Consider the following 72,089-nt stretch of genomic DNA (forward strand, 5'->3'; position numbering starts at 1 on the left):
GCATCTGGAGTCTGATGCATCTCAAGGCAATCAGTTAATTGGCTGTATTTTTCATGAATTTTAATTATTAGAATAATTACACTGATGTTGTGTCTTTTGATGTATTGCATGACCAGAGAACAACTCCAAAGGGACCTAGCTTGTTTGTATAATGTTCTTGAAGTCAGTAAGGCTAAAACAGTAACGTGCTTTCTTTACTTAACATCCACTGTACTTAATATGTGATCCATCCTACTGATGGCAGCTTTTCCAACTTGACTTTCTCTTGAAGACAGGTTAAAATATGTAGAAAAATGAAGTTGTTATGAATATGCCCATCCAGAAACGGAGGCAACAAAACTTCACGTATTCCTCCTGCTTCTTTCCTTGGCTAATGTGGTAGTACTGTCTGTTCCCAGAGGATGAGCTGGTTCTGACTGGGATAGTGAGGAACTACTAATACAGTGTATGAAGCGCAACAAGTATGTTAAGGTGTGAAGGAAAAGGTTATCATGTTAAATCAGGTATCATGTATATTAAATCATATTAAAAAGGCATCTCATGTTAAATCAGCTGATATAATTGCAGAAAATCTCAAAACAAGAAAGCTTGTCAGCCTTCTGTATTACTTTTGCAACAGTATAATTTGGTCTAATCAGAGATTACATCTTCACACAAATCTTGCTTTATGTTTTTCTTCAGACTCTTGTGGCTACACCACCACTGTGGCTACATAGTGGCATGACAAAAGCATAAACTTAGTTTGATTCATTACTTGCAAAGTTATTTGTAGCGTTCTCATTGCTCACTGCCTTTCTTATTTCTTACACGAGCACTCCATGTGCTTGTTGAAATCTGATAGTAAAAATGAGTTAATCAGGAACTCAACTGAGATCAGAACCTGAATGAAGTATATTAATATACTTGTCTTGTACAAGGAAAAGACTAATGGGCTACTCAAATCTTGTTTGGGTGATTTTTTTTTTTCCTACATTGTTGACTTGAATACATTAAAAAAACCACGAGACAAGTACAAGCTTACCCTTTGCACAAAGTATCAGGTGAGAGATTTTACTGTGCAATAATAATACTTGTGGTTGAATTTAGATCTTATTTCTTTTGCCAGAATAACCGGGCAACTGGCTTTTGTACCTCTACTGTGATAACATAGATTAATGGCCTAAATTATGCATATCTAAACAGAAGGAAATGCACTTAAATATAGGTACCTGTCATCTACAACCTTGTAGCTATTTGACAGAGCTGGTGCTTTTGCACCCCAAGTTACAAGTATTTTCATGTAACCTGTATGAGGCACATAAGACCTCCAATATCCCTGGAACGTTGATTGGGCAGGGGGGAAATGCAATGAGTGAAAGAAATGAAAGAGGTGACTATCATTTTACAACCTTCTCTGTACAGGGTAAATTCATAAAGCCTTTAATTGAATGATTCTGCATTCTCATGAAGTTTTGTTTAATAATTGAACTTTTTTTTTTTTTGTTCTTTTCTCAGGTAGGACTATGTAAAAGTGATCTTAAGATCTGTGCCTTAGGGTACTAGCCTAATTTCCTGAACTGCTACACTTGCATTCTCCATTCATCATCTTGTTCTGTTCCATTTCCGTTAGAGTTATCTAGTTTGGGTCAGAGCCGACCCTCACCACAAAAAATGTGATAAAGTGAAGCTACTGAATATATGTGTGGAGTAGTTCTAGAAAAATCCTACATGATTTTGATTACAAAAGAAACGTGAACACGCTTTGATGTACAAATTTGAAGTGGTTATCCCTTCCCTGACAAGTGGTGTTAGAATTCTTATTTTTTAAAATTTTGCTGAGAAAAGACTAGTGCTAAGAAAGTGATTAGGTAAGTGGTCTATTCTAAATATATACTGCCCAATGCAGCAGTTGAGAGAAAGATGTAGTTGTTAGTGTGGGAATACAGGAATTCTTTGGTAAAATATATTGGGGAGAGAAGAGTGCTTGCGTGACACAGGCTCGAAACAGGCGTAGCGTAGTTATTTTGAGAATTGCTTCTGTCTCTGTTGGTTTGGACAAGACTTTCTTTCCATTAAGGAGAGTATTAGCTGCTTGGCTGGTAGTTCCTAAACTTCTTACTCAAAAAAAATATTCTTACTAATGTAGAACAACTACTGGAGAGTGTTTGATTAACCAAAAGAACAAGAATCAGGTTTACAACATCTTTTGGAACCTCATTCACAACAAGCATATGAAGACTGCTTTAATGTAAGTTCTCATGTGCTTTTCTTTAAGTAGGTAGCAAGTTATGTGGTTTTATGAAATCTCTAAACTGTGAGCGAAATGCTTTCTTCTAAGGTATGCTTCCAAGGTAGCCCTACAAAAATAATTTGTTATGATAGCAAATTCAGAATGAAGTCATAAAGTGCTTTAACGTTCTGCAATTGCCAATGAAAACAAGAACCGTAAAATTGCTTTCTCTGACCTACTGTCTCGCAGGCAATCTTACGCTCATTTACAAAAGTTACTCCAGAATAAAGCAATTATGCTTGGTGAAACACATATGGAGATTGAGGCCCCACTTAAGCATCCTGACTCGATCCAACTTTGCCCATCTTGTTCTTAGCTCTCCTCCTCTTTCCTCCCTCCAGCCCTGACACACATACCCAAAGAGCCCTTCAGTGCTTTGCAGCCGGCTGTTTAGAAATAGCTTTGAAAAATAAAATTCTAACAATTAAAATAACCATATAGCATGTTGTTTGATAAAGCCTGGCACTGTATCTCTTACACAATGAGGCCTAAAAATCAGTATGGCAGTGCCAAGTTTTCTGCTGACAGGGTATTTTGGCTGTCCCTTGGACCTGTGTCTAACAGCAACAATACCACAATTACAAAGTGCAAGACCCATATAGCTAAACTTCCACCTCACTGACAACAAAGAATGTGCCAGTTGCAATGTATTAGGCTTTCCCTTGACAAGCTTAAGCCACAATAATGAGACGGTTGCATAGGAAAGACTGCTGAAGTAATCAATCAAATCTGTGTTTTAGTCTGTTCATGCTTGTAGCTAAGAAACTGAGACTAAAGGGACAGGGAAAAAAGATGACGGGTTGTAGCTTTTGTATCTCCTCCTCTTAATCGTGGTGCTTTACTAGGTTAGGAGATTGACCTCCAGGCAGTGGAGAGGGAAGAGGCTCCAGTGCAGAGCCTCAAGACTCAATCTCCCAGGTTGTTTTCCTTTTCCCCCAGTCATAGAATGTACTTTTGAAGCATTTTACTACGAGGCTTGCAGCAGTACAAGCTGCATCTTGTTTCCCAACCTGACTCCTATTTAATTCTTCTAATATTCAACAATTGTTCTTTTTCTTGGTCCCCATTTCATCTTTCTCCTGAGTGTCATGTAGCTATTCACCTTTGTTTCCACTAAGGTACACCTGTGATTCTGTGAAATGAGAATAATATTTTATCTCCAATACAAATTAGCGGGGACTTGAACTCTGCTTATCATATTCCAAATTATTTCTGTTTGTGAGACAACTTTGCCTTTCTTTACAGAAGCAGATTATGCACTGTATTCAAATGTCTTTTAGTGGAATAATCACTGTTGCAATCTTTATTTACCCTTCTATCCTTTAAAAAATATCTTGGATACATTTGGATAATTAAATATTTAATCAATATCATATTTTTATCTACTTTTGATACCCCATTCTATAATAAAGGGAACTGGACTGTACAGCAGAAATCAAACTATTACAAGTAGTAATAATTAGTACTATTAAGAGTAGTGAGGAATCTTGAGATACAAAGAATGTAAAACAAAAAAGGTTGTACAGATATTGAAGAAATCTTACATGGCGTGAGGGGCTGAGAAACTCATGATTTCATGTGATCTACACTGGTATTGGCAAGAATCCTTGTAAAAGTTGCATGTCCATTTAAAAATTATTTTGTCCTTACTGGAAATCAGTTCTTGGTGATTTTCCTAGATGGATCATGATTGGTGTGTGAAACTTTCAATGGTGCAGTCTAATCAATACCATCAGTGTGAAGATACTTTCCTTATGCCTCTTGTGTTTCAAGTGAGGGCTAAGATTATTAATGGGTACAATTTCTTGGAAACAACTTGATATTTATTTTCTAAAACTTCCATGTGATATGGCCACTTCTGAGCTGCATTACCATTTCCATTTCATTAATCATTGTGACCGAAGATGGGCAGGTCCTTACGTGGTTTTCTAGTTTAGTTTTTTTTCCCCTTTTCCTCCCCCCCCCACTCCCCCCCCCAAGTACTTGATTTTGGGAAGTAGACACATATAAGTATCTTGCATGTTAATAAAAATCAGCTTACTTTCTCCAGGGAGTGTAACAAATTAAAACTAAAGCTTTATTTTTAATCTTTTCCACTAATGAGGGCTTCTATTTGTATAACTTCAAACAATGTGTTAGTTCCGCACTGATACTTTGAGTACGTAGTTGCTGCCTAGGAACAATTCTTTAATGCATGATCTATTGGAAAAAAAAAATGCTGTTGTACACTCCTAATTCTAAACATGAAAGAAACTTTCAGATGGCAGAGTGGTTTTATTAAGGAAAATAACTGACTAGTTGGAAAGCAAATTTCTCAGTGCGCGGGTGGGGGAGAGTAACTGAAAATGTGAAAAATGGTAAACTATCTTGTAATGTTTTTCAGAAGCAAAATTTTCTAAACAATGTTTGTATATCTTAGGGATTGGAGCCTTCTATTATGCGTAGGGGAGCCCTCTCTTGCCAAACTCTTCTTGGAGTTCACGTCCAATGTAGAAGAGTTGGTAGTTTTTAGTTTTAGTGAAGTGATGAAGAATAATTTATAAGATAAAACTGAAACTGCAGTTCCAGTGCAAGTGATATATCGAGACAGAGAGCAAAATAATGCTTTTGAAGCGGAAATGTTTGTGGGGCCAATGAGGAAAAACTTCATCTTTGTTGTAGATGTTTCTTTATAGTTCTTATTCTGTAGGCTTTCTGGTAATACAGATGAATTCTTACTATTTATCATAAAAATAGTCCCCAAAACTCAGTGAAACTGCTTTAAGGTCTGATTGCAAAATGAAGTTAACTGAGAACTTCGAATGGTGAACCTGGCCCTCTCCTGTTTTATGATACAGTTTTTAACTATATGATAGCATATTATTTTTACTATCAGCTGCTGCTTCAGTTAATTCACTTATGAAGTACTGTTTGCATGGTATTCTTGCTAATCTTTCTCCAGACTGTTTTTACATATTCCCAAATTTGTTTGTTTATATGCGCTCCCCTCAGTCGCCCCCCCAACTTTTGATTGTTAAGTAATCAAAGCTAAAAGCAGCAATACATGGCCTTATGTTAGCTTACATGTTAATTGTCTATTTTAATTTCTCTGACAGCTGCTTTGCTTTGAGCAGATGTTTTCTCTGAAGAATTCAGTAATGCCTAAACCCCTTTAATACATAGTCATGTGAGCCCTCATTTAGTTTTGTTCTTTGTAATATACATTCACTTCTCTCTCGAGACTGAATGTTATCTACAGTCACATTGTTCACATCTTCATTGTTAGCTCTTTTAGACACTTTTGAGGTTTTCAGGCTTATCTTTCTCCAAATCACATGCCAGTTTGAAGCACTTTATTTTGATAGCTTATATGTTATTGTCAAGTAACCTACTTGTCAAATAGGTGGTTGGAGCATCCAAGTATTAAACCCTATCTGTACTGCAGTTACCTTTTATTGTGTATCATTTATCCATAATTTATTTATGCTAACATCAATTAATGTGGGCTCTCGCAGTTTACTAAAAGGGTCTAGTAAATACCAAGTTGTGTCTTGCGAGTAAATAATTCTAAAGAGTATAACTTTGAAGTAAGAGCTGTTATCCCAAAGGACAAGTTACCTCCAACCTAATTTCTTGACTCAGATTCTTCTTCGTATAATTCCTCTGCCCCAACCTTAGAAGAGGACTTGCCCTTACCCTTCTGTTTGACCCCTACCAGAATAGACTACTTAAGAAATGCTTTAACGTGACTTTCCAAATACGTGTACCAGGACCAGAAAGGGTTGCTGGTAAATGCACGATTTCTGCTTCTCCGCCTGTAGAAACACAGAAAAGAAGTGCATTAATGATGTTTGCAAGTTAAACTAAGGAAGAAAGCATTCAAGAAAACTAGATAGTAAAAATAAATCTCAGCTGAAAAAAATTAGAGAAGAAAACCTTTACTGGCTGTCCATAATTTTCAGATATTTAAGGTGTTATTTAAATTCAGATTTTTATGATTCATAGAAAGTTTATGGTAGACAGAAAAGATACGGCGAGGGGAAATGCAGAACAGGAGTTATGACTTACATTGAGGTAAACCACCAGTATTACACATGAGTATTTATCTTCATTGATGGTAAGGCTCAAATGACTCTTCATGGTGGCTTTTCCTTATGTGGAAAATTTCCTAATACACTTAATGAGGCTGACTTCAAAAGAAGTAGTGTTGGCCTCACCATGTAAGTATTTGCTCTTTGGGTAGTTTACTCTTAAAAGAGCAAGCTTCATGTCATAACTTCATGTTTTAATATTTCTTCCCAACTTTTATACCCTGTTGCATTTTCTTTAAATGCACAAATACCATTTACAACAGTCGTGATTGCTTATGCAGTTTTATTTTTGACCGGGACAAGGTTGTTCTTATTCAGCTCCTACCCCTCTTATTCAGCCCTGCAACTGAAAAAAGCTGGTGAGGCAAGTTGCCGCAGAGACTTAGTTGTTATGTTTACTAGCTTCATGCTTGTGCTCCAGCTCATGCTTGTCTAGCATCCAAACAGCTGGCATTTAAGCCTGCCTCAGATGTGGGCTTCAGATAAGCTTTAGATAAGCTCTGAAGCATGAAGGAAAAGAATGCCTGAGAGCCTTGGGTGGACCTGGTAGAGCACCACGTGGTGCGGTATGCTCAGGGACAGCAATGGGTCATGTTTGTCTCAGCCCTCACATCTGGAGAGGTCACATGCAATGAAGTAGTAGAGGATGAGTAGAAAGTCTCCTTTTTTGACACTGTGAACACATGAAGAGCACCTTAGAGGGCATGTCATGCCATAGTCTGCTTCCTGGGCCATACTCCTACACAGCATGTAAAAGAGGCGAGAGTTCTTGAGTATTTTTCTGGGGCTAATGAAATATGTATGTGTGTATATGTAGATATGAATACACATACGGAGTTAAAAGCCTTGATATTAGCATACAGCTTTGCCTGCCTCATTCACCGTGTTCCCATGTAACTTCATGTGCAGAATGAGTAGAAGGAGATTATAGTATTACAGCCCTGGGAAGAGTTCTGAGAGCTTGCCAAGCAAAAGAACAGTTGTTTAATATTACCTCTGTTTAGAAGCAATTATATCCAGGAATATGCAATTCAGATCAGACCTTCTAAAGCTCATCATGGCTAGTTCACCCTTAACTATTTCAAAGCCAGGTGATGCATCTAAAATCACCAGTTTGTTTCACTGTTTGCCAAGGTGCTCATGCCATTGCTGTGCGTGTGCTGGGCAAAATACCAAGATGACGGGAGAGGTGTAAAGGAAATGCCTGTAAAATGTGATATTATCTGAGGTACTCAAAGTTTCTGTCATTTTGGTTTTGGGCCTTAGTGATAAGATTGCCCTGTTTTGTGGAAAAGCAGGCCATATTGAGGAGGAGGGGTTGGATGATCAGAAGGAGGGAGGGCTCAGTGGCTCAGCTGTAATAGTGGCTTCTGAATGGAGGGCTGGCAACACAGGTGGGACCCCTTAATCCATGCTGGTTGGGCAGGAGGACCAAGCTGGTGACAGAAGAGAAATAGGGCTTTGTCTCTGTGGGGAAGGGAGAATTTTGCCCTAAGGGCTGCTGCACTCTGGGGTTGATTGTCCTAACAGAGACAGTTGCCTGTCTCTCCACCATTTCCATTCCCCAAGGTTTTTATGATAGTAAGCTCCTTAGCTTTTAGGTTTGAGGGATATTGAACAGATGATTTCATTTTCTTTTTCTGCATAAAGGGAACACAATGTAGGGATGCAAGCTTTTGCTCTTTAGGATATCGACTCTTAGCTAAGGTGGCTTCTCTTCTACATTTTGAATTGTACTTCTCTGGCTGCCTGACACTCAGCTGATGTTGACATCCATGCAGAGTAGCAGGTAGTGAAGTTGCTGGTGAGCACCAAGAACCTCCTGAGCAAAGGTCTAGTGATTGGTTCCTTTAATTTTCCTAGATGTGATTTTGCTGCTAGAATAAGGGAAATGCTGACTTTATTCTGAGCAGCTCTACTGTAAAGGGTGCAAAATACTTAGCTTTGCAGCCAGGCAGGAATGGCCAGATGAGCCCATCTGCCTGTCATCCAGAACAGTTCCCCATAGTAGAAAATGATACAGCCAACTTCTTTACCGACAGTGCAGCTCTGGGAAAAGATTTCAAAACAAGTCCAAAGAAGAGTTATTTCCTTTCTTACTGAGGTCTTGATCTAATCCTGGCCTGAAACCGGTCTTTTTCTTATTAAATGTTTCTTAAATGGCTTATTTAAGATTGGCAAAACCTACCTGCCTCTCTTGCTTGCAGCATTTTTCTTCATATTATCAATTGCTTTGGTGGTGTTCTAATGTATGGGAATTAGACTTTTGCCCAAAGAAAAACTGCTTTTCTGAGTACATACTTACACATGAAGGTTATTCTTGTGATATTTATTCTCTGCTATTTATATCTGTGGAAGAGCAATTCTTGCATCTGTCTCTGACAAATCTGAATAATCTCTTTTTAAAATATTGGAACAATTAAGACAGTGTACTGAAAGATTTACAGTTTTAAATTACAATGTTTTAAAACCAGAAATCATGGAATATGTGATAAGCTTATATAGGAATATTTTTCCAGTTAATTATATAAGTGAATATAGAACAAATTTTTTTCCAGTTTCTGCTAATTTCTGAGGGGCTATATTAGTTATTTGTTTTGTCTAACTCAGGAAAATGTGCGATAATCAACCCCAGAAGCTGCTGGTATCAAAGAATCAAACCCTTGTCCCTAACGCTGCAAGTCTTGTTACGGTGCACTCTTTTTTTTTTTTTTTTTTTTTTTTTTTTCTTTTCTTCTCTCCCTGCTCCAAAATGAGTCATTCACTGAACGGCCTTGAAAACTAGCAAGTTAAAACAGAAGTCCTTGCAGAAGAGCTCTGGTCTTGGATGCCTTCTGTGTGTAATAGGCAATAGCAACTGTACACAGGTACACATTCAGAATTTCTGCATTTGACTCAAGATGTGCAGAAAAAAAATGCGTTGTTAATTAACCAAATGAACATATGTATTTTTAGCCTGGTGGAGGCATGCTACTGATTAGTTACAGTTGTGACTGCTGAGAGAAAAATGTTAAAAAATATATTAAGAATACAAAGGAAAAAGGCACTGAAGTGAAGTTAACCAACTTCTTACTCCCTTTTCAGGGACTTCCAGGTACCATTTCAGAGCAGATGAAATAATACTAAAGAGAGTAATGACAGTTAAGCTGTACCTAGAGTATTTTTTAAAGATGAAACTGAAAGGGAAAGGATGTACCATTTGACTTTTTGGAGCTCTTATAATGTGATATAACACATCCGTTTTGCATTCTTTTGGAGGAAAGAAAAAGGCAGGATTTTACTAGTGGCTCCAGTTTAAAGGAAGGAGATACAAGCTGGCGATTGAAAGTCTTCAAACTCGGCCAGTGCTGCCTTGTCTTCCAAAAGATATTTTGCAGTAGATGTGCCAAGAATACATGCCTGGTCTCTGCATCCCATCACAATGCTTTTTGCGTTCAGGATCATGCAGATGTTACAAAAGTCAGTTTACAAGATGACTGTTACTTCACCTGTGTAGTTCACCATGTACTCCTCTGGCACCAATTTACACGGAGAAGCATGTACCTAAACATCTGTCAGTAATGCCACCATGATTACCTTTGAAATTGCCAGTTACTTGTCATCACAGGTCTTTCTGCTATGAAGACTGGCAAAGAGAAAATTGAAATCTTGTTCTTAAGTCACGTCTTTGTTTATTTCAAATATTGTTAAATTACTTCCAGTGTTGTCAGGTAACACCGGCTTCTGTAGCACTGGCCCATCCAGTGCTAGTGCCTTTTGAAGGAAGAAAAATGCTCAAATCTCTTTGCCCAGGTAGAATGTGGGTTGGAACATGCTACACTAGTGAGGAGCTGAAACAGCTGTTTGCTGTGTGTGGGTAAAAGGAGGACTTGGGTCTTGGCTTTTAATTCTAGGTCTGTTACCAGCATTACATAGGGAAAGGTAGGCTCAAAACTGAAATGTAGTAACTTAGTCATAGATGGTAATTGTGTAACATGTAACTGAGCAGGCAGGGTGCCTCACCCCTCTGAAGTCCCAGGGAATTAAAAGCTCTGAAGTGTTTTCTAGAAATCAGTCACTTCCTTTGGAAAAGCAAAAAAAAGAGGAGGAAGAATCTCACTGCTCTATTGTATCTTGTGGATGGATGACACAGTGATATAAGAGACCAGCCCTGCTTTTGCTATTATAAATTCCCAGCAGTCGCAGGGAACTGGAATGTGCTCTCCGCAGGCAGGCAGTCTGCCCACACTTGAGGCCGTGAAGGATTGGGTCCGGAGTGGTGTTCTTGCTACAGAGCTTCTACAGTTCTCTTTTTGTCTCAAAATGTTTTCTTTACACACCAAAAAAACCCCTTCTAAATAAAATCTGAGTGCGGCTACAGTAAGAAATGTGCCTTTAAAGATGAGTTGATGATTCCCTTGCTTTAAATTTAAGAAGATGAGAAGACTGTAGGTGGAAAGATTTTGATTGATGATCCAAGGTGTGTGTGAGTAGGGGTAAGTAATAAAGAACCATAAAGGAATAAAGAAGGAAATTATGAAAAGGCAATTAAAGGTGAGATCTGGCAGATCTGTTGGGAGAAATGGAAGAAACAGACCTTGGAGTTGAACAGGATGGAAGGGAAGGGAAAAGGGTTTGTGAAGAAAGGAAAAATAAGAAAAAATGAAAATACCAAAAGGTTCATAGGCTCTTCTGGAACCAGTAGCTTCAATGCAAAATTGAGATCCTAACTGCATGGAAACAGCGATGACAATATATGGCATGGGGTACCAAACTGGGATGCTGGAAAGGGAGAAGAATGCACAGGAAATCGTGAAGAGTGATGTTTGAAGTGTAATCACTTCAGAAATCTTGCATGGGATTTTTTGTGGTGTTTCCTTTCCTGTTCAGGGCCCTGTCTTGGGGGCAGTGGTCAAGATCTGGTGCAATAGCTTTTTATGTGTTTGCCTAAATCTCTTGCAGTTTGATGTGGATGGACATAGCTGAATGGACATATACAGATGAAGATGTATACTTAATCTGTTTTCCTTTTTTATCAGTGACGTGTACATATTATCCTCCCTTTTCCTTTTCACAGTTCCTGTTAGATGTCTCCTTGATACTTTTTGTCATGTCAGTAAAGTGTTGTTGAGTTGTTTATCTACAGTTTCTAGATGCTGTTGAGTATTGCAGTCCCCCTTTCTGCAGGGGTAACTTGTAATCCTTGGTACAGATTTAGAGTTTGGCTGTACTGAGAAGCATCCTGTATAAATGGTTTCATCCTCACTGAGAAATTTAGGTTTTCTTGTCTATCCTATTCTCACTAATATTTAAATTTTGTTTATTGTACGTCACTCAAATGTTATTTTACTTTATAAGTGCCTCATAAGACTTCCTCTGCTTATATCATTTGCAGTTGTCACTGAAGATGGTTAGGTATAGTCTAGTAATGCTGGTGAAGAGCCTAGGAAAATACAACTTGACTCTAAAATATCTGGGTTTTTTTTCCTGAAATAAAAAAAAAAAAAGATTTAAGGAAGTGGTGAATAATGTAATAAATCATGAGCTATTAACGAGACTGTTTTACTGTCAAAATCCCCATTAGACACACATACCACTAACAGGATCAGTAAATTAGGAACTGTGTAAACTGAGATCCTACTTTCATTCTGTGGAAAAGAAAGATACACGCTGAAGCCAACTTGACATTGGCAATGCATAGTGCATCATGTAATAATTATTATACTCAAAGCTCCACTTTAAAAATAAAAAGAAACCTCCTCTGGTTAGCCTGTCATGTGTAGTGACTGACTCTACTTCAACAGCCCTTACCTTAAAAGGAAAGCATGTGGTAAGATGCTTTGCTGTTATTTCAGGCTAATATTTCAAGGAGGGATGTGAGCTGGTGCCAGACTAGATTTTGATAAATCCTCTTTATTAAATAAAAAGTGGGATAGATGTTTTATCTCTTTAACAAGCTATCCTTCAAGAGCTTCAGGATCTCTGTGGCAGTACTCTTCCATAGAAGCGCCAAAGTGCCTGCCTATCCTGTGGGCCTTTGTTTGGGAAGCCCAAACTGTTTGGTGTCAAGCCTGGAGACTGCGAGTGATCCAGCAGCACCTCCTGGGGAGCAGAGTTTTGCTTCCACTGCTGTGTCCTTTCATAGATCTTTTCTGGTTAAATTCTCCTCTTTCTAATGTGTGGTCTCTGAAACTTATGGTAACAAAGAATAAAATACGTAGAAGCTGAGCAAAATTGGGTTTGGTTCGAACTTTTGAAAGAACTCAAAATAATCTAATCTTTGTCACTTACCTAGGGGGTGTATATCTCAGAAAATCTGCTTTGAAATTTCAGGTGCAAATTCTACATATTTATTTCCCAGTCTTCCACTTATCACTTTGAAAATTAAATACTAACTTTGCCATTTTGTTTTCATCACAATGTTTTTGTCACATTTACTTAGCATAAGACTATAGTATAAGTGAAATTCCCTATCTACGGCTATGGCCAGCGGTATGGAATTCTGTAATTTTTTTTGCTATGTAGATGCATGCATTGTTATGGTAATGGAGCTGTTCTGTGATTTAGTCCAGCATTAATTAATGATGACCAGGACCACAAATATTTTCTGTTTCATACCAGTGGAGCAGGTGGGTGGAGTGGTCTTGAGAAGAGGGCGAGGAAAGAGACAATCCTGCCCTTAGTTTCAACATCCATGCCCCCATTGTGCTGACAGCTGTTCACATCTCCACTCCCCTAGTTTAAAGGAACTATATCGTACAAGGACAAATGCTTTTAATGTAGGAAATGTAGCATCATTTCTCAGGGGCAGGGCCAAGACCTGTGAGAATCTCCAACTGATCCACTTCTTGGACTAGGTCCTTGCCCTAAGACAAATAAGGCAACGTGTTAGGAACAAAACGGATCCTTTTGATATAAAGGATGAGACTAGACATAGCAGGTGCTTGCCATGTTGTGTAGAGAATTATTGGAAGATGCTCAGATACTTCAGTGGTGGAAGGAAAGGATGCCAGATAAAGAACAGCTTGGTGATTTAAAAGCTGTTATGGGGTGACTGGGGCCAGTGCGTAATTTTTCTTTTCATTGTAGTCAGTCTGTGAACAATATTTTCTTGAATATAAAAATCTTGATAAATAAAGAAATATTTTAGTGCAGTTGTGTGGGATGGAGGAGAAAAGTGAGTAGTCAGCATGTTGGCAGAAAAAACGGAAAAACTGAGCTGTATCTTGATAGAGCAGTACAGTCAAGGGCTCAGAATCACTCACTATTTTTTTTTCCTTTGATTTATTCGATTTTATGGTGTAAATTCGAGGAACCACACTTTATCTGATGAGATTTATACCTCAAATAACTTTGTTTCAAGGCAAAAGCATAGCTGCATAGCAGAGGTCAGGAATCTCCCACCTAAATAACTGAGTGGTCTTACAAGCAAGATCTCCCTTTTGCTGCGCAGGTATGTGCTTCTCCTTTTGCGTAGTGCTGTTTGGCTGAGTTCAAAAGGAAGATCAGCAGGGAATACTGAAGAAACTCCTGTAGCCGAAAAATGATGTATTAAGATAGGGCTAAAAGAGATACATCAAAAAGACATGAAAGTTCTTGGAAACTTTAGGAGGCTGTTGGGAGAAGTTGAGGATCACAGTCTCTGAGGAATATAAAAGTGGAGGTAAGAGGAAGGAGCTGTGAGCTACTTAGCCCAGGATTCCTACCCAACAGAACAGCCAAGAAGTCTGTACTCCTAAGGACTTGGTGTTGGAGTGGTTCCAGAAAAGCATCCTACTGAAAGAAGGATATGGTCCCTACTGATGACTCTGTGGAAGTGCCATCTGCTCGCCTACCCTCGCTCACAGATAGAAAATACAGCTGCTGTTAGTAGGATTGGACAGGGCTAGAGCTGTGAACTCCCCAGTGAACAGCTATTAAGAAGGTCCCTGCTCACAGAACTCTCCACCTGAATGGAAGGCTGAGAGAGAAATAGAGAAAGAAGGTGAAATGATGTACTGAAACTTGTCCTGGATTTCTGAGATGTTGCTGGGAACAGCTCATGTTCTTCCCTTCTGGTGGTGCCTGGCCTGCTGGACAGTGTTGTGTCCTAGGAGAGACCTTATTGCACCTGTCTGTGCAGGATGGGAGTGGCAGGCAGTCAGAAACTGAAGTGACTTCTTGGGACGCCAATCTCTGCAGTAGCACGAGGACTATTAGGCTAAATTAGGTTATAGTGCAAGAATGGGTGTGGGTGGGTGGGAAGAAGATGCTTTGTGTCTTAGTGGTTGCTCAGAGGTCCCACAAGTCCAACACAAGCTCTTGTTATGGGCTAGTGGCAGAAAATCAGAGAGGTGTCATGGGGGCTGATGTAACATATTAGGCAATTGGTTGATGATTGCCTAAAGGATCTGTGGGAGGCTGAAGCGTAGGAGGATTTCTACAAGAGGCATGCTTGTAGACTCTGGGTAGTAGCACACAGCAGAACATCATCCCTGTGGGTGCTGGGATAGGTTTAGGTCTTGCATCTGAAAGTGCATTTTATGATGGAACAGCTCTGACTAGGAAAATGTCAGTCCTCATTCTCATGCTTTGAAAGGCGTTGCTTATACTATGGCAGCAGTTAGTAGGGGCTGCTGTACAAGCTCAGCACGGCAACTCCTCAAACCTCTTGTAGGAAATTTGAAGGGCAGCTCATTCCAAGGCACTGTAATCCCTAGTAAGGTACCAGGAAATGGTATCATCTTTCAAAGGTTTTAGTCCAGAAAGTTATTGCATGTACACCATACTGGGTAGGTTTGTGGTTATCCTCACCCTGGATGGACTCTTAACTCAGAGCTGGCTGAAGGTGGGATGGTAACTGGGAATGCTGGGGGCGGGGGGGGGAGAAGAGGATTTAAGGTCCAACCGTAACTCTCCTTCATCCATACTTTCGCTGTTCCGTGCAGTATGAAATTCTAATGCTGATCCACTCTAATGCTTTGCTTCAAACAGCAGAAATGTGCATCGTGTAAAATAGGCGTGCCAAGAACTTCAAACAAATAAAATAACCTGGCTGGTTGTGTTTGCATACGGGGTGCCTGTTTTCTCATAGCTTGTTTTGTTTCTTGATCTCACTGAATGAAGCTAAAAGATAACATGCAGAGGGATAAACAAAGTAAGAACACTGGGGAAAATGAGCAGAATAGGACAATTTTACATGCCTTGCACATGGTACTCCTTTTCCTGAATTTAGATACAGCAGGAGGGTTTTGGGCTTTTTGCCTCTTGGGAGGTTGAGATTACCGATTGTTTGATCTCCTGGGTTCTAATCCCATTGCCCACAGTGTCTGCAGTTTGGACCATGCATTACTGCGAACTGCTGGTTACTGCACCCAAGGCAGTTCCTGCAGAGCTCCTACCAAGTGTAGTCCGTACTTCTTTGGAGTCAGCTCTCTGCAATTACGCTGTTGCAAGTTGGATTTCTATATATCACAAAATATAAACCCAGTTTGAGGTTACAGTGAGTAATAGTTTCAGACTCTCTATTACAGTAATTCTGCTCAAGCACTTTTTTCTTTCAAGGAGATGAAGTAGAGTCTGAAGATTTTTCTTTTCATTAAAATGAAATGAATGACTTGATCCTGCTTCCCCTAAGCCAAGTAGTATTTCCACTGGAGTTAATAAGAGGTTTTTCTGAGTAGCATGTGAGTATGAAGCTCTCTGTGTGCAAAAGCATCATTTATCGCTTGCTGCAATCTGAGGATCAGAGACCGTTGCTATGTACCAGAGTGAAAGTAAATGGATTAACACTTAGTGAGCTTAAAGTCTTGACCCTAAATCCTTTAACCTTATTATGCTAAAATACATGCAGTTCTTGTTCCTAATAAATTCAGTAATCCTTGTTTTGGTTTTCTGTGGGTGCATTGCATGGATACATCGTCATGTTAAACATGTTACAGTAATAATTCAAATGACAGTGCTGCTTCTGCTTCATTTAGGTAACAAACATTCCTGTAGAAGAAAGATGCAGGCTTTTATAACTGCAGTACAGAAGAGTACTTTCTGAAGTCATCAGGGCAAGTTGTAATTAACTTAACCAACTGTCAAGGTTAACTTCTCTTGGCAAAACTCTGTGGAAAAGCAATCTGAGGAATATAGAAGGAAGTAGTGACTGCAGAGATTTTGCCTCAGGGATAAAAATTCTATCATCAGGTGAATGCCTTTGTGCTCGCCTTCAGCATCCCTATGGGAAAAATATATCCCTATGCTTTAAACTATTAACCTCTCCTCTATTTGTAAAGACCTTGGGTGGCTGAGTTTGTAAGAGAAGAGGGAACAGTTAGGAAAATAAGCTAAGCTTATTTTTCCAATGTAACAAAAAATTAGAAGTGTTGTCTGCAGTTTTACCAAAGGCTCTCATGTGTCTGTTTATGTGAGATTCTCCAAACTTGTGTGGTTTCAGTTGAACAAAAAAGGACCTGAGTTTTTTAGATTTCTTTCAGCCAAAGAATACGTTAGACGTCCACAGGGGCAGGGGAGCAAGCCATGAAAAATAAGCTTCTGTGAGGCTTGGAAGCCTAACATAATTTTTCCCTGTCAGAACCTTTGGGCTGAATTCTGCTTTGACTTGCACCCAGTAGAATCTCACTGGTTTTAGTTCGGATGCTTCCAGTGTAAGCCACATCAGAGTGTGGCCGTTTACTTTGAATCTGGCAATAGGTTTGAAAATACTCAATACTGAAGAAACTGGAGATGCTATGATTTTGAATGTGTGTGTGTTACTGATACTCCAGGAACTGCTACATTTCATCAAGTCTGCTTAGGGGATAAGAAAATGAACTCCATTATTTTTAGGAAAATGCCAGATGTTGTCATAATATGTCACATGCTTCTGTCAGTGAAACGTTTTTTAACAACAGTACTAATGTGTGGTATTATGCTGATGTTGTACAAATAACTAGATGTCAACCTTCATATCCTCAGCAACCTTCTTTTATATCTGTGTGTCTGCTTAGATATTGATGTTATTAAAAAAAAAAAAAATTCTTCTAAAAAGGAAGTGGAAATAGGGACTTGCTGAGGAAACACAGGTTGCAATGTTCTCTTGGTTTGAATTAGCAGGGTGAAATACAGACAACCAGAACAAGGAAGGGAATCCTTTTTATGAGGAATGAAAGAACATAAGTATGCCTATTCAAAAGTTAGTGCTCTATGTGTGTGGACATACGTATATGCTCATGGATCCACACGGTTACCAACATTTGGTACGTAAATACTTTTCCCTTACTCTCATGGTGAGAAACTGCCATCACTGCAATTTCAAACTTACATAAACTTAATGTGGTCATTTGTAAGTTTGTAAAATGGGTGTGTGAGATGCATCAGTTTTTCTTTCAGGTGCAAATTTGCCATAACACCATAAATGGAACATATAACACTTAAAGCTGTATATATTGGGATACTGGCATATAGGATAAATTCAAGTACTCTAGGACACAGAATTATTAGATGATTCATTTTTGCAGAAGAGGTTCCACTATGCCTTTTACCACTGTTGCTACAACCATTGTGCTGAGGGTTGCTTTTACACAACTGACTTCTCTTGAGGATTGAGTACTTGCACAGAAGAGTAGTGCTGTTTATTTAGCTAGTCTGGGTAAAAAACTTCATTTGGAACGACACTTCTGGAAGGTGGTAGTTTGCTGTACTGAGAATTTTTGCTGGGGAACTTAGCATAACCATTACAAATGGCAGCAGACTGCTATAGCTATGGAATTGCCCAAATGGAAGACTTAGTTTTGATTTAAAGAGCTGGATCTACAAAAATATTTAGATGTAATAGTTCTCTTGACATCACTGGAAATTGTGTCTTAGGTTCAGCTGCACAAAGAAACAGAATGGTAGAAAGAAAAGAGGAATTCAGGAGGAGGCAGAAGCAGAACATGAGAAGTTAGTTAGTGGAGGAAGAACGAAGCTCAAATCCCTGGCTGGAACCCTGGCAGCTCTTTGCTATCACAGAACAGCGCTTACTCTGATATGTGCTGGATACTGTATGTATCATCTCCTAACTTTTGTCAGATACCTTGACTGTGCTGACCTTATTCTCTTGCACTACTGCATGCATGTTCCTGTGTGGTGTCACTTGTATTAAAACTTTTGTGTAAGATCCTCAGAGCCATGATTAGTCTTTTCTATTTTTAGCTTCTCACACAGAACCCGAGGCACTCTTTTAACGGGTCTTCATTGCACCACAGGGAAATGGTGCGGGACAACTCCTCCTTTTCCTATTTCTGCCCAAACTTCTGAACATCGTGTCCTAGATGATAATGAATTAGAAAGAATCTGGCCTTTTGTCCAGCACCAGCACTAGAGATTTAAATTAATGATCGTAGATGAAAGTTAGCTTTTACTACAAATTCCAAGATTTGTGGCCTATAGCTGAATAGGCAAACCCCATTTTAAAGCCTAATTGTAATTTAAGTAGTGCAATCTTAATGACATGCTTTTGTGGATAGCAATCATGTTAATGGTTGCTTTCATGAAGTATTTGCGTCAAGGAAAACTCCTCATGTGGGAATCTTGTTTTTAGAGGCTGTATTGTAAATAAGTTACATAGTATTTTCCAAAATAACTTGGTCAATCATATCTTAGCTAGGTTATAGGAGAAATACTATTCATTTGGGGGGAAAACAAAAAGGATCTCAGATGTGGAAATCAAGGTAAACTTAAACCAAGATCATGTTACTAATTGTTTTTTGGCTTGAAAGCTGTAATTTAAGAAAAACAAAGGAGAGACAGCCTTGCAGTTTGCCTAGATAACTGACAAATCTCAGCAAGTGACATTTTGATTTAATTGAATCCATATATTTTGAGAAACTCTTGCTTTGCACTTATCTCCCTGGAGATGATCTCCTTACCACTGGGTTCCCCTTTGAATTTAACGTGGAAAAACCCCATGGATTCAAACTAAATAAATACATTGAGGCTAGGTGGGCTACTTGCATGTTTTAGGTATTTACAATGAGGTGCAACTTATGTGCTCAGGTAATGTTCTGCTTGTGATGAAGCCAAGCTTCCTGAATGATGCCAAGAAAAAATTGCAGTTTCATATTTGTTTTCTTTTTTTGTTCACTTTTTAGCTTTCCAGAATACCCATTTTAATCCCTTTGGTATACTTTCAGACAACTGCAAAAAAACATTTGAACTTCAGCTTTTCTTGATTTGCCTGGCCTAACTTAAAAAATAATACGGTGAGCTCAATGGTGTTGCTGACTCCTCATCAGCCCATTCTGTTTTGTCCTGAGTAAACTCTGACTATTCTCTTGCCTTTTTTTTTTTTTTTTTTGAGGGAGAGATTGTTTTTGTATGTATGTTTTTGGTTTTTTTACTCTTGTGTTATTCTAGGCTGGTTAGTTTTAATTGTGGTTTCCTTGTTTCTGCTGCGAAGTTTGTTAGCAATATTTCATGAAATACAGTATTGTGATGGAGACTTCATGGAGGGCTTATGCGTGGCTCCTCTGGGAGCTTGTCTGCATCCATGCTCGTGCTGCAGGTGTGAATGTGTCCGAGTGCTAAATACACTTGTACCTTAGTAATGTCTGCTGGAGCTTGTCCTTACCTGTTCTTAGTTCTGTCATCTCTTATTACCTTGGGCAGGAAGGGAATACAAGGGGACTGTTCGCTCAAGAGAGGATTCCTAAAGAGTCCTGGCTTGAGAACAGTTTTGCAGGTTCTGCCTTGCTCAGTGTGACCGCTGGCACACTAGAGCACGAAAATTCCAGCTTTCAGATTTTCAGAACCTCAACCCCTGTGCAGAGGTTTGCAATGCTACATCTCCACACCTTTTAAGGCATACTAAAAGACCCCCCAATTTAAGTGTTATTTAGGGCTGGATATGTTCAGTACACTTACAGATCCTGATGCATTTCTTCTGGCTTGCATCTGGCTGCCATTTTTTTTTTTTTTTTTTTTTAGACATCTCTGACAGACTGGAAGATGCTGAGGGAAAGTATATAGGGAACATGATCCCACTCCTCAAAACAGAGTAATCTGCCAGTTTCATTACTATGACTTCTAGCAGACATTGACCCAAGTGAGACAGTTCATTTTCTCTTGGGGAAAATGGGCATATTTCTGGATGGTGTTGGCAGACGGAAAGGTCTTGTGAGCTGGGTGTGGGTATCTAGGCCTGCACATTGGAGAGAGAAGTACTGTTGGGTTAAAAAACCAACAACAACAAAACCAAACAAAAAAACCCCACCAAACCCCTCCATATTTTGTGCGACTGCAGAAATACTGTCACATTACATTTTGGTAGAAATTTTACTTCTGCTGCTGGAAACCGAATGTTTCCATTGTGAAAAGATGTTTTCTCTAGTGAAGATGACAACAACGATAGTTCAAATTGAACTTCAGAAACTTTGCTAGCTTGGCACAATTTCACTCTTGGACTGCCTTTCACTTCGTGATTTGCTTGTAGCTCAGCAGGAACTCCTCTCGGAGACAACAGGCATTTGGAAAATGTGCTGTTACCATCATGATTGATTTATATAATTTCTTAAATTATTGAGATGTTGTTGCACTTAGGTCTGGACAGCCTTCACAACCAAGAATAGTAAAGTTGGGTTGACTATATAATAATGGGAGGCAGTGGTGTGAAGTCACTTATAATAGCTACAGTAGGACTGTACTTTGAAAGAAATACCCTCCCCAAATCAAAGCCATTCCTTCTGGAATGAAGACATGTAGTCATGTAACATTAATGTCTCTGTAATATCTTTGTTCCAGTCTCGTACTACTTCTGTACTGCTGTATTACCACCTGATTTCACACACAGGCTAAAATGAATCATCTACTGACTTTTTTTTAACAGCAGTTCTGCTCTTACATCCCACTGTAACATTAGCAGTGACCCTGACAGTTAGCAGTGTCTCGGTCTCCTGTGTGTTTCTGAGCCCAGCGTGACACAGTTGGGCAATTTGAAGCAGTAATGAATGCAAGTCATTGGCATGCTCACCTTCAAGCATAGGTAATCTTGACATTTCATGCCTCCCTTCTTACTTCTCTTACAAATACTCTGTTCTTCTGTTGTGTTGCTCTGTACACCAGGAATTTTTCTCCGATCCTGTATGCCATCTTATTTTCTGAATAAGTGTTCTTAAAACTTAACATCCTTAAAACTTTTCAGATTGCTCATTCTTTTGTGCGTATACGAAATGATGGGGATTAAACTGGCTTACTTTGTTTACAAAAAAAAAAAAAATAATTCATGAAAGCTAAACATTTTCCATTAAAAAGTTGGGTTTCGTTCCCCTGAACTTTTAGTTGGAAAATAAATATTTTTGTCTTAGACTAAGACTTGAATCAGAATGAAATGTTTAGTTTGAAATAATAAAAGTGTGTTGGTTTGGCTTGATTTGATATAAATTGAGGGCCTCAATGGACTGTAGTTTGGAACTTGCCCCCACCATCTTTCTCCTCAGAGTTTAGGGACCATGGAGAAGAATACAGGTATGGGGTCCTTCAGTTGCCAGGGCAAAACTGTTCCCCTGAAGTGAGAATTCAAACTGTTGCTGTGCTCCTTTTGTTGGGATACAGTAAGAAGCACGTTATCTGTGTTTCTGTTCCCAATGGGTGAATTCTTCCTTTTCTCTTCCAGAATTCACCGATAGCTTGTGAATGTTAAAAGGTTTCTGAGTTTTAGTCAAGAGGCAGTTAACTTACTAAGTATTTCCTCCACACTTTTATAGTTTTGAAAGACCTTCTACTCCTCTGTCATCACTGTGAAGACAAACGGTTTTGTGGCATACTTGAACAATACTGGACCTTCCAGAAAGAGTAGCTATATTTGCCAGGAAGTCTAGCATGTAGGACACAGCTGTAGGTCCATTTTTCAGGGTCAGCACTTTCAACCACAAAATCAGTGGTTGGTTTCTGCAGTATGAAGCCTTAAGCAACCTCTAACTTGTCAGAAGGGAGTGCTGTCTAGCTATATACTGTAGAGATGGGGCGTGCTTTCAACTCAACAAATGAGAAGTAGAGTCCACGGCAGGACAAAGGTTTAAGTTGGGGGGAAAAGTATGTAGTAGCTGTTGTAACCCCTGCTATTAGTGGCTCTTCTGACAAGATACCATACAGGGCCCAAACCACAAAGTGGGCAGAAATGAAGAACTACGTATGAAAAGATTGTTCTGTTTGACTCCCCCTGGGTCTTTTCCCCCACCCAGGTGCTTTGACAGGAATTTGTGTGCTACTTGCATTACAATTCCACGTGACTACTAGGAGACAGTGTTGGGTTTTTTAATGTGGTGCTTCCACACGCATGTGCTAAATTCCCACACTGGGGTGTAAAAGTTTTCTTTTTTTTAAATACGTTTATATTTTTCTTCGTTTTTAATCCTTACCTCACTGAAGTTCAGATTTGGAAGCTTATCCTCCCTTGTCCAGTTCTAAATAAACAGGGAAGCAATGGCCAGCAGAATCTTGAACCAAGTATTATAGTGTCAGTAACAACTTGTAAGCAGTAGATGGCACAGCAGAGGTGAGAATAAACTGAGAACAGCCACTTCATACAAGTTTCTGCCTGTATCTTTAAGCAGTTTAAGAATACAAATAACTAAATTAGGAAGGTTTGTATCTAGCCTGTAGAGTGGCTATTATGCTTATTAACTTGATCTTTTATCCTAGATTAACTGAAGTCTTTGAATTGTAAGTATAGTACCTTTTCATGGTGGGACACTTAGAAAATGAGTTTTCTCTTTACATTGTACCCTCTGGTAAATTAAAAATAAACACCGTATATGCATGTAATAAAAGTTATAGGAATCATATGCTTGTGCACGTTCCACCTTTCATGATTTTCCCAGTGAATAGATGCTGAATTCTTGTAGCTGTTGTGTCAGGAAACAAATCTCGTGAGCATAAACTTTACTTTGTGCTTTGTAGCTCCCAAGATAATGATCAAAAGCTTTTCTCAGTTTGTGTGCCGTCTAATGTATGTCCCAGGAAGTTATTAGGTATTTGCTAAAGACAAAAATACTGTTTTTATTTCCTTTGATTGAAGAGGGAAATGTTACAGTGTAAACAGGGCTCCAGGTACTGGGATAATGATCACAAAAATACCTCTGTCTGTTTTGTACAGCAAACTTCTTTATTTTTTGCCTTTTCATTTGCGCAGGGGAAAAGCTTCAGATGGAAGGTGCTGGAAGAGAGAGGCCACAGGGGAGCATGGTCTGTCAGTTTGTGAAGGGTCAGGAGCAGGGAACTCATCTCACTTCTGCTATTGACTTGATGTCTGACCTTGGTCAAACCACGTTTCCTCTCTGGGCCTCACTCCTCCTTGCCTTTCACTGTGTGTCATTCAAAATAGGGTAAAATGCTGCTGTTCTGATTTAATAGCCTTTTCTATTCATTCACAGTGTTGTGCAGGTGTAGAGAATAATCGAGTTGGATCCTATTTGCTTGCTTTCATTTATGTCGTGTGGGAGTGACTTCTTGCTGCTGTTGGTGCAACAGTAGTAGATTAAAAAAATGTTAACTTTCTGTGTCACTTTCCTGTTTACCCATCTTTAAATAAGTTATCCCATGATAAATGAGAAACAGATTAGACTTGCGTTATTACCTGTTTTCACCAGCACAATACACACCTTCATATCAAGGTATTTCTTTGGCCAATGTAACTAAAAAAAGCAACACATGGTTACCAGAATGAAAAGAGGAGGAGGGAATTTTTCAGCCCGAAGCACAAAGGTGCATGTTCACCTTGATTCTGCAGTGGGAATTGTACCAGACAGTGAATTAACCAGGGAGCTCTGGCAGTATATGGTATAAGTTAAAGTGAAGAAAAATATAGTTTCAAAATGAAACATTGCATTAAATTACCTGTAAAAATTATATTGCCATTGCACATTGGAGAGATTACTTATTTTAACACAGGCACCTGGGTGACAGTGAGCCTGTCCTAAGCCCAGAGAAGTCACTGGGATATACTCTGTGACAATACCTATAGATCAAGTCCTTTGCCCCCTGCTGACAAAACAAATGCTCAAAACTATTACCAATGTGTTGTAACTTAGTGCTTTCCAAAACAACGTGTCGTAGTGCCCTGTAGAGGGGGAGAGGGTATTGAATGAAAACCTCTGAATCCCTGCAAAAAAGCAGACAGAGCTGTGTGGTTGTTGGCTACTCTGACCTTCTGAGGAGGTGACTGAGTGACCTAAGAAAGTAATAATATTTTATTTTACATTTCTGAAATGTTGTGTGTCTTTTTTTTTTTATTGGGGTCTGGATTTCACTGTGGGCCATGAACGTCTCTGAGTTCCCGCAGAATCTCTCTGATTTAGGGACTAGGTAGAAAGTCAGTAAGTGGTTTGTTGTTTCTGTTTTGTTTCAGTTGTGTGTCTCAGGAAAACTCTCTACAATCAGCTCCATCTTACCTGATCTGCACGTGTCATCATTTGACCATGTTTATGCTTTTCTCTGCCTTTTACGTTTTGCCTTTACAGAGGCGTAGTTCACTTGCCTCTGTTTTTTTTCATTAGTCTCTGTTCACACTACTACCAAAATCCTGAACATACACATCATCCTGCAATACCCTTTCCCTTAATTAAAGATTGGAGCTTAATTATACAACTAAATAGAATTTTATTTTTTAACATTACCTCTTAATTTTAAGTAACACTGGCATTTTTGAAAGTTTGTTTTATCTAACATAGGCAGTATGCTAAATATTTTCCCAAAGCACAAATTAATTTGCAGAAACTGAGAATGCAGGAGGTTTTCTCATATTCACTGTGCTTTTAAATGGGTATTAATTCTTTTATGCCATAAGAGGAACAAAGGGCCTTAACTTAAATTCCTTGGATGTTTACAGCAAAACACTTCTTGGGAGTGTGAGGGAATACAGAAGCAAGGCAGAGCATTTCAAATTTCTAGTGTACTAAAAGGAACTTAAAAAATCCCACCCAAAGCAAAAAACCCAACACATCTCTTCCCCCCAAAGGCTGGCAGAGGGAATATGGAGGAGATGGAAAGGTATTTCCAGATTTTACAAAGGTTTAAAACAGGCTCTGCTTTCTTCTGTCAGTGGGACACTCAGACTAATCTGTAAATAGCGTCTGTTTATCATTAATTGCTGTGGCTCTGCGATTCCTACCTCCCACTAGGACTTCCATGAAAAATAAGATGCTCTTGGCCAAACAAAATTCCGTGGGGGAGGAGGGGGAAAGTAAACAATTAGCAATGGGGTAGGGAACCAGTATTTAAGAAAAATGTAAACAATAATGGAAAAGAATGTCTTGTATTGCTGTATGAGACCAAATCATTTGTCGCAGCAGAAACTAATTAAAGGCTATATAGTAATTCCAATATTGTAGATGGTTTTCAGAATGCCGTTTTAAAGGGCAATATTGGTGAAATTAGGGTGAAGTTCCTCTTGGTGGCAGACTGAAAGAGCTGTCCTGTCTGAGAGCGCCTGTCTGTCTGGTAGCAGAAGGGATCACCTACCCTGTGTTTGCTGAGACAGGGCTGGTTTCCTCGCTTCCTTATGTGTTCTCTTGCTTCTTTGTGGCTCATGCTTCTGAACTGTGAGCCTTAGCCATATTGCCGTTTTTGGCTGAAAAACAGTTGAGATCAAACATGGTAGATGTTTTTATTATGTCAAAACATCAATAACCGCTGACATGCTGTGGCACTGGTTCCTAGACCATTGCATCTGTAGCATCAAGTGATCAAGCATATTATGATAAAAAGCCTTTTCAAATGAACTTTGTACAATTGGCTGACTTTTTTTTTTTCCCCCCTGTGTCTCTTTGATTTTCTTTTTTTTAACACTGGGTGGAAAAAAAGAAGCTGGGTGAGAATAACTCTGACTTTTATTTTAGTTGTGTTTGAGTATTAGGAAAAATACAGGGAATCAAATTCCTGAAAGGGATTGATTAATATATTTTTTTATATATTTTCCTTATATGTTATTTCACCAAGACTAAGTGGAAATAGCTGGCCAAGTTCGATCGTTTGAAACAATCCCATAGAAGTGCAGCAGAGTTAAAGACACAGCGTGTTTTAAACATTTTTGCCAAAGCGCAGTAACTGTACCCTCTTCTTGGATATCTATAGTCTATTATAAATTGATTTTTCTCTTGTGTCCAGCCGCTTTCATTCTGAGCTAGTAGCATTGTCCTGAACTAAATGTAGCAAGAGGGAGTCCGAAGAGCCAGCCTGCTTTCATACGCCTAGCAATTGTTCCACTGCTTCCCTGAATGTTACATCTATTCCCATCTTTACTGTAATGTTCCCACATAACCATTAATAGCCTAGGGTCAAAATCTGGATTTTGGAAAAGTCAGATTGACTCAAGCTATTAGCTATAAAGGGAAATAGTGTGCAAATGAAGGCTGTGTTTCTACCCTGTTCCTGTTTTGTCCCTACAGCTCTTTTCACAGCAAACTTCAAAGCAAGTTGCAAATTTCTAGAGCACTTCAGCCGATAAGTATGTAGTGACACAAAGTAACATGGCCAAGATGGTGTCCATTATCTTTGACAGCGGTGGAAACAAACCACAGTTCTCCTGGCTCGACTGTCTAGTTCGATGATGGTGGCTTTCTGCATGGACCTGGAGATGCTGGGTCAGGCTAAGGGTTCACCCCTCTACTGTGCTGTCCCTGACTGGCATTTCTGTGCACTTAAGGAAAGAAAAAATAAATTCTGTCTCTGCCCGTCGAGCTTCCAACAACTTTCTGTTGAAAGACTTACTGAGTTAAAGATCCCATCCAGTTCTTAATATTTCATAACTACCAACAGACCAATTCTCTGTGAGTTTCTTGTCTCTCCTTTTGAATCCACTTATGTGGAAAAGTGGGTATTGTCTCGAAGGTCCGTCTTGTTTTCTCAATCTTCCTGTCTTGTATTTAGTTCCAAACTTCATGTTGACTTCTATCAAAAGCAGCAGTATTAGAACTGTCAAGCTATTTCACCAAAGCCATTTGATGTTATTACTTGAAAACTGTTGTGATAGAGGGACTGATGTGTTCTTTTGTCAGAGAGCCTAAAAATGAAGGTGGTTCTTGGAATAATTTTAAATTAAAGTAACACTTTTTTTTTTGCTGGAATGATTTTTGAATAAGGGCAGGTAAGCTAGAAAGTTACAATGTGGTATCTGATCACATAATCATGAGAATGAAAAATACTAGGGTTGATAATAGAAGTGGAACACAAAATTAAATGATTTTTTTTTCTTAACTGAAGAAGCAATTTGCTTTTGCTTGTCCTCCATTTGGCTGGAGATGAGAGGCGTTGCTGCAAACGCTTCATTATCCGTTAGCTAGTAAAGCTTTTCTTTCATCAAATAACACTCACTTGATGGCGGAAAAAATATTTCCCTACTTTGAAGAAGACAGCAACATACCGTCATATGGCTTCAGAAAGTGACAGTGCTGACATAATGGGTTTTTTCTTTTGTAACTTACTTTCTCTAGTGTGTAACAGCATTTGAAATAAATAGTTCTGGTTCTGTATATGTAGATAAATTAGGTTCTTATGTGGATGCCAAATCAGAGGCAGCAATTTAGGGGTATTATCCAGAGGTGCTACGAATATGCAGAGTACATTGCTTCGGAGTGGTTTTGGAGGCTAGAGTAAAATGAATGATTCTGGCAAGGGTAAGCACAGGCATGGGGGAACAAGAAGTTCCGTAATGTATAACTTACAGTACGGCTGTTTATTACACTGCCTATAGCCAAGACACTTGCTTCAGTCAGATGCTAGTCAGCCCTTTTTCTTGGCCATCCTCGCTCTTTCTCTTCGTCCTTGTATTCACATATAATCAGACAGTTTTATTCCAGCTTCGTAATGAGTTCATTAAGTTCCTGTTCTGGAACCTTATCCCTGTCAGCACATAACAGAAGTTGCACAATTAAAAATATTTACTAATGGGTGTGGAAGTGTAGAAGTATCTCAACATACCAGGCTCAACTTTCAAGAGCTGTCTAAGAAAGAGGAAAGAACTACTTCTTTATTAAAAAAAACCCCAATCAACCAACCCCAAAAAAACTTGAGCTGTTACTATGACAACAAAAGTGCTTTTGGCATTTGCTCAATACACAGTACAAAAGATTGATATTCACTTTGTGTTCCACTCGTGTTTTCCACATGAAAATGTAGGGACATTGGAGACACGCAAGACAGCCCTGAACTACCTAACATTGTGGAATGCATCTTTTTTGGATCTCCAGATTATTACAGAAAAATAGAACTGTTACAGTAACTAAATGTCTCAGAAGAAAACTTCTGAGTTTTTTTTTCTTGTTTTCCTCAATGCTGGAGTGTCTTAATTTGGTGACTTGTCCTAAATAGCTGTGTATATCTAGAACTTATCAAGTCCAAACTAATTTCGAAGTTACATTGGTTATAGAGTACCGTGACATCTGTACCATGAGAATATTTTGTTTTGTTCACATGAAAATGTGTAGAAATGAAATAATTGTACTTGTTTGTCTGCTATTGTTGCTATTTAAGAAAACTATCGATTTTTCTATCCCATTTAGGTCTAAGTAGGTCTGTGGTTCCACCTTGGGTCTTGAAGGTAGTGATATTTTTCAGAGGGCACACTTTGCAATGTCTGTGGCCATAGTGCAGGAGGAACAGAAATTCTAAAATCCACCTGCAGCCAGGTCTTGATTTTTCCAGGTTGGGCAAACAAAGATTTATCATCACGGGGTGGGGATAGTTTGAGTAAACAGAAGGAAAACTAACCAGTCCAATTAGAACAAAAAATGTCACTAACCTTTGAATTGAAACTGAGCAGGTCCCATCACTGTGCACTCCTCAAGGAATTGCCTTCCTGAGGCGTCCTGCCCTGTTTCCCTTGTTAGTCTAGCCAGCTTCCTACAGAGGAACAACCTTCTCTCCTTCCTCTTGGCTGGGTTCCTGCTGAAGGCTTTCAGCTGGAAATCCTGGGGTGGTTGAAATTAATATACTCAACATGGCTAGTCATAGTACCTAATGACTTTCTGCCTAAAACCAGCATGGCCTTAGTTTTGGATCTCATCTGTTTAGGCAGGAGAGCACCGCTCAGATCTCTGGAGGGGGCTTGCCTAGCCAAGATGAACACTTTTGCAGCTGACTGGGAAGATAAGCACATATGTACGTCAGAACATGTGTATGTACATATGGATGTGATATGTATGTTAGCTGCCTGTGCAGAAAGTGAAACGTAGAGAGCAGTGTTCTCAGTTCTAGTTTGTCATGGAACAGATTTTGAGGGGGGAAAAATGTACAAAATAACTTGATTTTTCAAAAACTAGTTTGATGAGTTAGCAGCAGTAGATGTGTTTAATTATTGTCAGTTTGGAAGCATCCCTCTCCTCTGTTTTTGAATGTAGAAAAGAACTTTCTGAATTCTGTTATGAATTTCTGATTATATTAAGATTTCACAATTTAAAAAGAAGGGGAGTGGTTTGTTTGAAGATAGTAGTAATCTTTGACCTAGCTGAAGGCAGATTGGTTTAACAATTGTGTTCAACGTGGCTGTATAAAAATTGTAGGAAAAATAATTCATGCCTAGATAGTTTATGCCAATGTTAAGCGACAATTCCGTCAATTTTCATTTTGTGTGTTGAGGTAGGTAAGATGGTTGTGTAAATTTTAAATCTCACATTGTTGAGTCTTTTTTCCCTTCAGGCTTGAGCTTAAAGGCAGGAGAACCATGTAAACTATGTGCAGCTTCTCCACTCCCTGTTAAGCGTGGATACAAGCTTTTTTCTCTGGAAGAATCAGTGCTTCTCTACTACTGCCGCCTTCTTGATTGTGACAGTAGAGCCTTTCCTCCTGCATTTGATTTAGCTAATGGCAGAATGTGTCCTGATAAGTGGTGAAGACTGCTATTGACTGTTGGTTTTGATTCATTTCCTGAGAGGGTGAGCCTACATCTTAGGTACTTGATTTTTTTTTTTAAAACCAGCCAATTAACATGGAAGCTGTGTGGGAACTGGAACATCCATACTGTGGAAATTTTCATGTTTCCAACTAATTTTTCTTTGCAAATCTGAGCTGAGGATGTCTGCCAAGAAGACTGCCCCCTCGGGAGCTCGCCTGTGGGTGGGCTGGCTAGTCTTCTATATCTGCTTTTCATTGAAAGATTTTTGACAGTGTCAGTTCCTGTAGAAATTTGTTTCTACAAATCAGCGTTTTTCCACTGGAAAAAAAAAAAGTTTATTTCTAAAATTTCTGACTATCTTTAATGAAAAACAAACATAGACAGGAAACTGAGGAATTTTGTGACCTCACGTGGCAATGTCCTCTAAATGTACAGTAGGAGAATAGCCTATATCAGAATGGTCCAACTGGCAGGCCGTAAGCCCAGCGCTGCCTGCAAGCTGATTTCTTTTGACCTGCTGAAGTAGATGACTAGAGAAAGTGTGTTCCTAGCCTTGCTTCAGGGTAGCAGAGTATGTTCCAGTAGGAAAAAAAAAAAAAGCTAAAAAAAAAAAAGTGAAGGAGTGGGAAGAGGTGACTGAGTTCCCTTTTGCTCACCCAGATCACCAACTGCTGCATATAGCATTGGTCTTGGCAAGGTTTCTCATGTGAAGTGGGGGAATAGTAGTCCCTGCTGTCATTTTTTTCCCTGCCATCCTATGGCATGTACGCAAAAAGACAGTGCTGCTGGGGAGGGAATAGCCCTGCCTCTGGGAGGAGGTATCTGGCCTCAGGGTAGAGCTGTATTCTTGAGTGTCCAGTTAGGCGGTTTAAAAATGGTGGAAGTTGTCAGTCCAGTCCTGCTTCATCCTGACCGCTCCTCTGTGGTGGGGTTGTGAAATTGCTCGTTCCTGCCATCAGCCTATGTAGATGCTTGGAACCAGCCTTAGGCTCCACTACCAATAAGACTGGGCCATCCTGTAGTTTCCTCGCTCCTAATAGGAGTGTTGCAGGTCAATTTTGCTCTCCTGCTGGGAGATAAAAGCTAGCAAGACAGCAAAGAGCTTTTATTTGTAAAGTTAAAAGATATGAAGGTGGAAAGAAGTGATAATTTTTAAAACCAGGAGGTTAAAAGAAACTTTTGGATCCGTCATGGTTAGCAGTACAAAGCAAACTAATAGAATTAGTTCCATTACCATTAAATCTGTCAAAATCACATTTGTATTTTTAATTCATCTTTTTATTTTTCAGTTTTGATCCATGTGTGTTTAAAAACACCCAGCACTGGATGAACCATAACTGGGCTTAATCTCTCCCCTTGCTTGTTAAATAAATGTAAACTGCATGCTTCTTTGACTTCCATAGCCCTATAATAAATTAGTAGCTTGTGAAGGATCAGATCCAATGTACTCTTCATCAATGAAATCTCCACAAGTGCCCCAAAACATAATATATTTTCATGCTGTTGCACTTGGACCAAGTCGAGCTGTGCTGGTAAAGCTGTCTTGGGCTGAGCGCAAGCCTCGTAATCCATAGGTTATGGCTCTGCCAAGTCTAATGGGACTTGGGCACAGCATGAAAACGGACTGTTCCAGCATATGCCTGGCTGTATGCAGGGAGCCCAGCTCCACAGGTCCCACCCGGTAAACATTCGGAGCAGATTGCAGCACCCTTTATCACTGTGTTAGTGAGAATCATCAGGAGCTCTCAAGAACTCATTAATTATATTTTTTTCTGAGTGTAGTGTTTTGGCATTTCGAGTACAGCTAATTACATGCAGATCTTAATCTTATAATTTTTTTCTTGTAATTAATTATTTCTTCATTATCTTTAAACTATTTGACTAAGCAGTTTACATCCTGCTCTCCTCGCTTCTTTAGCAGATGTCTTAAGAAGACAGATGTTTCTATTTTCAAGAGAAGGAATCCTTTTCTAGATGGAAGAAAGCTCTGCAGCTCAATTGGTAGCGCTGGAAAAAGTAAGAGAAACAAGCACATAGCTCTTTGTGCTAAGCTAAAAAAATCCAACGCTGTCTGATACCGCGACTGAAATCTACGTATAAATGCATATATGTAAAATGCATATTCCAGTCACATATATGTATTTCTATATATACATATAAAAATATATTTAAAAAAACATATACCTTGAGGTTTTTTGCGGGCTCCGAGTTCTTAAATACTTTGACTAGGTTTTAAAAAGGAAACGTAAATGTTTGTTAATCTAGTCTCACTGAAGCTGGTGGCAGGCTCGAGAGTTTGGAAACATTTCTGAACTGAGTAATTTGTTTGGAATCTTCAAGTGGTGTTTAGATAGTGTTAGACCGTGTGCCCAGTGAATGGTATTTTATCTGTAGTCCACTTGATATTGAAGGTGAAAGAGTTAACTTTTTAAGCCGATTTTCTCAAAAAATATGTTGCGTACAAACCATTTCTGATCTCATTATTTAAAACCGCTTTTGCGGACAAATTAGCTTCTGAGGCCAAAAGATAACTTAGATTAGTCTTTAATAGATATTTGGAGATAATCTTTGTTAATTAGGATTTATTAGCCTTCAGCCAGACTCCAGCGTTTGATTAATCTAAGGTAATTAAACTCTTTTAAATCTGTCTGACTAATCATGGAGAGCAGTGCTGTCTGAAGCTGTAGTTCTTCACAACTGAAATCAATGTGAAGTTAGCCTGCCTGTGGATTTCTGGACTGAATCCAATAAATTGAAATTCACTTGTGTAGATTTTGCATATTTGGATAGCAAAGGCATCAGGTGTCCTGTAATAAGTTCTGTTTCCATTTGCCCGATTTTGCAAGGCTATGGCAATGCTATAGATCAGTGCAGTTGCTGACCTGACAGGCAACAAAAACACTTTCATTAAACCCATCCTATTGCAATATGGAGTAAAGATTATCCAATTATGAAAATAAAGCAGCAGTTGAGCGTAGTGCATCAGGCCATGATGAATCAGAAGCATGGGTATTTTCTCGTATTCCTTCATGGCAAAAAAACCAAAACAACTTTGGCTGCTGTCTTCTGTCAAATGGAGGATGAAATTGTACCCAAACTCCTTCTTTCACCCCTAACTCAATAGGAATAACGTGCGTAAATACCTTATAGCTTTTGAATTTCCCTTTTGAATTTTATAGAAGTTTTGATGATGCTACTCCACAGTTTGTAATTTTAGCGGGATATCTCAAGAGATAAATTGTTCTACTTCTTGACCTCGTATAGAATCTTCAAGAAGTTCTTTTGCCCAATGTGCAGATCTCAGGCGGGCTGTTCAGGGGTTAGTGCTGTTAAATTCTCTCTTTCTCTTTTCCTTTCTCTTTTGCAGGCCTTTCAGTATGACTAAAGACTTTATATTTTTGCATGTTTCTTATACCGTGCTTGTCTAATCTATGTAAATAGTATCAGAGGAGAATTTAGTTGGTGGGACAATGGAATTGTATACTCTAGTTTCATGCATTGTTTTGGTTTTGCCTGTTCCTTTATGAAATGTTTTCTAGGCTTTTAATTTAAGAAAAATGTGCATAGACCTGAAGCATGGAGTTTGCATTTCGAAACTCCCAAATTATCTTGTATTTATAGAGTATGAAGAAATGAGTAACTTTGAGAAATTGCCTGGGACTTGCTACTATCTGAGACCCAGGCCTTGACATAAGGTTTGCAGCCACGCGGACAGTAGTCCCTCCTTCTCAGGCCCTCTTTAAAATGTAAAGGTGGGTGTATGCAGTCCTATCGGATAAGGTTATTGATACCACTCATGACATCAGGTGCTTTGCTGGGTTGGGACTGATGCTGATGAGGCCAGCAGCTCTCAAAATGCTCTGAGAGGTATCTGCCTAAAAGGTTAGAGACAAGAATTGCTGCCAGCACAGGGAGAGGGTTCTCCTCAGAAGGAATGTGTACACACAGATGTTTGGCTCTTACTGAAAGTTCACTTGATTTAGTATTAAAATGTGGTGTTAATAAACCGAGATGAGAGTTGTAGCTGACGTGTTGGCCAACTGGTGGCCTAATATGATCCTAATTATTAAGGTCCGTCATCAAATAAATTTGGTTAGGTTTACTCTGATGTATCAGTTTGCTACAGTTAGATGATAGAACTATCACCTAAGACCACAGAGATCCTTTCCTGACACTGCAGATGTGCAAAACTTCTCTGAGCTTGTCTCAAATTAAATTGTTTTATGTGGGTCTGTGCTGGTTGGTGCTCTTCTTAACTACAGTGGAAAAGTACATGGCATGCTTTTATGAGGATCATGTGTTCGTTTTTATTATGGCCCCTCTTTAAAGCAATTTGAGAAGATTCCTCCTTCTTTCCAGACTTTCATCTGGAAATGTTACTAGGTCATTTTGTTTGTTGTTATTATAATTATCTAAAGAAGAATGAAGAGGAATGAAAGAGTTGTGAAGAACTTACTGGCATCATGAAATTGCGGCTTATGTTTACAAATAATTTAGGTAAATCTTATGAAGTTAAAAGAGTATTTTTAAAGTGTTCTTTATTTTTTGATCAGTCAGTCTTTAAGAATAATCTTGTTTTTCGCTCCACATAGTGACTGAAGATATTTAACTGCATAAAGTAAGCAAAGGCCACTTGTCCTCTTGTATCAAGTCCTGTTGCTGTTGCTTTTTCCTTATGTGCTACAGGAATGCTTCTGTTTTGGGTTGCAAATTAAATTCAGAGTTTTCTGAAAGTAATAGTTATAAATCAATTAAACATTTTCACTAGATTTTTACGGACTAGGCTGTGTTCCTTTGGCTCTGAAGCCTGATATTTCATTGCTGTCTTCTCAGAGTCCAAGAGAACGTACCTTTTTTTTTTTTTTTTTCATTCAGCGACCATTTTGGAAGACGGGAGACCGGATTACAAAGAAAGCAAACCCTGTATTTACTCTGCATTGCAAATTGCCATCTCCTACAGTTTGAAAGAATGTGGTTAATACTGTATTAATTAGAGATCTAACTTTTGTTCTCTCCTTCCATTTTTTATTGATACCTGCAGTTTGCTATATATTAACATTTTGGATATGTTTTGCAGAACTCAGACTTAAAAGCTGAAAAAACTCTCAAATTTTTTGTGCCTTTTTTATTCTGGGGAAAATGAAACAGAACATGAGAAACTGAGAGGGGACTGTCTCAAGTTCATGAAATGGAGCAGGAGTTCTGAATCCTGGAGTTTAGATTCTCATTTGGGGAATCTTTTACAGCTGAGGTCAGTTTTTCTAGAGTTAAACACTGCATCCATACTCCCCGTGTCTTGTGTTCTGGTTTGCAGGTTAACTCTGTTTCTGTGGCTCATCTCCCTTTAATGACTGAAAGAAGTTGAGAGATATTGGCATACCATCATATGTGAGCCTTCTGTGTGATAACTTTGAAAACCGCCCGGATGAGTAGTAGCAGAGTATTTTTTTCACCTGAAGACTGGATACTGTGATATATGAAATCAAATTAATAAAGTTCAAGGCAAAGGCTGATGTTTGGGGAGTCCTGTACTTTGTAGGCAATTAACCTTCAGTTGGTATTTGTATCTTGTGTCTAAGGACTTCTACCTGGTTAAATGTAATCCAGTATTGATGTGAAGCCCATCCAGGGAGGCCTCCCTTGATAGTTTGTTCCACTAGTTTATAAATACTTATTGCCTTCCTTTTCTTTTTGTTAATTTTGCTAATTGATATTTGTGGCTTCAACATACAGAGAAAGACTGAATGTTCCCATGAAATGAAAAGGGACGCTTCCAGATCTAGGCACAGCATGTCTGAACAGAGCATTGCTGTTGATCATCCTGGGCCTGTTGTGTGGGGGGACAGAGGAATTGGATTTGCTGCTTTTGCTCTCACATTCTTGATGAGTAATAATCTGAAAAATAAATTCTAAAGTAATATAAATGCCATAGAGGTGCATGCTAGAAACAGTGAATGACATACAGTGACTCAAAGCTGGAAGATTCTTGTATTTTAAAACACGTTTTTCCTGGAAAAAGAAAATGGAGAATCAGTTCTGAAGGCTATAGGTTACTGTTATGGTTAAAGCTTATAGTTTTTACTATTTTCTAGATTTTGGATATATTGCCTTACTTCAGGAAAAAAACCCCTGATCTCAAGATTCTGCATATGAGAATCTCTCCTGAGATGGAAATGTAGAAACATTATCTTCATACTGGAATCGAGTTCTGGGGTCACGTTGTCTATGGCTCTTCTTCCAGAGGGAGGCTGCACATTCATTTGTTTTTGAGGAAATTGACAATTCCCCAAAGTATATAATGTTTCATGAAATTAGAAAATCCATTCTCTGAGTTCTTTTGCAATTTGATATGCAGCACAAACCTGTCGAAGTTAACATCTCCTATTTCATTTGCTTTCAAAAATGTTTTTTGCCTTTCTATCAGAAGATCTAAAGAAATTAGATTAAACAAATAATACTTCATTTGTTTCATTCAGTTACTTAATAGTTTTTTTCTACTGAAGATAACCTTTTTTTTTTTTTTTTATGGAATAGGGGAAAACATTCATTATCACCTTAAAAAACAGTAAGTTTTATTCATCTTTTGTGCTCAAACAGGTGTTTTGGAAGGCCATGCTGCCCACCTACCTGTTATATACTCAATAAATTAACATGACTGGGGGTAATGCTTTTATGGTATTAATACTGCTTGTTACAGCTAGCACTAGATGGTTCACTACAGAGCCTCTTTTTTTTTTTTTTCTTCTTCTTTGTTTTGGTTTTGGGGGTGTGTGTTTTGTTTGTGTGTTTTGTGTGGGTTTTTTTTTTTTTTTTTTTTTACCTTACTCTTGGCTTGTCTCACAATAACCCTTGAGACCCACAGATTGCCGGAGGAAATGAGTAGAAAAAAGAAGCCCACAGTACTTGAACTAATTTATTCAAGTCTATTCATTACGTTCAGGCACATATGATCCCGTAAATTAATAAACCAAAGTTATGCTTTAGAAAAGCATTCTAAAAATACAGGAGGTTCTCTCCTTCATTATTTTTGTATATAGTACCTCATTAACAGTAAGCAGTCTGATTCCCTTCTGTGAAATTCTGGTGAAATTCCAGATAAACTGCTCTAGTTGCATCTGTCTACCATATAATTAACAGCAGTTTGCATAAAAGGTCAGGCCTTAAAATAGCATGAAACAGAACTATCTGAAGGTATTGGTCAACACGTGACTCCAGTATGTAGTCATAGGCTGGGGATAAAGGAATTTTAGTAAACCCGTATTCCTGATTGAGTGTTTGTATTTGTTTATAAGATGTTACAGTATTTACCCAGAATGTCACGAAATGGAGCCCAAAAGGTACAACGTGGAATGTTTGCATTGCTGCTGTGCATGGGGCTCTGTGTGCAAAATTATTTTTTTGGCGGGCTGCTATTGCTCAGACCGCATGACTTAATTCAAACGAGTACTCCTCCATCCGCTACTTATTATGCAAATATATAGTTTTTTTTAAAAAATAATCAATAAACCCCTGAGCAAACTAAAAAGAAAAGAAAAAAGCAAACCAAAAATCTAATAAATGTAACTTTGCCTGAAATTAGTTTGGTTAGCAAGGCATAAGAACCTGTAAGTCTGTTGTGACAGATGCTCAGGGAAAAGAAATTCTCCAGCAGCTTTTCTTTTTTCCTAACCTAAACCAGGATTATACAAGTAAGATAAGATTTATCTTTACTAACTGCTTGATTTCCCATTTAACCCTATTTAGATTTTTGAGGATTTATGAAGATTTAGGGGGGAAAAAAACCCCCACAACAAAATACCATCTCAAAAAAACAAAGCCTAACCCTCAGACATTTAATTATTGACTTGGCAAATGTAATAAAGACGGTCTTGGAGGATCTGGGTCCTCAGCCTGAGCAGCTTTAGCTGCCCTGCTGTGCTGACTTGGGTGAGAGCTGATGCTGCTGTGTCCCTTGTCAGAAGGTTCTGCTCAATCCATTTGCTTTTATTAAAACAAAATGAGCAGAGGGCTCAGACACAAACAAACCTGTTGTAGAATTAATGCATGATCTTATTATAACATGCTTAACCTTTACTAGATCTCTTAATTTAGTTTAATTCAATCTTAATCTGCATTTAGATCTAAATCGTTCCTGTTTGAGAGAGATAATGAGGAAGATGTCTTGGGTAGAGTAAGGTGCAGTAGCAATGTGTTCACTGGTGTAATCAAGGGCTTTCATCATCAGTAATTGTACACTAGAGTGTGTTTTTCTTGCTGTGACTACTCTGTAAATAAGTACTTCCACAATACTTTTCTGGCCTCTCTGTGAGTTGAAGAATATATGCACAGCACTTCAAGTTCTCATGTGAAGTGTAATTTCAGGGTCTGATTCTGGTCTGAACCACAGGAAGACATTTAAAGGCATCTGAGTCTGAACATCTCAATTTGTGTTGCTAGCCGTGAGCGTTTTAATGAAGTGCTGTTCACTGTTAAAGGCCTGCATAGCACATAGAAGATCTAGAAATAGAAGATGCAAGAAAGAAATGATTTGGAGCTGGTGCCTGTGGGTATGTCTCACATATCTTCAATATTGTTGTGTTGAAGTTGAGGAAAGCAGCTCAGCACTGTACAGTGCCCGCAAACATGATGTCTGCCCTAGAAAAGCTGACTGGCTAACGTACTGCATAAATACTGTCACATCAATCACACGCTTAACTGTGTAACCATTCCTACCTAGCTAGTGGGATATAAAGAAAGATTGGAAATATAGATGTAGTAGAACACTAAAAATCCACTAGATGAATCGCTAGAGAGTGATTTGAGCAGACTCAAACACCTAAAAATAATTATTACTGTTACCTATTGCTGTTATTTGCATCCTTCTAGTACGCAGATGTACTCCCTGCAGGCTAGGAAGTCATGGAGGTGAGGATGGGAATGGGCAGGGTGGTGTTGGGTGAACGAAGAATTTATCCAGTCTTCAAGGCAATCATTCATTGAACTGGGTGTGCATGCATCTGTACGGCTCGCTTCTCCAAAATAGCTGCGGAAAGTCCTCTATCCTGTAGGCATGAAGCCTACGGGCTGGTTGGTTGTTCGGTTGGTTGAAGTTGTATTTGCTGAGTGTATTCTGGATAAAATATCAGGCCAATAGAAGGAAAAGTGATCTCTCAAGATAGGCCAAATAGTTTTTGTCAGTTGATGATGAGAAGGGATACCTCTGATATTTACTGACACTGAGGAGTCCAAAATGTTTGGGTTTCAGAATGAGCAGAAGAAATCTGACCACATAGTCTTTAGCAATGGAGGATGTTACAGTAAGGTTAGTCCTGTGCCTTTTGAATTCCATATGGTTATGTATCTAATGTGGCTAATTATCTAATAGTCAGTGACTTTGTTATCTTACTGCTGTAAAGAGCAGGAGGTGTAGATGGGGAGTGACCCTTTTTGGGTTCTGTAGCATTGGGGTGCGTGTCGCAATTTCTGTACCTTTGACTGACTTAGCAGCCATGTGGGCAGACTAAAAAAGACCAGGCTGACAGGGATTTTGAGCAATGTGACAATTCCCCTTCTGTGCGCTTTTGTATGTTTCCCATGACAACATAGCTGCCTCCTCTCCCTGTCCAGAAACACTGACAAATAGCAAACAGATTTATTGTGTTTTCTCAGTTGCCTTCAGTTGTAAACTTCCTTAGAAACCATGTCATGTCTTTGGATGAAAAAATATTCTAAACAAACAGACTGCTTAGGCAAAAGAAGCAGACTTCCTAAACTGCCTATGATTTAAGTCTTACAAATTCAGTTCATCCGCTTCAGATAGTGTTTACCCTTGTATGTACATGATGCAATACACCACAGGCTTGTCTTCTACTCCACCCCTTTGAACATAAACCAGACATTTTGGAGATCAGAGTCATAAAAATCACAAAAGGCAGTTATTTAAGTCATTGATCAATCTGCCTTTTGAGGCAGGTTCATTCCCAAGTGTAGATTAACTATGGGATTTGGCGGTTTTGTTTTTTGTTGTTTGGATGATATTTTTGGAATGAACGAGTCTGTACATTCCAGTTTTAATAGGGGTTTTTGATTGGGAATTTAATAGACAACTGAGTAGAACAAACTTCTGGCTGAATATTAAGTGTTACGTGTTTGGGGGATGTTTGATGTGTTTGAACTTCTCATCTGACTTCTTCACCACCTTCTTCACCTGTGGCTTTCTCTTCCTAGGAGTTAAGAACAAAAGACACTAGGCCAGTTTATCTCCCTTCTGGAAGTTACTTCTTTTCTCTTGTCTACCTTCTTTTTCTGTGTCCAAGGGGATCTTACAATTTGTAGTTTGCTGGTGCCTTCTGGGCTCTGTGGGACACCTCTGTGTAATTTTGGCACCTCTGCAAGGAGACAATGAAGATTTCAGCTTTCACGATTATTTCCATGAGCATTTCATTTGGTTCTTTCATTCCTTTCTCTTGGTAATATTTTGCATTCTAGGAGTACCTTTTATGATTGCAAATGCTAAATGGGTGAAGATATAAGACCAATTGGCAAAGCCTCTGGGGCTACAAGGAGGAGGTAATATAGCGGCAGTCCTCTGCCCCAAAATATCAGTTCAAAACAGGAGGGATCAAGAGATCCTTATGAGAAATAAGGTGGAGGAAAAATCAGCATTTTGCATGTAGAAGGAAGGAAGGGCAACCTCAAAGATGTCCCAGCCTAAATCTCTTGAGATTCTCTTCAAACAGTATTTTGAACTCCTGCTTTTCAAAGGCTTTCCCTATGCAGTTTATTTTTAAAGTTGAGGTCTAATGCAGGTGCAAGTAGGTGGTGTTAAAACTGCATAAGGATATGACTTGTATAGGGTCATAGTAAATGAAATGTACATGTAGTAGCTGTAACTCCTCCTGCTTATTTCCAGGCCTCCATTTCAGGTTATTTTTGAAGTGAATGACTATAGAAGGCATAACAATATGTACTCTGTAGGTTGTTTCAGTAGGCTGCTTTCTTGACTATGTCCTGAGTTGTATTTCCATGCACATCCGCCTCCTCCCTGAAAGCGCCAGGGAATGCATGAGGATTAATGAATATGGTTAGCAGAGAAGAACAATTACATTTCATTGGCTTTACTCTCAGTATGTTGGTAAGTCACGATACAGATCACTCGACCGGAAGTGTAAAACTGATGGCCATTTTGTTACAACAGTTAATGATCTTGAACTACACCTAAGTGGTGGGGCCCGAGAATAATTTAGTCTTTGAAACAGTACCAAAAATGAATCATAACAAAATGCTGATCAAAGAATTATAGAATATCAAATCATTGTACTGAAGAATATATTTCACTCATGGATTGGCAGTATGATGATTGTCTTCATCTGTAGATCATTTGTTCAGATATAACTTCATGAAGCCTGTCTACTGTGCAGGGACCTACATCATATAAACTAAATTAGTTTCAATGTGTTTTATTATGAAGAGGGACTTCTGGCACTGGTTTCAGTCCTTGCTGTGACAGTATTGACAGGAAGAGAGAATGGATGATGCTGGTAACCATCGCTTCCTGTAGTGCCTTAAGAAGGTGGCACTTAAGAAGAACAGGAGGATTCATACACCAAGCATACAAAATAAAAGCCATGCAAGAATACTGAATTAGATTAGACTGAAATTATATTAGACTGAAAATAAAATCCTTATGACTTACTTTCTCTTGGGTAGACATGTTTGGCCCAATCTACTGGAGTTATGCTGGTCACGCCTCAGCTTCCTGGGGCACATGGGAAGGTTGCATGTCCCATTCTTCTCCTGATTTCTATGGAAAGGGGTGGAGTTTTATGGCACTCTAGTCAGGTCTCTGCCCTTGCCTTGGAGCTTTGGGCTCAGACTTGACAGAAGTTGTGAAACTAGTAGACAGTAGAGGTGTGTTAGCTGTTTATATATAAACCTCTCTAGCACCAATGCACGTATTGTAGTTTTACGCAGTGTTACGTTGCTATCATTGCATTTTATTGTGTTGCTTTTAGTTCACACTCTATTCTGTAGCTGTCACTTCTACCATGTCATCTTGTTGAAGACTGCACATGTGAACATTAAGGCTGCTGTCCATGTCCGTCTTCCAAACTCCTCTTCATCTTTTGGATAAATGTAAGGATAAGCATCAGAAAACTGAGCTGCCATTCTTTATTTTAAGATCTGCATTAAAGAAACCTTACACAACGTAGTGTACTTTTCTTTTAATGGTACATTTTCACTTTCTTAAAATATGTGATGAAAATATTATCAACATCAAATTAATCAGAGTTAAAACTCATTAATCAATTGTAACATTTCAGTGCATTGTTTTACACACCCAAACATATGCTTATGAGACTACCTGTATTTTGAAACTCAGCCAGACATTTTTAAGACTCTGTAATTCATCCTGAATATGTTTGCAGAAGAAATACTTCCACAGCTGAATTTTAGAGAAAAAGATAGATGGATCTTACAGGGGGAAAAAAAAAAAAGAGGAGGAAATTTGAAAGAATTGGTATTGGAAGAGAGAACTGTCGAGTATTTTCTAATTCAAAACTCGTAAGTTATCTCATTGAAGAGCAAATGCTGGTGAAACTTTCCTTATAAAGATGAACAAAAACTTCTCTCAGAAACATTTCCCCTCCAGTCTTTTGACAAATATTAGTCCTTAAATAACAGTTGCTTTCCTAAAATAAATAAATAAATAATTAAGGTGGGGGGCGGGGCAAAGATTCAACCAGGCAGCCAGGTTAAGGTGTATTTCGGGTTAAAAAAAAAATAAAATAAAATTGAGATCCTTCAGGAATAATACTTATGCTGAAAGAAAACGGCCTGTTTTCTGCTTTGTCATACTGTGTTCATAAGTTATATTTGGTATCATTTTTTGATTCATTTTGGTGACTTCCTCTCCAGTAAAGGCATTTTATCAGAAACAAGATTAAAATGTTTATGATTGTATTAAAAATATTTCTTTACACACCATGAATGGAATACAAGGAATACTCAGTTCTTTTCCAGTATACCGATTTTGATATTTTGATTTCTTTTTTAAGTTTACACTTTTGAATCCTTCCCTAATCTGTTGAAGTAACTTTTAGTAGTTGAAGCATAATCTAAAGTCATGTCAATCAAGGCATAGAGATAACGATCCTGTGCGGTGCAGGATCTGTGCGCTCAAAGATGACACCATGAAATATATTGTGATTTGGAAAGTGTTCTGGCAGATAAGAAAGAAGGACTGAAACATTTGTTAAATGCTATTTAGTGTCAAGTGATAACATCTCTGTAGTGTGCTTTGTCGTGTCTGTACATAGTCTTGTTTCTCAAAGTTAATTTCTAACATCAACTAAAAAATTATCAAGTCTCAAAACACTTGATTCTAATATGTATTTCACATTTCAAATACTGCTAATGTAGTTCATTATTATTTTGAGAACAATCAAGCAGACTTTTCAACACTTGGCAACAGAGTTTGGAAATAGTCAAATATTTCTGTGTTCAGAGGCCTCTGTGGCCACAAAGAAAAATATGCTAATTTCAACCAGATCTTTGTGTTCTCAGCTGAAGTAGTAGCTAGTGTATTATAGGCGTATACAAAGCTTTTCCCCTCCCAAGAGATATTATAGCTATGAATGACTCTTGGAAAACAATATTAATTTGCTGCCTCAACCGGATGAACAATAAAAATGAGTATAGATAATACTGTGTTATGTTTTCTTGTTTCTGGAGCAGTCAGATTGCACTTTTTCCTCCTAATTTCTTAGAAGGAAAATAGCTTTTAGTGCTTTGGTTTTAGAACTTGTAGTAGAATTATTTTTGTGATCTCTTCCACTTTCTTGCTGCCATACATCTGGCAGTCAGGCGTGAGACTGTGTGGACTACACTAAAGCCTTTGGCAGTTACGAGTACCTTTATGATAGTTGTAATTAACCTTACTGTACCTAGTAAAGTATTTTCTCCATTTATTTTTTTTTTTTCCCCTCTTGGAAAAGAAAACTTTTTTTTAAAATGAGTGTTTGTCTTTTTTTTTTTTTGTGGAAATATTGTTGTTTCAATTGCTGTGATGGTAAAGCTCTGGTTGTCATAATTATACTGTGAGAACCTACAGGATTCATACTTGAAACATGTGTGAAGGTGTGAGCGGTTGCTCTGATTGATCCACTGCTGAGAGACAATCTATAGTCAAGGCTTGGCTTCTGTTTCAAGTCTAGCTGTTGAGTAAATTCCAGTTGAGTTTTAATTTGCTTTCAGTAAAACTTCTTGTTCAGGTTCTGTTTAGGTTGAAGGGAGTGGCGGGGGGGAATATAAAAAAAAATCTGCAAAGTGAACGTTTGTTTTGTTTTGGTCTGGCTGGTGCCTCCTGGCCATACTCTCCTTGGACACTGTTGTTTGCTTCACCCTGGGCAGACTGAGAGCCGAGGAGCTCTTAAGCAGCGGTCTCCAAAGGAGCATCCTTCCCAGCCGTTTATGACAAGCAAGTAACTCATGTGAACATTGCTGCCCAGGTTCTTCCAATGCCAAAATAGAACCCAGTTTCCTTTGCAGTTCACCTACATGCCTTGAATCCTGTTTCCCAGCTGCAAATGCTCAGAACCCACTGCCAGGTGGTTTTCCAGGGAGCTCTGGAGCAGCCTTTACCCAGAGACTTCTCCACCCTTCCTGAAGGAGCTGGCTTGCTGCTCTTATTCAGAGCCCTGCCTTGAAAATAATACTTGTTGTGCGTTTGCAGTAATGCCTGTATAGCAAGTATTTGCCCTTTGCATTAATGAACCTTTTCAGAAATTTGCTTCGTGCCTTGTTTTCTGGTTGCTAAGTTACAAGCACCTGGTGTAATATCCTGTGCTAGCAGCCAAAGTCTCAAATGTGAGGTCTCATCCCTGATTTTTATTTCAGGTGTGCAATTCAGTGTGGTCAGTGTGGAAAATGAAAAGGGAGAAGTTTTGTCTTGTCTCTTTTTTTTTGTTTTTGCTTTTCTCTTCTTTTTTTTTTAAAAAAAAAAAAAAACCAACAAAAACTTGTCATGTATTCTGACCAAACTTCCTCAGGATGAACTATACACTGAAAACAAGATTCAATCAATATTGGTTAATACTCTTCTGCAGAAGCTTATTTTTGTGATTGAGCTGTCCCTTTACTTTTGTCAGAAAGGACTGACTTGTAAAATAAGTGACAAGGTGATCACCCTCATGGGTCACTAGGAGCTTGACGTCTGGCAGATTAAAAATACTCTAAATTGCATCTCTGCCATTATAACTGCCTTGGCTATGGTCTTTGCGATGAGCAGCTGGGAAGCCTCAAACCACAGTCAGACCCACAGCCCGTTGTTTGCAGAACTCCCTTGCGATAAAAGGAGCTGTGACCAGCAAGTGGGACCCGGGGCTGAGGCCGGTGAGCAGCCAGGCTGGCTCCTCTTGCGGCAGGGGACTGAAAGTGGGGAGCTCCCTGTCCCCCCCCAGCCCTCGGCATGGGCTGAGGGACAGCTCGCTTGCTCTCTTGCTGCCATTTTGAGAAGTTTTTTGGTTAGTTGTTGTTTTTTTTTTTTTCTTTTTTGTTCTTGGGCACAGTAAGAAAATGCAAAATGTGTGTTAATGTGATTCTTTTACCTCTGCAATGAAATTAGGAGCTTGCTGTTTGCGTCTTTGACTTGGGAAGGGAAGTGTAGGAATTCAACAGACCCGATGGCATTATGTGTTAGCGCAAGTGAGACATAGGCATGCTGGAGCCAGAGGGCCTCGGTCTCTGTTATGTGGGAGGGAGTATTCCTCTTAACCCCTCTTCCACTCAGAGAAGACAGCCTGTGACATGTGAAGTTTCCTTTAATTCAGTGCATAGTCCTTTTTCTAAAAAAAATGGATGGTGATGACAAAGAAGGAACATTAGTGTTAAGCATGTTTCTCAATTTTTTTTATCTTTATCATGCAGACTTTCAATGCCTTTTCAAATCTTGAAACTTCTTAGGAAAAATCTCTAGGTACAGTATAGATTTACATGGGATTTTAAAATCATTCATTTGAACCCTTGAACTTCGGGAACTGACATTCAAGTTTGGCAGAAAGGCCTTTTCTTAAGAGAAAAGCTTTGGATTAGTTCTTTTTTAAGACATCACATTAGAACTTCTCGTGCCTGGATGTGTTCAAGGCTGGGCTGGATGGGGCTTTGAGCAGCCTGGTCTAGTGGGAGGTGTCCCTGCCCAGGGCAGGGGGGTTGGAACTGGGTGATCTTTAAGGTCCCTTCCCACTCTAAACATTCTATGAACTTCTATAGCTTAGGTTCATCTTTCCTTAAAGCAGTGCTGGAAAAAAGGGCAGTGGCTGCAAAGCTGTATTCCAGAGAGCAGTGTGCACGGTCCCTGGGGCCCCACTTCTAGCATCCCTCCTTCCTGCATTGTCTTTGGTTTTTTTCTCCAGTATGTGTGCCACAGCCTCTGTCCCAAAAGCATGTTAAGGTTACTTGTAAAATGACAGTGAGATTAGTGGAGCCTGGGATAGTTGTCAAGATGTTCTTGGCAAGGAAAGCCTTATTTAATGGAAATTATCCTCCCCGTCTACTCTGGGAGAGAGACCTGGGAGTCCTGGTAGACAAGCTGACCATGAGGCAACAATGTGCCCTTGTGGCCAAAAAGGCCAATGGTCTCCTGGGGTGCATTAAAAAGAGTGTGGCCAGCAGGTTGAGGGAGGTCATCCTCCCCCTCTACTCTGCCCTCGTGTGAGGCCACAGCCAGAGTACTGTGTCCAGCTCTGTGCCCCCCAGTTCAAGAAGGACAGGGAACTACTGGAAGGAGCCCAGCAGAGGGCTACAAAGACGATCAGGGGACTGGAGCACCTCTGTTTTGAGGAATGGCTGAGAGACCTGGTTCTGTTTAGCCTGGAGAAGAGAAGACTGGGAGGGGATCTCATTGATGCTTATAAATATCTAAAGGCAGGTGTCAAGAGAATGGGGCCAGACTCTTTTCAGTGGTGCCCGGCAACAGGACAAGGGGCAAAGGGCGCAAACTGGAACACAGGAAATTCCATCTCAACATGAGAAAAAACTTCTTTGCTTTGAGGGTGACAGAGCACTGGAACAGGTTGTCCAGAGAGGTGGTGGAGTCTCCTTCTCTGCAGATATTCAAAACCTGCCTGGATGCATTCCTGTGTGACCTGCTCTGGGTGACTCTGCTTTGGTAGGGGGGTTGGATTAGATGATCTCTAAAGGTCCCTTCTGACCCGTACCATTCTGTGATTCTTCATAACTGTTTTGTATACACTTGTGTATACCATAAAGTTAGTCCTTGGTTTCTGTTTGTTGGTCACAGTGGATCTTAATGTTTTTTTTTCTTTTCCTGTGTATTGTAGAGAGTCACCATTGTACGTGTGGAGAATTCTGCTGGACTTCTGCTCTATCGTGGATGTCTGTGCACTGACTATTACAGAAATTTGGATTGGGTGGCCCTATTGACATTACCTTGATTCGATCAGATGGCTGCTGATACACCAAAGCTGATCTTGCTACACTGGTGAGGATGCTCTAAAATGTATTTATGCTTAATCTTTTATTTCAGAGGAACTCATGATTGTAAAAAGTGGTTAATTCCTTCAGAGCATGCCAACTGTGGATTTCACAACCTCTCTGAAGGAGAACCACCACCATTATTAGCAGAACACTGTGGTGTATAGACAACCTAGATGGTCAGCCTCACAAAATTCTCTTGCCTGTTAAGGACTGCTCTCAGAAAACGGTTTGATTTTTCTGATCTTCAGTCCAGTGACTTTTCCCACGAGACTTATGATTTTTATGCAGTGAGCAACTTGAGCTTATTTTGGAACTGATTGAATTGTTTGAGTTTGTAGATAATTGTTTTTTTTCCTGGTGTTTAAGAAGAATGCTATAGGGAGTTCAGAATTTGGGTGTTACAACAAGGAATATGATTCAGAGATGAATCTGTTGCGGATTTGAATGGTGCCTGGAGCCAAAATACTGTGATCTTGAGGATACTAGTATTGTGATGTGAAATCCATTATAAACTCTCATGTGGCTAGGCTAATTCTTAATATTGTCATTTTTAAACCATAACATTGTGTTTTATATTATGCTACAGAAATAAGGTATCTCTGCAATTTTGGGGTCATTGACCTAAAAAACCAACCAAAAAACCCGAAAAAACATAAAACAATTTAAACGAAAAAATGAAGAAGTCTGGTATTTCTGTGAGAAGTTCATGTACGTCATTTGGAAAGCCTTTTTACTCCAGAAAGTTGCTACAATTAACTTTACTTTGGTCACAGGGGTTAAATTCCATAAAAATAGTTTTTGTAATTGGCTGCAAAATTGCAGCTGGGTGTTTCTCCTCAGGCTCCAAACTTACTAGGCTTAGAAAATTCTCTGAAATTTGGTTTGAGCACGTTCGTTGTTTTACAAAGCCAGTACATGCTATGCTGTATTTTTTCTTCCTTGTGCCACATCCCATCTCACATTGCATAATCTTTTTCTCATTTCACACAAAAGTGTGAAGTCTGTCTCTAGATGATCCATTCAACTCTTTGTCGTGGTTTGTATTTGTAATAATTTCTCTACATGAAATTCAGTCAAGGCTTCAAGCTTTCACAAGTTCTGTTGGAGATGAAGGCAGTGTGTTTAGGCTTTCCATGGAGACAAATCCTTCATGGCCACAACAAATGAAAGCTTACAAATACAAACAAAGCAAATTCTTGGGAACATTTTCTGAAAGAGGGAGAAAACGATTCTTTAAAACATCTACATCTACTGGAAAGCTTCTTTACAGTCTTAAAGCTATTGCCTTCTGAACATATTTTTCTTACTATTACTCTAATATTCTTCTGAATGATGTGTAATGTGTTTTAATATATCATGAATGCCTTTTCAACCATATTTACGCTGCTCAGTGCAAGGACTGTGTAGCACAATTACATCTGTTACAGCTCTCTGACCTGAAATGTCCATATCTTAAAGCTTGAAAGAGCAAATACTGTGGGGGCTGCTTGGAACTTGTGCATGCTGAGAACCACTCTGATGGTTCATGAAAGTTTAGAAGGCCTCTCGTTTACAAGTTATGAATACCTTACATCAGATATCTTTCACACCATATACTTTTAAAAGTTATGAAAGTTGTTATTTCTGGGAAGATGAGTTCTGGCCCTTCAGTGCAGAAGCTGAGGGCAAAGAATGTTAGCGACAAATTTAGTTATTAACAGATTAATGGCCACCGCTTCTATTTGAAATAGTGATATATAGATCTTTGCTGATGGAAAGAATAGGTGGACATCGTTGTGTCTGAAAAGGCCGTATTTTTTAGTGTAACGTTTGCATGGAAGTGAGACCAAATGACCCAAGTACCTTTTCTCAGGGTGACACATAGAGCTATACTTACTAGCTTGTCCCTTACTGCTTCTCCTCTTCAAAATCTGATTACTCCATCACAAATACAAATGCAATACAAAAGCGGATCTCATCTTGAGTAAAAGGGAATTACTTTTCCATTTTGCAGGAAAAACTGAGCCATGGAAATGCTTGCATACAGATTTTCTGTTTCAAATGAACAGTAATAAGAGTAAGATAATTATTTTCCCTGACTCAACCTTTTTGTGTGTGTTTTTCCCTTCTATTCCTCAAATATTTTAGATTGTTAGGATTCCAAATATAGGTATTATCTGAACAAGAATTTTGATCTATTTTCCAGTTTACTTATTCTTTCTATTCACTAACAGGCTTGAGCATTAAAATGGGAATAGTCAGCTATAGCACATTATACAGAGAGAAAAAATTCATCACACTATATTTTCCAATTTAAGTAAAGAGTTTTTTGTCCCTAAAAACCGCTCTTGGAATAGAATTCAGACTTATCTCATTCATAAGCTGCTATGGCTCTGAAAGACTTGATGCTTTTGGTTAGAACAAAGGTACAATCCAGTATTATTTTAGCTCTCTGGATTTCCTAAGACATGTGGCTTTTGGAAGTGGCAGTGATAGTGGTTTGGGAGTGAATGCTTTGGTCTGCTTTAAATGTGTGTGATTTCCATTCAGAAGTACAGCATAAAACAAAAGAGCACTGAAATCCTAATCAGTGACTTTTTCCCCTGTGACAACAGCTGTATTCCTTCAACTCCTCTCCTTCCGTAGGAATCTCACTAGGATGCCAGGATGCCCTGCCGGTTGTGCAGAAACTGCAGACACATTGTCTGTTGCATTAAGAGGCAAATAATAAGACATGGGCTGCAGTTTTAAACTTTTGATTGGCATTTGGAAATACACATTTATTTTCAAACTTGTAATTAAATTAACCCAGTAGCAATTTCTTCGCTAAGAATATGAGAGCGCCTATGTGTCTCTTACTGTGTTTATGAAGAAAGGCTTGTTTGTCTAAATATAAATGGGGTTTTTGTGTGTTTACATCTCACTGTGACATCTACCTTATTTTTATGCCTGTGGGAACTAAGTGATATTTCATTACTTTACAGTTCTCTTTAAGTGTTCAAGGCCACAGCAGGACCTTGGGAGAAGACTTTTTTAAAAAAACCCTAAACTGTATTTTATTTGTACTCCAGAAATATAAACCTAGGCTCAGCCGCGTTATTCTAGCTTGAATTCAAGTTTGTGCTGATGGCTCTGTTTACCGTACTGGATTTAGCAAGCTAGCTTTTCAGACTTGTCTCTTCAGAATCGTTCATAAGCAAGTAGAATTTAGCAATTTACTTGGGACGCTGAAACCTGGGTAGGGCTTTGAGTCCCTCTTATGCATATGAAATCATGTACGTATGAGAAAAACAGCTAGGAGATGAGGGAAGAAAGGTGTGACTAGCAATAACATTTCCTATACACTGTATAACATAATCTAATTTGCAAATGACCTGATTTTGTATTGAGAGTGTAAATTAGCTAGCTACAGTCTTTCATGGTGAGGGTAGCTTACAAGGCATGAAAGCGCTGGAGATCAAGGATGTATATTGTCTCAAGGACTCATAAAATTATTTTATAAATCTTCCTTTTCCACAGAAAGCAATCAAGATGGTTTTCAATACGGTGTCAGGGTGATACTCCTGTAGAAGCCTGGATGCTTCTGAAGAGCATGCATGGGTTGGGCTTTAATGAACTTGAACCTAGTATCAGAGGTGAACAAAATGCAGGATGGAAACTTCGGAAGGTCATGGAAACTTTGAAACATTCCTACAAAGGGGAGATTCTGAATTAGGGGTCAGCTCTGTGAGCCAGCCAGTTTGGGAATGCAATAGCTGCATCCCATGGTGACTCCAGCTCTGTGATGCTTCTGGTTGCTCCTGGACATTGGGTGTGAGGCTCCCTCAGCAAAGTCCTGAAAGCCTGGAAGTACACAATTACTTAGCCAGTGTTGCTGTGTTGCCATTTTTTTAAAACGCTAAAATGGGATCTCTGTCAGGTTCCCTATCTAACACGTGACGCAGATGTATGAGTCAGTGTTCTGAAGATCAGATGATGCTAGACCCATACCAGAAAAATTATGCCTCAGCCTACCTGAGTTCAGGATATTAAAATGGACTGCTATGCTACAAATAGTATCCCCTCCCAAATGGGGATGTATTGTTGTTTTGGGGAATGTTTGTAAGTTCTAACCAGTGTGTAATAACTAGCTACTTATTCCGAGTATGTTAGGTGCGTGTCATAAGTTGGATTTAAGAAAAAGATTATTTTATTTGTTTGTTTTTGCTGAAAAAACCTGGCCTCCGCATGGAGCCTGGTGCTATATTTCTTTGCTTCTTTATGAAGCAAAGAGAAACAATTTCTTTTGGATCTTGAAATCTCAGAGTACATCCGGATTCCTTCCTCTAGCTGTAGGGATGTTCTTCATCTTATTTCTGTAAATCAGAAGTTCATTAGCTGGAAGTGACACAACACTCTGGTCGAAGCTATCGATGTTCTCTGTTTTGCTATATTCAGTGATTCTAGCCTCTTCCTTACTTGAATGTACTCTAGATATTGTCTTCAAATCTTGGCTTACTTTCCATGTTGTCATACAAAATGCACTTTTGTGTTTATTTTGTTTACATTTTTATCTGGAAACACTCTGGCACGCATAGAACTCCCATTCAGGTCATCACACTGTAATCTAACACTTCATGCAAAGGTGCCGCAGTATTGCTGAGAAATGGTTTTCCTTCTGAAGGCAGAGTGTGAGGGAGAGGCAGAGATGTGTACAGAAGTTGTGTTGCTTGACCAAAGTTATACTTAAGTTATGCTTCATACTGCAGACACAGTGGAAAGTACGGGTAGCGGAAAACTAGAGTAAGAAATGAGGAGATCTCAGGTAATGGTATTTTTATTTCACCTCAATATGTATATGCTTGAAACAAAATCTGATACTAGCTAAAAACCAGAAGATCATATGACTGAATAATAAACTTAAGTTATACTTAAGTAGTGGTAGGCTACTTGGGCAAATTATTTGTGAATGGTTAATTAAAAATGTGACTTGTGGATTCCAGTGCTTTATTAATGATATAAAAAGGCTACCTATAAGAGAAATCAGTCTTTTACAGACAGTGTTCTCTGAAGTTAAATTTTTACAATCTCAAAGGTACTTGCTGCACTTGATACTTGGTTTTGTTACTGTTGATTAGGGAAATAGGCAGTGAACCAAACACTTGCTTTGTAAGTCCTATAGCTTCATGTGCAGTCTTAAAAAATACTGTTTGCTGGCTCTTCAGACCCAGAACTCATCATATGGGAGAGTTTATTAAAATGTGAATGATAGATCAGCAAGCTCAGTCTTTAGCAGTCCTTCCACATTCATGTGATAAAGATTAGGAAAGAGTGAAATTCAAGCTTTCCAAACCCTTAACTCTCATTGCTTCTGTAGGCTCAAGTCACCCAGGAAAATCTTGTATCTTCTTTCCTCTGAGAGAGGTTTTATGGTTTGTTGGTGGTTGGTGTGTGTGGTTTTTTTTTTTTTTTTATCATACTGGATGCTGGCTGAAGTTAGAATAGAAAAATTTAGATAATTAGAAGAGATAAATTTAGGTTAGTGAACTGAATAATTCTTAAAAACTACCGAGGAACACTTTCTGAGTCCCTACATCTGTGAATCTGCCTGCTAGTGTTTAACTGATGATATAAGAAAGTTTGTGGGTTTTTTTTATGTACACTATTACTCTTCCAGCCTCTAACTATTATTTCAGGACAGGGATCTTCCTTTGCCAGTTGTATGACCGTGAGGTGGTTTGGCCTTCCCAAATATTAGTCATTCTGTGCTTCTTTAGGATGAACGGAACAGAATGGGACAGATCTGACGGAAGAGAGTGCCTCAGTCAAAGTACAAGTAAATTATTGGAAGATAAAATGCTGTGAAATTGTCTGTCTCAATTTGAAAGATGTATAGGCACATTAAATGCAGACATCCAAGTCTAGCAAATGCCAAACCTTTCTTTGCTAATCAGTAGTTTGAGAACTTCTGTTTCACAGAGAAATTAAACATGTCGTCAAGATTATTTTGACTTTCTTTTTAAAAGGCATTTCTGGATGCCTGTCTGCCTTTCTGATATGCCTCTTATTTTCACTTTTCTGAGATGAACAAGTAACACTTAATGAATTATGATTTCATTCAGGTTTTCCTTCAAATTCTAAATAAACTGCTGCAGGTGAATCTGGTTAAATGTTGGTGTTCTGCTGTGCTAATTGCAAGGGGGTTTGAGGATTCAATTACTCATCTTTATGGGCTCAAGAATCCTAATTAATTCATTACTCATAATCTGAGAATCATAAAGGCTTTGAAATTCCAGAAATTCAGAAAATTGTTTCTGGTGTGAATGGCAGATTATTCGTGAAAAAAAGATGAGAGGTAAGTTATTCTGGGTGACTTCTGGTTATTGTTTAGTTGTTGGAAATTCTTTCAATTACAAACATATGAAAGATTAATTTTTACAGAGAGCTTGAGAATTCTCTCGTAATTTTGTGCTTTGTGTGCAAAAAGAAACTTTCCCAGAAACTTTGAAACTAACATTACACACGGTAATTCTGTGGAAAAACTGTTGCCACTCACTTCAGTCCTTTGGAGTGCTACTTTGAAGTGATTGATGGGGCCACATTCCTCCCCACTAGAAAACTTAGTGAGGCCATTAAATGAGGACTATGGCCCCTAGTTCTTCGGTAGGTTTGCTAAAAAAACTTTGCCATAGCAGGGAGTGTGCTACTAATATGGTTTAAAAAGCATCTGAGCCAGAGTATGGAAAATAAAAATTCTTACAGTTGCAAACTGTGACTGTGAATGTTGCTGATGTGTATCAGTCTACTGGATGTAGATTTTAAAATAATTCACTGTATTCCCTGCTCTTTATTAGTTCTCTTAAACTTTCTAAATCCTTTCTTATCCCTTTGATCGAAATAGAATGAATCTGATGTAAGTGAAAGGTATTACGGTATTTGTCTCTAGAATAAAAAATATAAATCACTCTTTCCATAGAGAAGGTTGAGGCTTTAGGTGTGAAAGCTTTTGATTTTTTTTTTCTATATGGTCCAGATTTTGTGATGATTTTTTTGAATTTTCAGTAATTTAGCCCGCGCCTTTTCTTCTCTTGTAGAACCTTCTTTTAGGCTGCTTGGGCTTTTTTCAATGTAATTTGGCAGCTTATGGCTGTGTGTATAGTTAAGATGATGATAAACTGGAAGAGAGAGAGAAGATCTGCATCAATTGTAGTAAATAAGTGGTCTAGGGTGCTCTGATTTAAACTGCAAATGTGATCCTAGAACTGGAAATCTATCCACAGCCATATCCAATAAAGGAAATATTTGAAAGGGCTATTATCCATAGCTGGTCCTAGGTATGAAATCAGCGCAGCATACCCTTAAATACACTGTACTGCTGCACCGAATGTAGTTAAAGTACTTGTCAGTTAGCCTTGGACTATTTGGCCATACTCTACCCCAATATGCTATTCAATTGTTTGTGAATGGGTCCAGTGTTCGTACCTGCAGAAGTCTGCTTCTTTTGGCTTTTGCAAGTATTCATGATTTTTTTTGCATGCAACAGGGCTTCCTGACATCTGCTTCAAATCAAATTTTTTCTTATAATATTCATGTATGCCCTCTTGTCCTGTCGTGTGTATTAAACTGAAAATAATTCTTGAATAGACATCCATATCGTGTAGGATTTTGTGTACTTTCTATAAACGCCATCTGGATTTGATACTGCTGTAGAGAGGCGGGATGCTTTGTTTCTTGACAAAGTTTTGTATCAGAAACACTGTCAGGAAGGAGTCCGTGGGCCTTTCTTCCTTTCAAACCTGAGATAGCACTGTCTCTGTCTACAACTACTTCACAGGCTTTTTAAGTCACCAAAAAAAATCCACAACCACAAAAGGCTTGAATAGTCTAACTAGCTCAGGAAGGGGTTTCAGTAATGCTGCTGCAGACCCTGGTTTATAGAGTCTGCAGAGATGTAGCAGGCAGTTTGCCAGAGCAACAAATTAACATTATTTAACATTTCTGAAACTTTTAATTAAGCTTGTTTTAGGCTTGTAGGCAAACTGGAGCGTTTATTCCCATCCCCGTTTAAGAACGTTTTTGGCTTCTAGATGAGTTTTCCTAAGTGGTCCCAGCTCTAATAATGTCATCCTAACGAGCTGTGCAAAACATGGTGTGTTTTGTTCCCGAGGCTTCATGCGCAACAACTTTGCTTTCAATCCACATGGGTCTGCACCCCATGATTTTTATTTTGAGTTTCAGGTTCAGTGGGGAAAGAAAAAAAGAAAAAGCAGCGTTTCACGAGGTTTTATGTCGGTTCCATAAACTGGGCCATATTCTCTCTAAAGATGTGTGAATCTTAGCTAACCTTTTATGAAAAGTTTTGTATTTGTAAAGAAGTTTAAAAGGGGCACATTGTGTAGTTTATGACTTCATTGTGAACATTTTTAACAGCTGTAATCCTTCCTTCTGAATGTTGTATTATGGCTGTTGCTCTTGCTATATGGTTAAGGTAACAAAATGGTTTCTCCAATAAAGCCGTATTTGCAGATGGCTTGTGAAACACTTGGCTTTGCAGATGAATTGTTCTATATTTTGGATTGTGGCCGACTATACTTTTTTTTTTTTTTTGGAAGGCTTGAACAAAATCAGTTCAATCACTTGTTTGAGAGCGAGGAAAACACAAGTCCAGTGTTTAGAGGAACCAAGGTTGGAAAGCTAGTTTCACAGGGACGTATTTTACTCTGAAAAGAAATGCCCGAGTATGATTTAAAGGGGCTTATTTCTGGTTAAATTGTAAGACAAATCCAGGCAAACCTGGAAAATTCACCTGTGGAGTGAGAGTGAACAGAATGGCTCCAAGTCTTTCTGGATATTTTCCTAATCTTTAATAAAGCTATGACTTGGTGAAGGAGATGCTCCTCATGTTACATCCTTCAGCAAAGTAATCCATTACTTAAGAAAGATGCAGGGAGCAATAAACATAGGGTGTTTCTCTTCTTGATCAGAACATGAAGGGTTGTCAAAGCCAAAGCTTTTCAAATGTTTTTGAGTCGAAGTATGTTCCAATTGGAAATGTTTCAATCAAAGGAAGAATTGCATATGGAGGAAAACAGATGAGATCCTTCCCTCTCCTGCTGCATTCTGGGCATGGATTTGTAGTGTATAGAAGACCCAGTTCCAATCCTTTTTCTAAAGAATACATCGTTGTTGTTATAATAAATAGAGTAGTTCCAGCAGAAGAACTGAAATTTGGTTTCAGCATAGTGAGATTACTGGAAGATGGTCAGCTTGCCTGTGGAAGAGCAGTGGTGGTCTGCATCGGAAGCCTTTTTGAGGAGTGGCTTGAGTAACAGGCTGCTTATGAATCATAGAATGGTTTGGGTTGGAAGGGACCTTTAAAGGTCATCTAGTCCAACCCTCCCTGCCATGAGCAGGCACATCTTCAACTAGATCAGGTTGCTCAGAGCCCCGTCCAACCTGACCTGGAATGTTCCCAGGGACGGGGCACCTACCACCTCTCTGGTGGTAGAGTGTGTGTGAAAAGACTAGAAAGGTTTGTTCATTCATTGAATAATGAGGAAATACATGTATCCTTGAAAATTGGTTTGCTGTGTGGTACATCTCTTTTCGCTAGCTGAGCTCTAGTCTTACTTTCTTCATTGGATAGTATTTTACAATTCTCTGCCATCCAAAGCTTGGGCCCTGGCAACTTGAGTGGCAGCACATAGAGTTAGTTCACAAGGAAACGTTTTTGTTTTTTTTTTTTCTGAGGATGTGAGATGCGTAGTCTGAACCTATGGGCTTACAATGTCTTTCCCGTACTTCGTTATTATCTGATAAATAATATAAATATTCTGTTAGAAACTATGTGTTATTGAGAGAAATTTCATATCCCTGAAGATTGATATGCCTTTATGAGTGTCTCCATTTTTTTACAGCTTTTTTTTTATCTGTGCCTGTTTTATGATACAGCAGCGTCTGCATGATACTGAGATGATGCACACCGTAGCATTTATTTTCAAGGGACAAATCACCATGCATAGCACTGAATTAGTAGCATCAAACATGTCCATGGAGTAACTCCTGATTTGTAGTGAATTGTGCTGAAGTTTGCTTTCTTTTTTTTCCCATTGATGTTTGTCCTGCCAACTGAGGGAAATCCCACACGAGTCGTGGTGCTCCCCAAGTAGTCTGTCTGCTCTGTTTTTCTAGAGATATCTGAAGAAAGGCTAGACATAAAACTGACTTCCAGGCAGTCATGGCAAAAGCAGTGAGTTGCTACTTCTGGAAAGTATAGCCCAGTATTGTAGGGACCGGACTTTGAATCCAGAAACAGCATTGGTGATGGGGAGCATATCTTGTGCTTCCAGACTAAGCTTTCATTTGTTTTTTTTTGTGATTCTTTGGATTATATACTTCAAGAACTAAGACTATATCAGTTAGTTTGCCGAATAGCTTAGCAGCAGCTCTTGTTTCAAAAGTAAAAAAAAAAATTGGATATCATAAAAAGCACATGGGGAACAGAACTCAGCTAGATGTTGTATACTGAAACTTGTTAATTCTACTTTGTAATTTACAGTCTGAAAGTAGGACTGTAGGATAGCAAAACATGCAACTGGGAAAAAGTATTTTCATAAGAACAAGAGTATTCTGACAATTTTTTGGTATAATTTTTAGAATTGACTTCATTATTGTTAAAAACAGAAGGACGTTAAGGTTTTACTCTCTCGATTCATGAGAAACGAGAGTATGTTAAGGAGCTGGTGAAGTTTGTAGTGTTTTCTGCTTGCGAAGTTGGTGCCAGTCTGATCAATGTTCTGGATGCTACGTGTGTGTTAAATAGTGTAGCTTCAGGTTGGCTGATTTGCATGCGTACAAACATTGCTGTCTTTCAATAAAGCATAATAAATGTATACTTTTAATTCAAATGGGCTTTTTGATCTGTAATTAGTGAAATGAAAAATGTGCGAGAACACAACATACTTGTTTGTTTTTTTCTTTTTTTAAACAACTCTTCAATAATTCATGATGAGTGGAAACTTCTTCAGGAAATTTTGCGAGAACGCCTCATGTGAAGAGCTGAGGAAGCAGCCTCCTGTTCTCATGCTGTCAAATTCTGAGCCATTAATATTTACAGCATTCTGGTAACTAGCAATAGAAAGTTTTTGATATTATTTTTGGTATTACTTCAGTTTCACTGGAGCAGTTATATTTTTGTTGTGGTGGTGGTAAATGTATTATATGTGTCCCCATTTAATAGATGGGATAAATAGCTTCAGCTTGGCCCACAAATATAAACCATCCTAATTTGGGAGCAGCCCTGTAAAACAGGAATGTGCACCTCATTTTAGGCCAAAGCATTTGTGAGGAATGTGTCCAAGACACCTGCAGAAAATTAAAGCCTTTACTCCCCTTGTACACAAAATTTTCAAGAGGTAATTACCTTCAGTGTGAAACATAATACGGCTCCCATTAGATGGAACACATGGAGTGAAAATTGAATAGACGTCTTGTCGGGAGCGCTTCTGAGAATTAATAGGGCTGTCAAAAGCAGTAATAGGAGTGTTTTTTTGCCTTTGTGTACAACTATCCCTCTCCTTATCTTTTGCTGTTTATGATGAGGCTGTTGCCATTCGGCTTAGGAGACAGACACACGTTTCTTCCATGTCACTGTCTCCTGCCAGCTGCTTTGTTTCTGCGGAGCTGGCTGCTGCCTTGAAAGGCTCCCACTTTTGTCCTCAGCCTGCCTGACTCCTTTGCACTCGGTTCCCGGTCGCTGTGCCAAGGGTTGGCGCGGAAGTCCCCGCTTTTCTGTGAGCTGCAAGGATGAGAGTGACAAAGTGGGGCTGCTGCGTTCAGCATCTCGCTTTGTGAAGCCGTTCTTTTATCCTTCAGGGAACTTCCTCTGGGGAGATGGAGCTGAAAGTTAAGCTTTCGTGCTTTGTTCTGGCGGCCGAGCCACAAATATCCAGTTTCCTCTCTTATTGTTTGACGTTTTGTTTATGTCTCTGTTACAGAAATAGAGCAAATGGTCTTTGTGTCCAGGTTTTCTGCTGCCTCTACTGAATGATGATAAAGTTCTGGTTCGGAGCCTGCACTGGTATTTCCTCTGTTACTGCTAGTTTTGAAGGTCTCTGCCAAGTGGTTAAATCATGTGTCTGCATAGCTGTAGTACCTGCTTACTACTGGTTTTGTAGCTATTCAGTTCCAACTAATGGTTGTCAGGTAAACAAGGTGTGAGAAGCCTTTGGTGCTTAGAGAGCCTTCATTTGTACTTGGAGAGGCAGATGGTGCCTTGGCTAATGTCACACCATAATGGGGGTGTCTTGTGGTGCAACCTTCTGGGCCATGTTGGCTCTATTCCAGAGCAGTGCAGTGTAATCACTTAGACTTCTGCTTGAACAGTAAAACCTATTTATACGTGAACTGAAATCTCTAGCCTGCGGTAGTGACCATAAGTTTGACTGAAATGCTTCAAGTTGCAGTGAACTTGTTAGAAGGGTTTATCCATTAATTCAGCTCTATTGTAGAGTTAATCACCAGTTTGCAGTCTTGCCAAGAGTAGTTTGAATTGTCCCCAAGCCCCCAAGGATAGGGAGACTGCAATTTCAGATGCCACAAAAATACCTCAGGTTCTGTCCGTCATGATGAGTGATAAGCTTCTGTGGTTTAATATGTCATGGTGTGCATTGATTGTGTTTGAGAGTGGGTGAAAATAAGGATCCGTCCAAGGATTTGACTACTTAAGTAGGAGAATAACAACCCCACGATGCCTGCTTCTCTTTGCTTTTTCCCTTCTCTCCTCTCTTTCTTCCCTGCAATATAATGATTTGTCTCAAGGGATGGTGAGGAGATGGAGTCCTCATGTACACAGTGCTTTTTGCGTTTTTGGGCCAGTCTTATGGCAAGCTATGATCTGTCCTTTTGGCAGCATTAAATGTTTGAATAGTCAAACTGTCTGCTTCTGCCAGTTCAGAAATAAGTCAATAAAACACCTGCAATGCCTTGCACTGCCTCAAAATGCATTTCTTATTCCACGGCCAGCAGTGACTCTGGAGAATTTGCATTGAAGAGTTGCATTTAATGATTTCTAGATAAAACCTAGCTCTTTTGTGAGGGGAAAAAAAAAAACCCTTGGTTTTGCCAAAGCAGCCTTGCAAGCTAAGCATGGAATTGGGAAACTAGATGTTGGCTTTTTTTTTTTCTTTTGTGGTGTTCTCACTGGTAACCCCCATTTTATGCCTGTTGTAAAAGTATATATAGAATGTATTTTGGCATGTATGTCAGCTCTAGTGGAAATCAATTCAAATTGGAACAAATAGGTTTTTAAAGTGTAAATTCAATAAATGATAACATTGTACGGTTAGGTTACATTTCACTCTGTAGTTCTTCCCTCAAAACTTCTGAGCTACTTTGATTCATATCTTGATTTTTCTTATGGACTGGTTCCTTGTGAAATTAGAGACACACTTAATATACTTGTAATTCAGCATTTCCTTTTAAATAGTGGTTTAAAGATCAAAAGAGCTGTGAGCCTGTGTTGTCTATATTTTCCGGAAAGGGAAACTGTCCTTACACTACTTTAATTGTTAGCTTTTCCTGTCCTTTTCTTGCCCTGACTTCATTTCAATGTAACCATGCTCCTATTTAATTTAGATGGTAAAGTGGCTTGTGTAGCTGCCTGTGTTTTGCCAAACACTTTGGGTGCTGTAAATGTGATATATATCAATTAGAATCAAGCTGGACTCTGAAATTTTAGTACATACTTGGACTCGAATGTTCCCTGGGTTTCAGGAGGTCTTGTGAAGGATAAAGTCGTGCAGTTTTGGGCTTCTGGTTGCTTTTTTATGTGACTGCATTTTTTTTTTCCTCTGTTAATCTTTTTTTTTTTTTGCCTGAAAGTGGCCAAATAGCAATTCGGCTGCCCTTCTGGTCTGTATTCTGATCCTAAAGTAGATCATTAGTTATGGTTTTTTGCCTCCTGCCCTTTATTATATGGGCTTAAAAAGATCATGCTTAAAGTTTAGGCATGGCAGTTACTTGCAAATGTGAGGATACCTTTCAGGTTTTGAAGTCTACTGAACTGAAATTTGCTGAAAAGTTAGTTTAAAATAAAAAAAAAAATCAGTGTTTGGACTGTGTTTTGCATGCTCTTACTGTTGGGGTCACTCGTAAATATATTCTTATAATTGAAAGGCTGTCATCTAGGAACATTCAGAGCTCCTTGTACTATGATTGAGTTTTTAAATTAACTTAAAATAAGGACCTTAGTTCATAGAAAGTTTTAAAAGTATGGAATTTTTCCCATGCATCAAGTATAATTATTTCCTTCACATTACAGGGCGTAAGTCTGTTTTTAACTCGTAACAATGGTAATACTCAGATCTGTACCTAAATTGGCAAGATAGAATGAAGGCTGCCTGGGGCTGGGGCCTGTGACTCTCCTGGCCTTCAGCAGCCCACCAGCATCTTGTTCTCGTGGACCACTGAGAGACCGAGACTCTTCACTGCCCATGTTATCATTTCTATATCTGGTAATTGGTACTCGGAGAGTTTGTTGAAGGTAGTTGAACTAGATTACTCCTATCCCAGCTACTCCAGAAAAACAAAACCACTTTCCCTTTTGTTTGTGGTTTTGGGGAAAGGTTCTCTCCCTATTTGAATCAACAGAGGCTGCGGTACAGAATAGTGCAGATGGGATTGCAGTGTCTGCTAGTCCCTCCTCGGAAACACCCTTCCGCTAGCCTCCCGTGAGCATTCAATTCACAGCAAAACATGAGGCTCATGTGATTAACGTGAGTATGGATAGGTCACTGCCGGAGGTGGCTGCCCTCCCTGCAATACCTCCACAACTTTTCCTTCACCTGTAATTACTTCTGCTTCATAAAGTTTTAAAAAAAGACACTGATGTAGTATGCAGCAGAACGAGACGCTTATCTGGATTTTAGAAAGACAGTGATACAAATAATAATGAACCATAAAACATAACAACCTTGACAAGAAATAAATGCTGGCTAGGACAACTTTTCATCTCTGGATCATAGACAGGTGCTATCATAATGGAAACTCCAAAAGTGAGGGGAGACTGAAGAATCATTTCAGAATCTGATGTAAGAACCAAATGGCTGCAGTTCAGTGTTACTTCAGGAGCTGGAAAGTTAGAAGTAATCCCAATAGCTGAATTAGTGGGCAAACAAAATGCTGGTCAAAGGTGCATAATAAAATTAATGTTGTTACATAGTTCTGCAATTTTCCATGTGTACCTTGCAAGAATTTTTTGGATATGATTTGTTTTTGTGCATACAGACACGTACATGTCCTTTAGCTTTTCAGTATGGTTACCTTTCCAACAGAGAAGCAAAAAGCAGTTTTGATAAATTGAGTTTTCAGGGATATGGTGTGTAAACCATTTGTGTGTAAGATGTCTTAATTACTTTTACAGGGTCTATGAAAACCAAAATATTTTGGCCAAGGACTGATTTGCATTTCACGACTGAGCTCTTTCTGAGTCTGCCCTGGTCATTTGTCCTAGCACTGAGGAAAATGTGATTTCAAATAACATGAAAACTTCAAAATCAATTTTAGAATATATGGAAAGATTTGAAGGTGATACTTTTGTAAGTTATGTTTTATTTGTGATATGCTAGCCTTTTAGTATTTGCAATATTGCTATTCTTTTTGTGGTTGTTTTGAACAGCTTTCAGAACAACACTCAAGGTTTCTGTGTGTGTATATAGGTGTGGTGTTGATACATATATATGTGCCATCAATCAGAAAGCAGAGAAGTCTTCTAGTAAAACCCTTTTCATGCTTAACTTTTCATGCTCTATTCCATTTCTTGTTATTGTTTGTTTTGAACAGCCCCGTTGTTTTTACTTGAGTGGTGAGCTGGTTGCTCTCATGGTACATTTTTTTAAAATAAAGGGGTAGGGAGAGACCTTCCAGACATCTGTTTTAAATCAAAGTTGCTTTAATTTCCATGTATGCCATCTTCTATCTATCATCTATGTTAATCCTCAAATCATCAACATGTGCAGGATTTCATATGCTGTCTCATAGGCACATCTTTAGCTTGTATTTCCAACTAGTTCATAACCATGTTTGTTCTAACATATTCTTAGCTTGCTCTTCTTGGATTTTAAATCCAGAATCAAGAGTACAGTGTCCTTCAAGTGTCATTTCAGTGTATTCAGCATCTTTTATAAAATACAAGTTAAACAAGCCCAGCTGGTAGTTCATAGGATATGTTTGGACATTCTTTCTACTTAGATTAACAGGACTAAATCTTAAATGCATTTGTAATTATGCAAATCCACGTGAACTCAAAGCTGTCATTCAAATGGTTTCAGAAGAAAAATGGTTGCATCTCAAAATATCAGTGTCATTGTCTGGTCTAGATGTTCCTTAAAACTTTCTCCCCTTCCATAGCCATGCTGAAGAGATGATAGCAGCTGCAGAGGTAAAAGGTTAGGCAGTATTCCGCAGTAAGCCATGCGTTAAACTTTGTCTTTTTTAGATCTATTCTGAACTGATTGGTTGCCTAATTCTATTTAAAGGACAGTTTTCTACTTGAAAATGGCCAAAAGATCCAAGTTGTGATTCTGTGGGAAGAGAGTACTTTAAGAAATAAATAGCTTGGCTTTTTTTATCTTACTGGAGAGAGAGGTACTAAGGTGTGAGACACACACGATAGTGCCTAGGCATAAAGTAAAGCCGAAGCTGGAACACAATACTCTATTTGCCCAGGAGGGAGGTCAAATTTGGCCACACATGGCCCATAAAATGTAGCTGCAACTCCTTTAGGTGAGTTCCAGAAGTGATCTGAATATTGGCATTTGTTTGGTCTGAAAGGAAAGGTCATGTCCATTATGTTAATTTGTCCAGAAGTGCACTACTGTATGCTGAGGTCTGGGGAAAAAGTCGGGGGGGAATAGAAGGCTGCACATGTCATATGCAGAAATCTCAACATGGAACAAAAATTATGACAGGCCATGTTTTTGTTACCCCAAAGCAAAAACTTTTTAACAGCCTTTGGAATATTATAACTAATATAAAATAAGAGGCTTTGTCATTTTCTCCCACTACAGCGCTAGTCTGTCGCCACTGAAATGGTCACACAGGATATAGAAAATCACTCCTGTGAGGCTCATTTGGGGTGAGTCAAGAGAAAAGTGAACATTCTGTAGGGATGTAGGAATACAGAATGAAGGGCTTTGGTCAGCAAGCACCCAGTTCCCCCATAGACTGCTAAACTGGTCTTGAAAAGCTGTTTTCTTAACTACTAAAATTCAAATCTAAACTTTTTGCATGTATCACTTCTCATAAACGTGAATAACTTCAATGTTTGCAGTGTCTAATCTGCAGGGTGACAGCGTGAGCTGCAGTATACACCCGAGTTTGCCCCCGGAGCAGAGCAGAGACTTGCTAGCCCAGCAGGTTTAGCTCCTGGAGGTTTATAGAAATGCAAATTACATGCCAAATAACCAAATGAAAACAAAAAGAAGTGCTAAGCTACTGAAGTGGCTCAGCATGCTAATGACAGGCTTCATTAGAGTATCCTAATATGGACAATTGCTGCCACTATGAGCAGAATAGATATAATGACTCTTCATTCACAACAGAGAAAGCACTGAGTATTAGGGAATTATTTAGTGCTGTTTTCTTCAGAGTCTGTGTTGGACAGACTTGATAGAATGAAACCTCCTTATAGGGTATGATTTTGAATGATATGGGCAAACAAACGTCTTTTTTTACTGCTAGGTTTTTTTAACTTGACATCCATGATGATTTTTAATGTGCAAATTTTTTTGGAAAGAGATCAACTTCAGAAGGCAAGAAAGGATGAAAAGATCAAGACCCACAAACAGTACATGTGAAACTCTCCATGTATTGTACATAAAATAATAACTCCTATCAGGAGGTCCATTTGATTTACTGTATGGATTACTGCAGCTTTCTATCTCCTTTGGAATAATCAGATAAAAGGAAGTGTTAAATTTATCGACTTATAAATAACATCAAAAGAAAATTCTAGTAGCCATAAACCCTTCCTTCAGCCCCCAAAAGTTTGATTTCATGCTAAGTATCTTCATTATTACACATATATATTGAATTTATTACATAATTTATTATTAAAATGATATACTTTGTGTAGGTCATGCATGTGGGTGTGTACATATGTATATTATCATTTAATACTGACCTTTTTTGTTCTTCTGTAACGAACACGGCAGTATTCCAAGCACAGGAGGTCATCAAGCATATTCCAGGTGCAGCCTCGTCTAATAGAAGAGCATCAGCACAAATGTGTTTATGCCTCTGAAACAAAACTGTGATCTGTTTCAGATGTGCAAGATAAAATGAAGTGTTAAACTACTTGCAAGCAGTAGTCATTTTTTTCCCCACTGTTGAAAAATGAAGGTGCTTTGGGCTTTAGACCATAGGCTAGAGAGGCACACAAATCTATTTTGCAGAAATTTGGAGTCCAAAGATCTATAACTCCTTGTAGAAAGATAATGAACAGTAGGAGGAATGCAGTATTCAAGGGCTAACTGGAAAATTGTTCTCATGGAAGAACACTATATGTGCAGGCTGTAAATAGTTTCTGTATGCGGACCCACCTGAACCACGTTGCTTCCCTCCTTTTCTTTTTTCAAAAAAAACCCCTAGATACGTTGCCAATATAATAGAGTAAACACATCTCTAAAACAGATAATTCAAAATTGCACTACAAAAATTTTCAATCCTTTTTTCACCACTGCATAAGTTACTTAATTTGTTCTGGGCCTTTAGTCCTGTACGTAATGAAGCGCACAGGGCATCTGGTACGTGTATCTGGGTAATGCTCTCACCTTGCTATTTGTCTTTGAATGACTCCCTCACACTGAGATTTTTTTTTAAAAAACAAAACAAAACCAACTCTATGTTTTGCAAGTCTCAGCCTGTCTTGATACCTTCCCATGCACTAACAGTCTGGGTTTTCATGATGCTTGCTTTCTCTTCCTGGGCTTTGGGAACATCTTTTGAGTGTTTAAGTGTATCAAATAAAGGACACCAAAAATGTGAAGTCACTTGGATAGATTTTAAGAGAATCTTTAAAGGTCTGTATTTCTCTTGTTGCCTTTAAGAATTGCTTACCTGCCTTCTCTTTGCCTTGCTCTACAGATTTGGGATGAATGACACTAAAGGTATGAAATCATGTGCACTCTGCTATTACATACTAGTTTGAGTAGATGGACTTTGGAGCGGAAAGTGGTGTCACAGACAGTATAAAAGTGCAAAGAGCTGAGAAAAGCTATTTGATGTTATCAGAGGTACAGTTTGACACGAACTGCCAGGAGTTGTTGCAGCAAGTGTAAAATATAGATCCTATGCAAGTGTAAGAAAGGAAGTCATGTCCCTTACATTGAAAAGTCAGTACTAGGACAGCAGATGACACGTGAACAATCACAGGGAAATGAACTCAAGACAAATGCCTCTACCTTCTTTTCTTCTACTTCTGATTTTTTTGCATATTTGTACTGTTGTATGTCTACCCTCAAAACCATGGTTCTTAATTATTTTAAAAATCTAGCCCACATAGCTGCAAAATAGTGTTCTGTTGCAGGGCCAGCTGAAATTATTGAGACTTTTTCCTATTGGTCCAATATCAACAATTTTCACTCTTGCAGATGATATACAGCCCATAAAGCAGAAACACTTAAACTTTTCAACAAAACGTGCTGATGCTCTGTACTTAGACATCAGTGGGGCTGGCATGTAGTTAGCTTTTCTAAACAGAGAGATACAATACTTAATGACACCGCAGGAATGAAGCAGGTTAATGTGTGAAGTAAAGTGGGTTTTTTTGCTAGAGAAGCTACTGCACTTCACGATCTGAATGGCTTGGACATGGTATACGTGTGTTTGCTTTTACAAGACGTGTTTATTATAAAAGATTAATTTTTTCATTCTTACCTGTTTGGCTTAGCTGTGTCACCTTTCTTAGTAAATGCCAGCTGGAAATCTGGGACAAAACTACCACCTGGGATTTAACTTGTATCAGATCTTACTGGGAAAGAATCTACCTGTCTCCAAACATTCGCTTCTTTAAAAAAAAAAATAAAAAAAAAATTAGTATCTGCAGATCATGAGGTATTTGGACAATGATACTATACTATATGAAAAAGGGGTAAATGAAGAGAGCACACCTTGAATCCGAGTTTGTGTTAGGTTTCCTTTTCATATCTGATTAACTCTCGGATTACCTATTCAGCATGTTTTTTTGCAGTAAAGGAAAAATAACTTATTGAATCTCAGCTAAATCTAAATTCTCATATTTGTAAACTACTTCCTCATCAAATGTGTTGGTCATTGGTGAATTGGTACACGAGTGGCATGATTATTGCTAAATAGTCCATTAGACTTGGAAACAAGGACTGGTCTTGATGTATTTGGGAGAAGCAAAGCAGGCTGTTACCACAAAATCTTTTAGGCAACTGAAGTTTATTGTGTAGAAGTCATTTATTTTAATTACCTGAGCGGTTTGACTTTATTATGGTACCATTTGAAGAAGTTATATGGAGATAATTTTGCAGATTATGGGTACTATGACTGAATACACTGAGAAGACTAGGAACCCATCTGTGTTAATTTGATTCGTTAAATTCCAGGGGTTTACGACGAACTGAATATGTCAGTCAGTCAATATAATTTCTTTATAAAATTGTGAGATTCCCAGGCATGAAAATGACGTATCGTTTCCAATGTCCAAGCTCTTTCTGAAGCCTGTTTGTTGCTTTCTATAGGGACAGTTAACTTTTGTGGAAAAATTTTGATATGATAAAGATACTAAAAATATTTAGTTTGCACTGCTGATTTCTCACAGTTTTTGTCCAGATGATAAAGCTATGCAACGGATTCAGCTAAAATAAAGGTGATGAGGGACTTTGTACCTAGAGCCTTTGCGTGCTTGACTGCTATTCATTCCTCTTTATGGCTCCTACTTTGACAAGTGAAATGTAGCTGCCTCTGCTTTCCAGACCCTATCCCAAGTGTTCCAGATGAGATGAAGCCAACTCATGGAAAAGCATGTAGGCAGAGACAGCCAGTTTTCATGTGGATCCCCACCCCACATAATCCCCTGTGGTTGACAGGCCAGTTAAAGGTGTAGGCCAGCACTGATTTTGGACAATTTTTCTCTTCTGTGCTCTTGGGTTACATTTTCTCTCAGCAAGCTTAGGTAATACAGTATGATGAATTATGCTGGTAGCTTATTATCTTTATTATTTCTCATTTTGCTAAGTCTGGTTGCATTTTAAGCTCTCCTTCATGCAGACCATGGTCTACTGCTTTGTTCAGGAAAGTTATTCCAGAAACTCTTGTATTACTTGAATGTGCTGTGTGCCTTCAGGAGAACATAAGCTCCTTTGCCTGCCAAGGAGGGCAGAGGAAACTGCCCTGAGGATGTCACAGCATGGCTAAAACCTTCCTGGGGATTAACAAGTATTGTTACTGCTTCTTTGGGAACAATTCCTGACTCTCCCCAACAAGATGGTGTGGGCTTGTTATCTAAAGCAATACTGAGTGGAAGATTTTGCTGATATTCAGAATGGACCTTCAAAGTTGTCATAATTTTATGTTTATTTCTCTCAGATTTATGCAGTTCCAGCAAAGAAAGTGGACTTCATTGGGAATTCACTTAGTGCTATATTTAACCTTCGCATTCCTTTCCCCTGTGTTATAGCTATGTGTAAACAGCTAAGGTTAGAATATTCTTTATTAAAGGATACATATTGTTTATTTAATTGTGAGAATACTTTTCGTTTAGTATTTTACAGCTCTGTAACCGCTGATTTTTGTTCACATGGTCCATCTCTAGGAATAAGTCAGTAAGGGAAAACCTCAGTGTGAGTCTCAAACTACTGGAAAATGTGAGTGAATAAAAAGTAGTGATGTACACTGTGTGCATGCACGTGTGTGCACATCTTCCCTGTCAAGCATTCTAAGCCGCTCCCTTTAGGACTGATTTTCAGAGGTACAGATAACAATTTGGTTCCCAGTTACCCCTTACTAATTCCACCAGTTACCTTTTGAAATGCTCTTGTTCGAGCATCTGAAGGTAACCCACTTCCCTCCCCTTCAAATAGTCTCATGTCTATGTTTTCCAGAATTTTCACTCATGGCTGGATGCCCTTTTCCAAGAAAGCTTTCAGTGAGGAAGAGCATTGCAAATGGTCGATTACTTCCTTATTGCAGTAAAAAGATAAGTAATAATCGGCTGAAGGTGGATGCCGAATACCTGAATTGGTGCCTTTACTCTGAGGTTAAATGACTTCCCATCCCAAGCAGCATGCTGGACTTCAGCAAAAATTCTTCCGTGATGAAGAGTTTTGAAAATTGTTCAATTGGAGAATGGAAATTTTCATTTCGGTCTAATGTGCTGGGGCAGTTTTTTGCATGTTTTAAATTAAATGGCCTCTTAAGAATACACTTGAATTGCATTTTAAGACTACATTAGTTACATGAAAACACACTGTAATTTTATTACAACCTGTAACTTCACGTTGTTTTTTAAATCCATGAGCAAAACAGCTTGATGCTAAACAAAACAGAGATTACCCCCCTTTCAGGAAGCAAATTTCCTTATGAAAGTCATGACATTTTAAAAGTCTTTCCAATAACAATGATCAAGACACTCTCATGACTGGAAGGCATGGGTGAGATTATTTGAAAAAAATGACTTGAAATGCAAGATGGCCACTTCATCTTACTGTAAAATCAGTATGGAAGAATGAAAGGAATGCTCAGCAGAGCCTGATGGCAGTAGTCATTTAAATGATAAACGGTATAAACGGTGTCTTTGTGTTTATGGTGCAGATTTCCTCCTTCTGTATGTACACAGTGTGTGCATTGTGCGGGGATGTGAGGGAGAACTAGGCAGAAGGTCCAGAGGATGATGGCGAGGGATGGGAAAGAAAGAGGGCACAGGCCAGATCCTCACCTGCCGTGCACTGATGAAATCATACAAGGGTTTGCAGCAGCTCTGGACCAGCGCTGCAGACTCCTTAGCAGAAACCTGCAAGTCTGGCTTTAGGCTTGGAGGAAAAAAAAAGAGAACTTTGTGACAAAGGTGTCTTTCTAGAATGGAAGGGAATCAGAGCTTTGAAGACATTGTGTGTGCGGACATGATTGTGTGGAAGAGAGAGAAGGAAGGAGGGAACTTCTCGCTATTAATTTCTTTTTTCCATTGTAATTTTTATGCCACAACATGTGATAGTTTTTTCTATTTTACTGTACGCCTCATATTCTCGTGAAAATCCAGTTCTTCCAAAAATATTCTGTATTTCTGAAGTGTTTTATGGTTGATTGCTGCATCGTAACTTTAATGTTTTCATAACCTTGTGATCGGTCTCTGCCTGTGCATTATGCCATATGTTACCCTTCCCTTTCTTGTTTATTTTCTCTCAGGTCGGTTTTTTTTGTGGTTTTTTTTTTTTTTTGTCATCTGGGAAAAAAGCAGGCTGTACTGCTGGCAGCTTTGATTCTGCCAGCACTGGAGAACAAAAAATTCCTCTTCTACCTCCCTAGTGGTTGGAGAAGACAGGTTGTGATGTAGTCTGAAAGGTGTAAGAGAGTGTAATCTGCTTACTTAACAATTTAACAATCAAATATCTGAATAGCCGATGTCGTAAGTCCTCTCAAATGCTAAGAAAATGCTTTTTCCCCCCCTTTTTCATTTCCTGTCCCCACTTGAAATAGTTTGAACTTGACCCGTGAATCACTGTGGGCCAGACTCTGAAATGATTTTTCCCTACCCAGTTGTGTGGTTACTGCGGTTTAGTATAACGCAGATTTGTGATGTGACTGCTGAAGTGCTGGTGAGAATGACCGAAGGTGTATCAGAAATGCAAATTTTATAGTGACTACTGTACAAATGATCTGCTATTGTTTTACAGTGTAGTTATAGTGCATCACTATATTTTCTTTTTGTTATAGGAATCTGCTTGGTTAGCTGCTGCCTTCTCATCTGTGTCTGCAACTTTATGCAGACAGCTCACTGGAACGTGAGCAATTAATGAAAATGGGAACCTTTCTGAAAAGAGGTAAAGCTGGACAGTTTCTTTCCACAGATGCAATCTTTAAAGAGCTTTCTTGTGAAACCAGAAGGGCTTTTTAATACAGTAATTGCAATAGCTACAGTTTAGGAGATCAAAAAAAACAAACCAAAAGCAAAACAAACAAACCAAAACAACCTGTTGATAGATGAGCGTAATAGCGTTTGATAATGTTTGGGCAATGGGATGCTTTAAATGAGGTGGTGGTGTTTGTGGTACTATTTACCACCTCTGCTGCATCTTCAACACCCTTGAGCTCAAGCAGTTTTCAGGACTTAACACTTAAAACTTTTATGGTGTGTGGCATTCCTCTGGCTGACTACTGAGTAGCAGTTTGCCTCAGGCCAAATGTGTTGTATTCTTGACAGAAAAAAGTGAGAATTTATCTGTTTGTTATCTTAAAAATCGTTCCAGATGAACACGCAATGAGC

Source organism: Chroicocephalus ridibundus, chromosome 5 (genome assembly GCF_963924245.1).
Source record: "Chroicocephalus ridibundus chromosome 5, bChrRid1.1, whole genome shotgun sequence".
Taxonomy (NCBI): Eukaryota; Metazoa; Chordata; class Aves; order Charadriiformes; family Laridae; genus Chroicocephalus; species Chroicocephalus ridibundus.